Here is a 58,532-nt window from a genome sequence, read left to right on the forward strand (position 1 = left end):
TCTCTTCCCAATTAAATGCATTTGTTTGCTTGGGGTTGTGGTTTTCCCCTAACAAGAACACAAGTATAATTTCATATGAATCAGAGGGTGAACTGTTGATAATTTTTTTGTTCTAACTGCTTTCACATCAGATATGGGTTTTTTTGATTGCAGCAATGCTGTGGAGATCCTAAAATGGATTTTAAATCAGCCAAATTTCATTACATGAAATTTGCGTAAGGGTTGAATAAAATACTGTCCTTCCAGGTCCTTTTTTTTTTTTACTAGCCAAAATAATCTGAATGAATGCTCTTTCTTTCCACTCTTGTATTTCTTTCTGCATTGCATATATCATCTGCCTTCCTTCTTTACTCATTTTTTTTCACGACTTAATTCACAAACTGTGTCACTGTTCCAAGGACTGCTCCATCTTGGTCTCTGTCACCTCTTGGAGATCAGCATGATAGAGCTGACTTGAAGCTTTGCTGATGGTGTGATGCCCATGGCACTATTGGCACCGAATCCTCTGCACATCTGCTGCTCTTCCAGCACTTCTTTCTGTGGCTGGTGCTCTTTTCTGCATAATCAGTGGGATAAAATGCATCCTATCAATTTGGATTCTGGCAAAATCCAAGACACCGTTTCTGAATAATTCTTAAATTTTTGATATACAACAAATATTTGAGAATATGTACATGTTTCTGAGAGATATCATGAGGTCACTTTTCTCCCTTCTCTTCTTCACTCACAGTAGTTGGTGAGCTTTTAGCAACACAGTTTTTGCATGCTGCATTTATTCCTTCATATGGAAAAAAAGTGATGTTAGTTTTAGTTCTAGTAGACTTGTCAATCTGCCTGCATCCAAGCCTAGACAGCGCCGACCTGTAGTGAGCAGACTGCCTGAAGGAGCTCATTTCCAGCCTGAATGACTGAAAATGTCTTTTTAACATTTGTATCTATTCACACTTTATACTCCGGGGAGTTTCTGCCTTGTGTTAGGTAAATAAATGAGAAAATGACATGTAGCAAAGTAGAAAGTAACTGTAAAGTAGAAAGTAACTGTAGTAAATTGTACTGCCAATATTAGAAGGGCATTTTTCCTTGCTCTGTTCAAACATGTGCGTAAACTGAAGCCACCTTATAGTTAGAAGAATACGTGGGGCATTTATTTTTGTGGTGGAAGTAGGCTAAGTCAAATGCGAGCAGTTCTGCCACCAAAGTATGCAAATATGCTTATTAGTTGTGTTTCTTCCTACCTGCCATTAGACAATCTATGCCTGCCTTTAAAACTTAATTTTGTGTGAATAGCACGTATGAATTATTTTTTAAAGGCTCACAAATTGATATTTTAAAACTCTGTTTTAGTTGTGGCCTATTCAGCAGAGTGTACAGTCGACATTATTAAGTCAAAAAGTCAACTTACATGCAATACATAGGATTTACTTATGCCGATGCCTTTGATGAGAATTTAGTAAAGCATACATCCAATTTTAGTGGGAAATACAGGAATATTCCAAGAACTGAAAGTGCTTCAGCACTTGATCTAGTAAATCACTCTACAAATGGAAATAAGCATGAGCTTGTGTTCAAATCCACAGCTACTGAGGAAACATTTAAATAGCACTTAACTTTGATACCAATAAAAGTTAACGGTGAGCTTAATGCCTCTTCTTCCCCAGGATGCTTTCCTGAGCCACAAATCTTGGAGCACATGATTATGGGTTGTTTCACTTTTGTGTTTCAGTGTGTTGGTAAGTAAAGTGCTCAGGTCTTTAACTTAAGTGGATGGATTGCTTAAAGATGGATTGCTTTGGCCTCCTTCTACCTATGTGCATGGGATTCCCCAGGACCAGTCTGTGGGTAATGACAGGGTTGTAAGGCACCACACGTTTCACACCTTGAGCAGCAAGGATTGGTTCTGCTCAAAAGATAAAGCTGCCCAACCACTGACTTGGCTTAAAAAGATGAGTGCTGTTGTCTGATTCTTGGCAGTAGCTTAGGAATTAGTAGCAAGAATAGTGTGACAGTGAAGGAGATACTATGCACCTCGCTGGAGTAGTAAAGATTGCTCAGAGAGTTGTGGCAGCTCTCTAACAATCAACTTTTTATTAATCATGCTTCTCTGGGTTTGTTTGTTTTTTTTACAGGGATGAGAAAGAAGAATCCCGCTTCGTTAATCTGAAATACACTTGGTAACTAAACATTCATCCTAAAAACTGCTTCTACAGTTTTCTCATTTTCTTGCGTCATCATACAAAACAAGTGTGTAAGTTTCTTGTTTTCTCCTAAATACCCCCCAGTTTTGGAGTACGCATACATTTAATTATGCGAGCAACACTAAATTCCTGCATTATTTTCAGCAAAGTTGTTTTTATATTGAAGCCAATCTGCAGGCTTTAGGCATTGCCTCTGTGCTGGTGGCTAGCAGTGGTAGTGCCACTACAGCTGTTTGTAAAACCCAGGGTGTAAATTCATCAGTGCTTTGGTAAGGATCAACGCACAGCTTCATCTGGTCCCTGAAATATGTTGTGATGATCCACTGCAGTCCTGCAACTTTTACAAAAAAACCCCCAAACTCTCAGTTCTTTCCCATTGCAGTAAATGAGGGTCTTCCCCCTAGGTTTCAGTGACAATTTATGGTCAGATGTCTGCTCTGTACTCCGTACTTCTGCACTTGGAATTGCAAACGGAGAGACCTGTGGTGTTAGGGTTATCTTTAGTGTTTATTTTTTGGCATGGTTCAAAACAGAGTGTGTAAATGTCAGAAAACGCATTTGATTGCTTTCGGGTTTTGTTTGCTCCTCTGTACTGTGTTGAACATCACAAGTTGCCTGAATTATGACAGTGTTTAAATAACTGGAAAGCCAGAAATTGAATGTAATATTTTTAGATCCTGGTTCTAAAGGAGAGGACAGCATTTATTTTTCTTTAAGACTGCAGTCTATCTTCCTTAAATTGCAACATTGCTGAAAACATAATCCTAATGATTCCCCTGTGAGAACAGTTTTTTGATGTTACACCCCCAATAATATGTAGTCATTTCTTTAGGTGTTGTTTGGCAGGTTTATCTGAGAACTACATCCACACTATCTGTATTTGCTAAGAAAAAATTTCTCTTTTGAACAAGAAAATATATAATAAGATTACTGAAAATGCAGTGAGATATATATGTCCATATGTTGAACTCCACTTAAATTGATTCTTTTGTTGCCAGCAACCAGTTTGTCTCAGTAAAAGAAAATTGTTATCGTGACAGTAAAACTAAACTACAATAGTGTGTGCTCTGCCCAAAATTTCAGTTCAGTGAAGCACTTTGGGAAGCCAATAAATGTAAGATCAAGCCTGAGTTATTTAGCGTAAAGCTTTCTTGAGGTAACAGGTTGGAAATTTAAAATCTAAATGCAAAACCCTGAAGTCTGTACTTAAGCATTTGCCCCCAGCGAGGATTTTCCTGCACCTGTTCTCAAGGTTTCCTGCTGCTAAGGAGGTTTTGGGGTTTTCCATTCTTAAAGAAAACCCCAGATACAGAAAACTCAGCTGCAACTGTCTTTAACCATACATGTGAGATTGTATTGCAATGTAATTTATTTGTTTACAGGCACAAATTGAAATTGCCCTCAGGATGAAATGCACTGCAGGTATACAGATAGTGAGTGATTTGACATGTATCTTCTCATTTATCTTCATCGTTGTGGAAATTCAATGAAAAAATATTATTCTAACCCTTTTTAAAGAGCTTGGCGTGCCCAGCTAGAGCATATAGATTGTGAGATTAATGCCTGTGCTCTTCAGTTGTATGGTCTACAGTTACAAGCTTTAACTTTCTACCAGGATTCAGGTTGAATACCTCTTAAAGAAAATGAATGCTTCTTCACCATTTTCACGACTGAAAGTCTGTAGATGTTACAACTACAGTACTGGTGTTAAACAAAACAGTACTTTGGACTGCAGGACAGTGCAGGTACCAGAGTAGATTGTCCACTGTGACATACACATGTACAGTATGTACATTATAATACTAGCATCCATGTTTAAAAATGTTTCTGTCCTATCTTTTCCTATATCGGTGCTCGGAGCGAAGTTTCACATTGCAGTTTACAAGACAGAGGTTTGCACACACAAACTCAGGGTTTACAGTTTCACCCAGTGTACTTGAAAGAGAAAAAATGCATAGAAAACAAGTGCCCAGGATTTCAACATGTATTTGTTGGAGGAAAATTTTGCAGGTTTTTTTTCAACTGCCCATGGAGATGAAAGCAATGAAATGAGGCAATACCAACAGCTATTTATTTTCTCAGGGGAGATTTTTCAGTGGAATATGTCAATCCTAATGTCAAACAGTGTTTGCTTAATTTTGTCTGTTACTAAAGAGACTCCATGTTTGCCTCAAGGGGTCAGTTTTGCAAGGAGCTTTGCTTCGCAGACCCAGTCCAGCAAAGCCTCCAGATGCATCTCTAACTTCAAATATCCAAGCAGATTCCTGGGAATTTCAGCAGAAGTGTAGTCTTTTTTTTTTTTTTTTTTTTTTTTTTCCACACATCAACGCAGTGCTTTGCTGAACTTGACCCAGAGTGCTGAGTGCCTTGCAGACCCGAGTCCCGGGTTCTTCACTTCACACATATAAAACTGGAGCTCTGGGCTTGAGTCTAGCTTGACACAGCAGATAATGCCACAAAAGGTCACCAGAAAAAGATCTGGTATTATGGTGCTCCTCCATATATACCCAGCGGTGCATTTCTTCAGCCAATGGGGTGATGTGTAACCACATATCTTGGATTAAGAGTCAAGCCCTCCGTGTCAGGGTTCACAAGCTGCTAGTATTATATGTTTCATGGTGCAGTCATAGTATGTTACAGCTGAAATTCACCCTCTGTGCAAAGCAGGGCAAAATCCTGTGTACCTCTCAAGTTCCCTCCCAACCCTGCTGTCAGGGTTCGGGGTCTGGAACGGCCAGCCAGCCACTTCCATGTGTTTTAGGTCAGGATCCAATTAAAAGTTTGAGCGGGGCTGGAGTGATGCACAAATGTTGTTCTGGTCTTTTGTGGCAGGGTTGGTTTCACTCAGTTAAGTTTAATCCTTGGTGAATCACTTGGTGAATGATTTAAAATGTATTTATGGGTTGTGTGGATTTTTTTTCCCTTGTCTGCATTGAAAGCTACCTTTACTCTCTAGTGTTGATGGCCAAAGTGTCATTCCTTATGCTTATAAATTACCATTAACTTGTGGCTACCTGAGAACACATACTTTAAAAATGCTTGCGTTTTTTTCTCCTTTTCCTTTTATTTTTCTCTTTTATTTTTTGTCCCTTTTTAAGGGGGTGGGTTATCAGTGTAAAGATATTTAAAAGTGCAAATGTGAAGTAAGGATAATGATTGTTAAGAGGATGTGGGTGGTATGTCTGATGAGAGAGCGATGGGCTATAAGGCAAAGGGGAAAGTGCCATGAACACATTGTGTTGATGATTGTTGCCGGGGGGGGGTGGGGGGGGTGGGGGTGGGAATGAAAAAAGAAGTTATATAACTGGAGAAAAATGGACTCTTTGAGCTGCTCTCAACGTAGACGACACTGTGGCAAGTGTGTAACCGAAGCCCGAAGCGATCCCGCTGCAGGATGCTGTCAGCCTGGGATTGAAGGACAGCGGAGTCGCTCTGAGAATTGCACTAGCAGCGTGTTGCATGTCAGGAACACTTCAGTATGTCACGACCACATGAGAATGGACTGTCTGAAACCGCTGAGTACCAAAGTTTGTAACTGAATGAGTTAGCATTTGTGTTATGTTGGGGTTTTTTTTTGAATGTTATGATAAATAAAATGTATTTTTCAGTAAAAGACAGACTGCAAGTAGGTCTGCAGTTTCCTGCTTGGTTGTATCATATGTTTGTGAAATTACCTTTGCTGTTGTGCAGAACAAGTGATAACAGAGGCATTACTTGGTTCATTGTGTAAACAGTAACAGATGAAAAGATTTCACCAGAGAGCAGATCCAAAACCCCACACCCAGAGTCTATCTGAGTTTGTCCCAAAATGCTTTAAGTCTCTTTCTGAGCTGACCTCACTGTTTATTCTGCTCTCTTAGGACAAATGGAAGTTGGGGGAATTGCTTGATTTGACTCTGATTTTTTTTTTCCCCAGATGTAACTTAAATGAAAAAAGAACTCCCCACTTTCAGTGGACTAACTTTGACAGGTATATGGGTTTGGGTATCCAAAGAGCAGCATCTTTGTCTGTTGTAATATGTTCAGAGAGAGCAACTGGTGGGGTGAATATCTTTTATCTGCTCATTCTCTATGTTATTTTCATTGTTCAGTATTGTGATATGATCAAAAATAAGATTACTACTTTATTAGTGGATAGTAGCATTGCTTCAATTGTTGCTAGGAAAAACCTTTTGTGTGTTCTTCTACCCTAATGGAGATTGAGCAGCCTTCTGACATTAAGTCCAAATGTTTAAAAAAGCACAAGTCAAACACCAGAAAATCACAAAATAGACTTGAAAACGAAAAGATTGGTCCTGCAGTTTAAAAGAACACTTCCACTTTTCAGTTTTCGGTATATAAGGGCCACATTATAATGATCCTCCTTTTAGTCACGTGCCCTAGATGCTTAAAAGAAAAGAGATTCCCACCTCATTATTTATCTACAAGTAAGACAATATGAACACATCTACTGTGAGTTTGACATATCATTCCAAGACATGGCCGTATGGTCTTCCTACCTTGCTGGAAGCACAAGTTTATTGGGAGAACAGTGGTTTGGTGTTTGTGACATTCTATTTCTCGATTCTTTGAAATTTGTACCTTAGCATTGCATTTAGGATAGATATCATCAGTGACTTCACTGCTAACATATAGTTAGTGATTCCTATATAGAGATGCAAATGAATTAATTGGTAGACCCAAAGGACTTAAAGAGAGGAATGAGAATAGATGTTGAAAGGAAGAATTGGGAAAAGGGGCAAATGAACTGGGGAGAGCACAACCACACAAGCTTCGCTTAACAGGATGGAGCTGGGTGACTGCAGGAGATGGAAGGATGGCCAAAACAGAAGCAAATTAATAATGGGTGTGTAGAGTGGAGAGAAAGGCCTTTAATCACTTTGTTCAAACTAGAGGAGTCTGAAATTGCAAAGGCACCTGGCATTGTCAACAGGAAAATTTGGGAACTACTCCTTAGCTTTATTTCAAGAAGAGTGCCTGGAGCCTGATTTCAGCGGATCTCTGTAACGAGCTCTTCACAGCACTGCTGATTTCTCACGATCGATGGACATTTTAAGCGGAAACCTCTACAAAAGAGAGGTCCAAATTAAATACACTGAGAGAAATGAACTCTAACCTTTCCCTAAGGGGCCCAGTGTTGCAGACAGTGTTTGTCCAACAGCAATGTACCTAATGCTACAAGAATACCCTGAAATTAAAGTGAGAGGGTTTCTTATGATACCTTAAACTGATCTGAAAATTCAGGTGAAATATGTCTGGGATTTTCAGGGCTCAGTGGAGAAAATCTTACGAGTTTCTAAATAGTCTTTAAAATATCACTGGTAGGAATGACAAGACCAAAAGGTAGAAATGCAGCACTTTTTGTCAGAAGGAGTGGGAACAAATAACAGTGAGAAGCAGATAATTCCCTGATGTCAGATCTAAACAAGCTATCCAGGATAAAAAAAAAAAAAAAAGCTGTAAAAAAACCCCAACCATCACCTTATTTTTAGAATTGCTGTCATCTTGTATTGTTGCTATTGAGAACAAATAATCTGCTTGGCAAACCCAAACTGTATCCCTAGTCTATCCAGCTGGTTTATTTTTGAGGTACCTGTGATGATGGTTATCACATTTGAACCTGGTGCTGCAGAATAGTGCCTGGCAGCCCAGCTCTGCCACTGCCCTGCTTTCCATTGACCTCTGCTGGACAAGGCACAGTTCAAGTTGAAAATATGGTTAAAAACCTTGCTCAACCAGGACTTCAGTTTATTTTGCTATTTGAACAAACCCTCCTGTGTTCTAAGCTACAATTGTAGCATGCATTATATGGGCTTGTAACTCCTAAAACATATCTGGAATGCAGTTCCTTCTACACTGTGTAGGCAGAAAAATTCTCTACCAGATGCTCTCAATGTCAGAGTTGACTTTATAAGTAACATACATTCACTGGAAATCTGGGCTAAGTATTTTATAAGTTGTTTCATGCGTGTTAACCCTAGCGCCTTCCACCAAGTATCAATTAATTTTATTAAAAGTAAAATAATTAAAATGATGGTCTTGATCCCACTAACAAAGGGAAAGGAAGATGCTGTCAGCGTGATGGCAGGCTGTTCTGAGATCATGCTGTTTTACACCCATGCAGATCTGGTTGGTATCCATTATTGGTAGGAAAGTATACCAATTTTACCAGCAGTTGTTTATGATCAAGTGTTACAGAAATCATGATTAGTCCCTGTATCTGCAAACCTGTACTGCACTGATGGCTTAATTCATATCCTCACAAGAAGGTCTGCCTTCCAAACCATTGATCTTTCCGCACCAGAATATGTTTAGGAGTGAAGTGAGAAACTGAATCCTGAAATTTGAATATTTTTTGAAGAGTATATGAAAAATAGTCTTTAAAAATTAGCAGTCCTTGAAAGTTTAAGGGGAAAGTTTCAAAATCTCTTTTGCAAGTGGGTTGCCTTTTGGACTTAGCTGGATTATTGTTGCCCTGTTCTTCCTGTGATTTCCAGTTAGAAAGGACTGAACATTTGTTTGCTTCTCTAAACTTCACATATGAATTATTTTTTAATTGCTACCGTTGCTGATTATTTAAAAGTACACATAATAGCCATTATTAAAGATGTATGTTGCGTATTTGTGATTAATCCCCACTGATCTGATAAATGCTCATAGTGTTTGCTTTGGTTGTAACCCTAAGTGTGTTTTCACTTCAGTTGCAGGCTTAAGCAATGTATTGATTTCACCTTATTTTTAGAAGATGGTCAGTTTTGTTGTTTCCGTAGCTATGGAACCCATTTAAGGAAGCCGTGGCCTTCCATTACCCAGCTGTTGGACTAAACCCCTTCTGGAATCCCCATTATGTCCAGCTGTTAGGGCCAGATAGCTTCAGAAGCAAGTGTATTGCTGCAATACCGGGGGGTATCCACGAGGACATGTATCATTTCTGAAGGAGCAACGTGGGCCTCAGAGCCTGTTTGATTTAGTTTTGAGGGATGTTGTCAGAGCTGTGGAAGCCCCAAAATTGCCCTTACAGTCTGGTTGTCCCATTCTGAAAGACTGGTTCTCAATAGCGCAGAGAGGCATACAGTTTTCTCAGCAAGCTATGTCAGGGCTTGATGAGTAAAGAAAAAAGCAAAAGACACAGATGAGAATCTCTAGGAGACTTGACGTATTTATGTTAAGCAGACCTGTGCATTTCACTTGAAAGAGAGTCACACCTGGTGGTGTTGTCCAGATACTTGGCAATAGCTGGATTATCTTTTGTAATTGGAAAATATGTTACGCTTTTTTAAAAGTGAGCACTGATCTTACATTATTTTTAGGTGCCTAGGGGCCCCGTTTTACAGGCACACATTCAGAAGGTTCCTAGATTTGATAAATTTGAGGGGGTAAGCCTTGCAGTGGGATTGCTGATATCAGGCACAGATCATACAGATTCAGATTATCTAGAAGCTTTTTATTCTGATTTTGGGTTGTGAAGTCATGGGTGAGCCTGGCAGACTGTTGATGCAAATTAGGATGTGGAGTTGAGGTCATCATCTGTTGATACCTCAATTCTCTACAAACGAAATAGTGATGATAGCTGTTTTATTGGGCCACTCCATCCACCTTCTATATTTAGGGTGTCAGATCACTGCAGAAGGACACTGCCTCTTTCTAGGTGTGTGAATACTTAGCTCTGATCTTATTTTTGTTTTATATAACACAAATAGAAAGTAATAATAACAAATGTAAAGCCTTGTCTTCAGTTTCAGTTCCTAAAACAGTAGTGGAGGTATTGAACTGTGTCTACAAAATGGATGGTGCAGAATTTGAGCGTGGATATTGAGGAGAAGAGACAGCTTTGTGGGAGCCTTGCTAAAAGAAGGAGTGTGTTTGGGGAGGAGGGGAGGTTTGAAAGGGCGGAAGGAGAAGCTGTCCCTTGTTGATGGAGCAGGAATCCCTGGGGATGGGTTGTTGCATAAAATCCTCAGCAGAGGAGCCAAAGAGGGCATTTAAGGCTGAGGATCAGGAGCAGGTTTGCTGGCAATGCTGGCCACGTTATTTTACAGTGTGGTGTCACTGCCAGCAGTGTTGGTACCGCTTTGGCCTTAACTCATTTCTGGTGTCAACACTGAAGAGGGGCACCTAGGTCTTACCCCTCCTCTGGGCAGAGGATTTGGACAGACACTCCAGAACGTGGTGCATCCTGCTTGGGGTCTACACCACCCTCTGGAGAAACCTCCATCTCCTGACTAGAGGGGGAGCCCCGGACCTAAGTTATTGGTTCCTATGTGGTACTGAATTAAGTGTTTCCTCTTGCCCCTATCAACACCATTCTTTCCCCAATGAGAGGCTTTCCCAACCCAGAAGGTAATGGACAAAAACTAAGACTGAAAACAAAATAATTTTTTCATATTATATTTTTACCTGTTTTATTTATGCTTGGACTAGAAGTGTGTCAGCATTTTCAGGAAAGACAACAAGCAGACCGTTCCATCCCACTGATAGCTTGATTTTTGCACTCTTGGTTTTTTACAACACAAAAGAATTTGGAATTTTAAAAAAAATTCTCAGAATACATTCTTCTTTCATGACAATCTATGAGTTATTCCTGCCTGGTTTTGTTTTTTTGAAAAACAATTGTTCCTGGCTTTTTATTTTACTTTTTTGTGACTAGCACTCACCCAACTTGCCCTATAAAACTTAAATCAGATGGATCATGTCAGAGATCAGCTGAGCTGGGATGAGGTATATACCCTTTCTTAATCTGCAATGCTGTTGTAAACGTAAAACTTTTTTTTTTTTACACAGGTCTTATGATAACACTGCTTGAACGCACAAAAAGGTATAAGTCATTTTAATTGGAAGATTTGTATGAGTAGTGATTACTTTTTTGCATTGAAATATGTGCCTAACTTACCTAGAAGAAAATGTTCTGGCTCTGCACAGGCTTTGCTAAACTGTGCATTCAAAACAGATTTCTTTCAGGACCTTTTCCTTCATCACAGTTCAGAATTGCCTTAGTTGGTGCTCATTTTTTTGAAATACATCTGCCTTGATTACACACAGGAATGCAAATTTTCAGGAGGCAACCTTGAAGAGCAACCAGTGTTGGCTTAACTCTGATCCTGGTGATAACTACAGAAATTATACCATTGATTTCAATGGGAACAGAATTAAGGCAACCATAAGTACTCCTGGAAATGTTACCCCATATTTTTAATCAATTGTATTTAACTGTAGCAGTTGTTTAAAAAACCCCAAAAGATAAATAATAATAATAATCAAGCTCTGACTGCTTAAAAAAAAAAAAAAAAGAGAAGATCCTTTAAAATCATGTAAAATAAAACCTGCTTTTTTGTAAACAGGCAATACTGAGTAAGCAGGATTTCATGGTCCCATTTAGATGTTAATTGTACTTGAATGAGAATTGGTCATAGGCCTAAAACACCTAAATACTTTAAAATATTTTCATAAATAATCATTCTTTATACATCATAATTGTTCTCACTGCATGTCAAAAACATGGACTTCTGTATTCCCCAAGGAAGAAAAATGAGGGATTATTTTTGCTTTTGGCACAAAAAGTAAAAATAAAGAACTGGCACCACCCTTAAGGGAGTGCATAGAATACTACCAAATTGGTCTTCATTTGCCTTAGTTTTTTTTACAAAAGTCTTAAATATAGGTTAATATGTAAACACTGTGCACGCACTGAGAGTTTGATCCTGGCCTGTTGAAATCAATGGCAAATTTCCCATTAACTGCAGTAGTGCAAGATCAAGCTCCAAGTTAGTACAGTACGTACAAGCCTAAGTCATTGAGGGAGCCATGGATTCAGGAAAGCAAAAGCTCAGGTGTTTGTTTCAAAACCAGTTGCTGGAGGAATCAGATTTTGCATCGAAAACCTTCCTGCACATGTTGGAGTTTTCTTGATGGAGAGGGTATTCGTTACCTGCCAACAGTTCTGCTTTCCCTCTCCTTGCAGTGTACCGTCTGCCAGATGGTAGACTTTCATACTTAGTCACGTAACGCCTGTAAAGACACAATGTGGTAATCTGGCATTAGCAAATTTATGCAGAATCTATACCCTGTAGGTGAGCCTAGAGATGAACACTTTACATACAGATGAATTACACTTCCACAATGTGTAGGTACATAGAAGATGTTTTAGTATCTGCAGAATAACAGACACTGTTTTCTTGGGATATCCTGGGATCCTCAAGTTCTTTAATTCTTCTCAGGCTTACCATCTTTTGGATCAGAAAAGCCTGAATGGAAATCTGGTGCAGGCTCTGCAAATGTTATCACACTTAGGTCTTGACAAATAGGGATTAGGAGGGAGTAGTAAACCCAATTTCTCACATGGTGATGCAATTACCACTCTTTGGCTCCTGGAAAGCATCTGTTTCACCTTGTTGCACAGTTGTTAAGGTTTCAGGAATGTCAGTGCCTTAATAAAATATGATAGAACATGATGGTTGCAAGAGTTAGTTTACTTGCAAAACCAAATTAGAAAATTGAACTGAAGTGCACATTCAGAGCAAGTTGTGATCTTCAAGAACGCCCTTTCTGAATCTCAGGGGTGAGGGACAGGGAAGAATCAGTTAGCACAGAGGTTGGTGTGTGTAACAGCCTACACTGCACCTGATTGTGTCAGATTGAAATTTGGCCTCTGTTGTTAATTTTTCGTGGCTGTAAAAACCAAAAGTTCCAGATGCAGCAGCTGGCTGGAAGGACACCTCAGAAATCATGTGTTCTTAGTTCTTACCTGAATGGAGACTCGACTCTGTCCATCTGCATACAGACTAAAAATGGGTACTGTGAAAACTGCACTGTGGAGATGAAGTCTAATGTCGTTTCTACTTCCAAAGTGGTTTCCACGCCAGTTTTTACAAAGAAGGAATCCACCTCAGTGTTACCAGCTATAAACATGGCTACCCTGCAAATAAATTCAGGCATTACAATTAATTCCAAACACATTAAGGGAGAGGAAATTAAATTGCAAATGGTCCTACCATCCATACATAAAAACTGCCTTCAAAGGAGCCTGTTCTTCAGGTAAAGGTATATGAATTTCAGATGAGACCAGTGGGAACTGGTATTATCCACTTGGAAAGGAAAAGAGAAGTACAAATGTTCTCCCATGCACATAACTGTTATTTAATTTTAACTCATCTGCAAGTTCTTTCATATTTAAATTCTTCTCATTGGGACTACTGGGGGTCAGGAGCGTGAGCTTTCTACACGTATAGCGCATGCTGGGAGTATCTCACCGGTTCTTGATGTTGGTTTTGGATTCCCTGTACCACAGGCTGAACTCCATCCCTCCCGAGATGTCAATGGCCAGGCCGCCCAGGAACTCCGCGCTGGCCCTCGGCCCAGACTGCAGCTGAATCTCCTAGAGCCATCAGAAAGCACAGGTAACCCTCCGTTACTGACTGCAGACCTCAGTGATTTCCTTACTCCCTTTTGTACTGTGATCACGTCACTTGTGATTTTGCAAGAACAAAAAAGGAATAGAGGGCTTTTCTGAAAGGGTGGACAAAACACCCCCTATGTACCTCGCTCCCTAGAAAATGGAACGAAGCTAAGGCATGGTGCCTTGCATCCTTCCCCTCTCCCCTATGTGCCGGCTGGCATAATTTCTGTAAGGAGTATCACTGCAAGGAATATCATGGCCTCTGTCCCCAAGAGCTACCACACAAGCCTCACGGTGGCTCTGCTGGCAGTCCAGCTGAGTCACATTAAACTCCTCGCTGGAGCCCCAGCAATGGTGCAGTGCAGTGTGACTTCTTCAGCACACCTGAAGGCAGCCCCGTACTGGCAGTAGGACACAAGCAGTCATGCAGTGTGTAGTGGCTTCAAACCCACCGTATGGCAGGAATTACGTCTTCAATGGCTGGGTGGCCAAACCCATAAGCTAATGCACCTTAATTGCCACTGTAATTTTGCATTTAATACATTGTTTTCCATCAACCATCAAGTGTGCTCATGGCTTCATGAAATCTCTAAGGCTGGACTGGAAATGCATCACGGAGTTCATTTCGGAAGTGATAATACAGCTCAGGGTCACGGCAGTTCATTACTTTTAAGTTTTGACAGACAGCCAAGATTTTAAGGTTCACTCAGCTTGGTAATCTACTCACTTCATATACTTGTCCTGCTTCCCTAAGAACTACTGGATTAATTCACTGTTTAAAAAGAAACATTAATTTTGGAAAAGTTTATTTTGATCATGTCCCTTGCATACAGGACACTTCCTCCTCTCTCCCAGCTGGTTTTCTCCCTCCTCCCAGGTTCCTGTGCCTGTGGTATTCTCAGCACCTGCAAAGCTACAGGCATTTGCAGGACATGTGAATACCCAATTTCCCCCCCCTTTCTGATGTTCAGGCACCTTAGAAGTCTCTCTTCTCAGCTATTCAGTAGCCCAGTGTTCCAAGATTTAAGAAAGAAGCAAGCAGAGACAGTCAGGCTTCCTAATCCCTATAGCAGAGAGCAACATTTGGGGAGGTTTTTATTCAGATCATTAAAGTTTTCCTGCTGTAATCAAAGACTTGGATAATTATTGTAGCTGTATATAGTTACTTCACCTTTTAGGGTAAATAAACAATCTCTGAAAAAATCTCCTTGGCAGAACCAACTTGGCAGTCAGTTGCTGCTGAAGTGGGCTTGTGATTTAATGTAAGAATACAATGGGCTGGCTGTGGTATATAAATACAGTATGTCCACAGCAATGTGGTCATATTGTGCTCTGATTTCCTATTTTCACCCACGTAAAAAACATGGGTTGGAATTGTGGTCTTTCTGAAATCAAAGGGAATTTTTCTACTGACTGTAAAATGGAGCAAGGAATGCTCTCCTTGTCGATCGATCTGTTTAGTTGTGGAGATAAACTTGTTTTATGTTATTTTTCTTTGCTTTTAATTTGGGCTGAATTGGTCAGTAGCTGTTAATGAATGAGGAGGTAACAGCATACATTCTGGCAGAGACGTGTACACACAACCAGGGAAGCAGGTATTTTTAGATGCATTGTCAAATTGGACCTAATAATATTAGAGTAGGTTTGGTTTGCAATGCCTGTACAGTTTAAGGCTTTAAAGGATACTGAGAATTAAGTCAGGTTTGTCACTGAAATCATCAGAGGAGCTAAGGAGCACTTGTCTTGTGTTTTACTAGCTCATCTATTTCCTTATTTAGAGCTCAGTCCTGTCCTTCATCTCATGTGCAAACCCAAGCCAGGCTGATGGGAGGTGTAAATCACAGGGACTCAGCCTCCTTAGGAGCAGTATTTTCCTTTCCCTTCCTATTTTAAGCTTTATGTGTCATTTGCAGTGGAAAATGTGATCTAAAAGATCAGAATTGGTAGTTACTGTTTAAAATGATGTAAAGTGCTACCTTTCAATTAAAAAAAGTTTCTCTGTGTACTGCACTAAGTAATACTGCAATGCAATGCAGAGATGGCTGAAACGGGCACGTCTTTGGGAACTGGCTATCTTCCACTGGGGTCTGGCTTTCAAATGTTTCTCTGACCTATTAATATGGTATTTAATTTCTCTGTGCTTCTGCCAGGTGTGTTGCATAGGAGAAATATTAACATTACTGAATTTTAATGCAGGTGACTTAGGAGTCTCAAAAATTGTTTTATGAGAGCTATTTATTTTATAGAGGGAAATATAACTTCTGGATGGTTATTCTTAGCCCTCAAACAACGCTGTAAGAACTGGTAATGGCTGTAAAATACACTGATTTCAGTTTGTGGAGTTCTGTGAGAAAAGATGTTACAGATGGTGGACAGGATTGTAAGCTTTAGAAGCAATATCATTAACTTGGAAATCACCTCTCCAAAACATGCTTATTGCGATTACTGCAGTTGGAAAGTTAATGAAAGGAAGCTGTTTTCCATGGGGCACTTATTTGGTAGATTTCACAGCACTTTGAGTTTTGGTCTTTCTGTGCAAAAAGATCCCTTTAAACAGCAGTAGGGGAACAGGACTTTTCCAATATTTGAAAATCACTTTTCTCAAATTCAGGGGAGGCACCAATGCAAAAATTGCAATCCAAATATCACATAAGTTATTTTCTGACAATGGAAGTGCCCCATTTTTAAGTTGCAGTCTTGGCTTCCAAGCCTCCCTTTTGATGTTTGATCTCAACTGTGCTGTCTGTATCTTACGTTTGGTTTTCACCTGCTCTGAAATCACACTGCTGCCAGCTGTGGCACACTGTTTTGATATCATAGAAAGTGCACTGTTTCTCGCGCCTGGTTTTCTTCTTTGAAAGAAGATAAATCCATATTTGGCTTGGTTGTCTACAGTACAGATCTCTAAAAGGACCTAAGTTCTGGGCAAGACATGTCCATGCTGACCAGGGAAAGTGGAGGTAGTACTCAGCTATCAAGAAGCCAGATTAATTATGGCTCTCTTGCATTGTTTTTCCTCAGTTCCAGTGTTAACACCATTCACACTTCCATTCTGACAGTGTTTTTTGGTACAGTTGTAATCACAGTCCAGGAACTCGACAAATGAAAGCATTTCTAACAAAGCTTAACTGGGTTATGTGGAAGTGCCCAAACTGTGTTGATGTTGCTGTTGACTTGCAACGCATCTATAAAACCATTCTTAGAAAGATGTGCTGTGTTGAGAACGCAGCTCAGCCTGGGGCTGTGTTCAACAGCCCTGTAAACGGTTTTTGCCTTTGTGGGGTGTAGATGTAAGAACAAGTGCCTTTTTGGTTGTGAACACAAACTGTTGGTTGTGTCCACTGCTTGAGTCCCAAAGAGCTGAGGCAGCAACTGTGCTAGTGGCAATCCAAGAGAGAGCAGAGTGGGATCCCATCTCATCACACTGCTGCCCAGGCTTCCAGACAGTCAGTGTCTGACCGAAAATGTTACACCCTGATATCGTTAACAATGACATGCAGCCTCAATCCTGGTGTGCCCCAGACTTTTGTGAGGTTCTCCAAAGATGAGGAGTGGAGAATTTGGTTGGCAGAGCTCTCGGGGTCCCCAGCCAGCTGATTCAGCCAGGGTATGTATGCAGCTTGGTGCATGCACAGGAGTTGGAAATATTTAGCCCTGTAAGCACCATGCTTGTATGCTCAGGACGGGACATGATTATCTTTCTCACCTCTGAAGTGTGTTAAATGGGTCATGGTAGAGTTTTTGCCCATAATCTGCGTGTGAACTGTAAAGCATTGTTGGAATGAGCTTTAGTTAGCCAATTTGTGCACTACATGGGAAGCCCTCTGGACTTACAATACTGTTATAAAGGGCCTGAGCTGAGTTCAGGGTGGGGACAGCTGTCATGTGTGGGGGTTTCTGTGTAATTTTGATCAGACTGGATTTTCTCATGATCTCGTTTTGGCATTTTCTTTTGCCAGGAATTAAAGGGGAAAAGTAAAAGCTAACTTTTGAGCCTGCAGATGTTTCATGAGCCGAGTGCTGCTGTTAAATCCACAGGTTCTAAGGAGATCCCTGCTTAGAAAGAACAAAAATATCAAACCAAATGCTGGCCCTGCACTTTCATAGAGATGTCTAGATTTTCAGTCCTCCCATAGTACATTACATAGCCAATTATATTTGTATATGAGTCTACATTTAAGCATAAAATTACCAGACCATTTGGGGTGATGGTTGCATAAAAACTGTGTAATCCTCATTATAATTCCTTGTTTTGCCTAGCAATAAGCATTTTAAATTTGGAATTCTTAGCATTGTTCTTTGCAAGTTAGTTATCTAGGAAAGTTCAAGTAGCAGTGATTCATTCATTCAGTACCTAACAGTTATTGCCTAATTGGACATAAGGTCTCTGGACAACTTGTGAAGAGGAAAACTTAGGTGGTCACATGGGACAGTACTGTATTACAAGAACTGTGGAAACAGAGGCCATAGCTTATAGCGATATGAGTTTTCTACCGGAAACTCTGTTGGATTTTCCTTTATTCAGTGTTACTTTGTTTTCTAGAATAACTGTTCTCATCTTTGTTCTAGATTGCTTTTCATGTCATTTCATTCTGGTTTTTAATACATATGACTTTTCTATCATTCCCATAGTAAGAGAAGCCTATATCACATTGATCAGGTTTATCAGTATTGAAAACAAAGAAGATAATATGTCCTACAGTAATGGTGTGGGGGAGGGAGCATCTGTGCTTAAGAGACAGAAAGAGAAGCAAACAGTATGCTGTTATTACCTGTGAGTAATCTGTCAGGAGGATGAGTCCTTTCACCACGTTAATGGGATCTCCAGTTGCTGATAACATTTTAGACATTAAATCACCATACCCTTGGAAAAATGTAACTGGCCTGAGCTGAACATCAAACAGAATGGCTGACATGCCAGCAAAGGAGTCCAGGTTTTCCTCGCCTTCATCAGGAGTTGCAGCTATTATGGACTCCAAACCTTGTGCTTCAATCACCACCTAAGAAGCAACAGTGATACAGAATCAATGACAAAACTCTGACTGACCCAGGCTGTTAACAACCCTACACATTTTCTTGATGTCTGAGAGCCTAACTCTAATTGATGTAGTTGTAGATGAAAAAATATGAGGTTAAGACTTAAGGGAACTAGGCAGAGCACCTAGAAATATTGAAAATAAAATAATTTCATGGCATGTTCTTTTCCCTTTAGATGCAGGCAGAATTTGCCCACATGCAGATCACAATCCCAAGATTACTTTTCTTTCAGACAAATTTTCCTTTATTCATATGACTATTTTCCACAGACAGCTGGGAGGAAAAGCCAAAGATGTTCCACTGCACAATTTTTTGTCCCACAGAAATTTAGGAGGATTATAATATTAAAGGTACTTGCCAACATTATGAAAAGTCCAAAACAGAGGCATGTAATTTAAATCTCTTTGGTTTGCACATTTGATCTACTCTTTGTATTTCCATTCTATGTTATACCCGAAACGCAGGACTTGATTTTACAAACTTGCAAAGCTTTTACTGATTACATCAGATAAACAGTATAGGCTTTAACTAGAGATGGAACTTGATATATAATACAGAACAAAACACCTGTCTTTTTGGTTAGGGCAAACATGTGCCTCACTGGCTGTAGTGAGTTTCTTTTTTCCCTATTACTGTGTTGTTCTCTGCCCAGTGCAGCAAATTGCAAGCATTCACTGAATTGATTTAGAAGCTGTAAGAAGAGGACCACATACTGGCTTAGCTTTGAGGTACAGTATGGCAGTTACCTGGCTAGCATGAAGTTCAGCATTTCTATCAAAAATATGGATGTTCATGTTACTTCTCCTCAGAATGCCAGAACCTGAATATAGAATGTCAAGGCTGTATGTGGATGATACATCAGGACCACCTTAATTAAAAAAGAAAGAAGGTATCTGTGACTAAACTAGTGGATTAATCGAATGATTGGGAATATAAACAGGGTTAAAAGGCAGTTTCATGGTTACATACGTGTAATATAGCCAGAGTAGGCAGAGGAAGAGCCCATCTTGGAGAAGCGATCATAATTATGAGCTCGCATGTCCTTCAGAACTTGCCGAACTGTTTTGCTGTGGTATTTCAAAACAAATAAATCAACAAAAAACGCCACAGAGACACAAAAATGTTATGGTACCAAATGTATTACTGTTCTGTACAAATACCTAATTCAAGAGAGGGTGAATTTCCCAGTAGGAAAAAGGATCTTCAAAACCCTCACATTTTCCCACTAAAAATCTGCCCTAACTCAGAGTCTCTTTTCCAATTTCAGCTACTCCCTGCAGTCACAGGTAGAAAGGCAAGAAAAGGTCTTGCCTGAAAATTAATGGTGTTGAGAAGAAGAGATATTTTGATTATTTTCATTCTAGTGCTGTGATGTTTAAAATTCTTCTGGTTCACTTGTTCTTAAAAAGCAAGGGCCCCACTGAAAGGATTAAGACCAACAGATGACATTTCTTACAGTAATGGAAGTTAGATGCCTAATTCTTATTGGTAGCTCTGAAAATGTGAATATCTATTAAATGAATGTCATTGAAATGCAGAGATTTATTCTGAAATATCAATACTTAAAAGTGACACCAAAATCAGGTGTCCATTTGTACTCTTCTTAAATTTTACAGTAGTGACTCATGAGAACCTGTGTGTTCTTTGGGTTTCTGCAAAGAAGTAAGGATGAGCCGTATTTATTTATACTGAACTTAATGTACCTTGAAGGCATTTCAAAGTGAAGTATATCTTGGATCATGGAGAGCATGTACTTGTTCATTTCCAGAGGCAGTTCACCGATGGAGAGCAGGATGTTTTTCACTTCCATGTAGGATGGGTTACTATTTAAGATGACAGCAGCTGCAGTGGTTCGCACTGTCTTTTCGTGGACTTTACGGTTCTGGTGGTAAATCCTGTTCATTGTTTCCTTCACCTGATCAGGAAACAGATCATTCAGCCAGTGCTCACACAGATGAGTGGGCAAAGTACAGACTAGAATCTCGTTTATATCAGATTATATAGGTTATATTATATTATATAGGTTAATATCAGTTTAACCTAGCTCCATAGCTAAGGCGAATACATAAGGATATATTTTCAGCACTGTGTTTTTCCTGGTCCTTTTGGAATGTATGAGACATGTATAACTCAATGACCACATGGGCAAGGGGGGCATCTGTTATGTTGTCTCAGCCACAGTCCAAATACAGCCTTCCACACTGCTTTTCACAGCTGGGCTGTAAATAAGTAGGAGCACTAAGATCAAAATACAGTGGCAGTGGTAAGATCGACAGATTTCCTTGACAGTTAATCAAGAACCTTGCCATTTTAATTTACTAGGTAGTGCCTGTGGTGGCCTCATGTCCCCGAGAAGGTTGTGACACATCTTTGTTACAGGTAAGTCCATGGAGAGGCATGTAGCCCTGCTGACAGAACAGTCTCCAGCGTGTTCATTGCAGAGCAGCACCCTGACAACCTCAGCCCCAGCTGCCAGTGGCAGGTCTGAAATAGGATGCAGGGTAATGCAGCAGAGGCAGGACCTCATGTTCAGCTATTATGTATGTCTTCTCTTACTCTTGGAGGCTGCAAGGTAAGATGCAGCTATTTTACCCTTCACTTACTTCATGCATTCTCCCTGGTTCTAAGAAAGCACAAGGAAGAGACGGGGTTATGCAGGTGCCCAAGTGTTCCTAATGTCTCCTGTACATCACATAGAGGGCAGTGCTCTTGCAAAGGGAGATCAGTTTTCCCTGCATACTCCATGCCACCTTCGATGGCTGTGTGTGACTGTGGAGACAGAGGATGACTAGCACTGGCAGACTGGGAGCTGGTATTTGGCAAGCAGGAATGTATAGAGTTTTCTGTCTGGAACTGAAGTGTGTATCATTTCCTGGACGTAAAAAACTCGTATGTGGGGCATCTTTAAAAAGAGTGGGACTGACAAATGAACTCTGTTAATTTACATTTTATGTTTTATACAGTCTCTTGCACTTCTTTTCTTGGGCAGTATATTTTCTTACCTCTTTGGTGAGAAAAGAAGGCTCATATCTCTGCAAGGCAGTGGCAGCGAGATTGCTGATGGACCCTTCTTCTGACTCTGCGTACTTGAGAAGCAGTGGAATTGCTTCAGGAAGGAGTGCATTCTTCAGTGCCAGCAGGTACATCCTCACATTGTCATCTTTCTTAGCTTTCTCCAGTCTATTTAGAATCAGCCTTTTGGCTTCCACAACAGCCTAAAGAGAATCAACAGCATGTTTAAATGGTGATCATAAGCCTACCTTTTTCTCTCACAGAAGCAGGAGTGGCAGGGCTGGGTTCTAGCATGTTTTTGTTTCAAAGCATCATTGCATAGGGTTAGCAAAGGTGTCATTTGTAAACTGTATGTTGATTGCTCCCTTCAAGCATAACCAAGGTGGCTATAGCCACAGTGACACCTGATCCATAGATCTATCATTTGCTAGCTGCTCCTGCCCTGATTCAGGGACTTCACAGATCTTACTTGTGGGGCTAACATGTCCCCACAAAAAAACCCAAGGGAAGTGTTCTTCAGTGCTTCATAACATAAGTGCTTGGCAATTAACAGAGGAAGGAAAACCAGATTCCTAAAGGCCATTCAGGTGCTCTGCATCTTTTCAGCCATGTGCTGCAATCCCAAACAGCACAGAACCAGCAAGCAGCAGTGCCCTGCCTGATCATTCTCATCCTCTGTCACCAGCATCTACTCAATCCATGGTGAAGGTGGTAGCCTTCCTCCTGGGTTGTTCTATGCATGTTTGGGGCAGACTTGAACCAATTAATTTTCTTCACAGAGCTGAAATAACCTAAGGTGATGGCAAATATTAAACAGATCCTGAGTTTGCCAGTGTTTCTCTGAGGACATGCAAAGCTTTTGGACAAGTGAGCACAAGTACTGCTTCTGCTGACAGACCAGTCAGTGAGAAAAAGTTCTGCCAAAACTGGCAAACTGGGAGAAATACACAGAAATGGGAAAAGACCAGATTAAAGCATAAAGCTGACAAAGTAGGAGTTTATAGTCTTATTTAAAAACGGGGAAACATGCTTCCCGTGTCTCTCATGCTCTCCTAGTACCATCAGCAGGGATCATTCATGTGTGTTGCAGACCAGAGTCTGGCCAGCAGTGAACTGCAGATACTCACTGGAAGCTTGCAGCCTTCTCTGTCACACAGCTTTCTGATGAGTGCTCCCATGACAATGACAAGAGTTTCTCTGATTTCTTCATTTGCAATATCACCCTTGAACTTAGCCTGTTATGCAAAAGCAATGCTTTTAGTCTCTCTGTCTAAATATGATGAACCATAGTCTGTAGTGCGCTGAAAACCCTCCCTTATTTCCTGTGAACATTAGTGCAGTGCAAAGGCAGTGATGACCACAACAGCCTGGACTCAGGAGAAGCAGAGCACTGCTCTATCATTACATACAATAACTGACTGCCATTTTCCCCTTGAGTTACATTCCATGTCTCATACAGCAGATTAATTTTGAAGCTATGTTTAAAAATAACAAAAGGGTATTAAATGGTTACAGGACTTTGATAAGGCAACAATCAATCCTCAAATTGTTTTGGTAACACTCAGAATTATGTCTGTTTTCTGAGTCGTAGATATTGATAACATCTTATATAAAGTAAATAAAATTCATTCTGGACCTACAGATTTTTGTTGTTTCCAGGCTATGTGCTACTGGCACACTTAAAGGAAACCCTGGAAGGGATAAAGAAAGGAAAAACTGGAAACAGTAACAGTCATTTCTTCTTCCCTTCCCCTTTGACAGGGATGAGGCTCAAGAGTACTAACTCCATTGTATTTGTTTTGTCCTTTGACTTACTGTTAAAGTTTTCAGGAGCACTTCAGTGGGGTGAGAAGCAAATCCACAGGCATACAGGAATCGCTCCTGAAGGGCAGAACTGCTTGTATCCTTAAAGTCAAGAAACTCCAGTACAGCCTCCAGCGATTCTGGGGTCTGAGCGGAGGTTACGGCATCCACTACCTGTGGACTACAGAGAAGTGGAAATGTATTTGTAATGAGCTAGAAAATGCTGAAAAGACTGCTGCGTATAGAAAGAAAGAAGATAATGTGCTGAAAGATCTCTTCGTTGCAGATAAGAGACAGAATTTTTTACTCATTGGAAAAAACTGTGTCCCTGAATTATTCTGCCTCAAAATGGTAGATGAACTCCAGAAATTATTCATATTCATGAATAATAATATTTGAATTTATGCAAATAGATGACCAAAAAAAAGTTAAAAAAACAGAACTATCCCGAGTGTCTTAATGTTTAGAGGACAAGGTTGTAAGTAGAAAAAAGTGTTTTGTTTCTACATACACAATGGCAGCTAGAGAATAGGCTTCTAAGTTACCTGAGTAACTCAGGTAACTCTCAGGTTTATCTCTGTTGTTAACAACTGCTATGATTTGTCTGAAAGATCCTGACTGTATGGTGGGATTCGGAAATGCTCTCCAACTCCCAATTCTAGGTGCACGTGCTGTTCACACCCAAACTCTAATATTAGGGCAATATCCAGGCATGAACCATCCCCTTTGCTGTATTTCCATTTGAAGGAAACAAATGTGCAAGTCAAGAACAAGTCTTAGAGTGTTTCAGAACAAGTAGTTCTTTGAGTATGTTATAAAGCATGTTTGCCTTGCAATGTAGATACAGTCTTGGTGGCTGAACAGTGTGCTGCAAACATATTACACTACAAGAACAAACAGCTTTTTTAATAAAAAAAATAAAAAATTCCCGTTGACAGTACTGAATACTGGTTTGGCATTGCTAGGACATCACAAGTAGAACTGAATCTGTTTGCATGCAATTTGCTCTTCTGCAGTTTTAAGTAACTTAAGCCTTTAGAAAGCTTGTTCATGATGACTTACAGAAGTTCTTTATTTTCACTTCTAATAATCTTCAGTATGTCCTCTTTCGTAGCTTTTCTGATGTTCTGAATGAAGGACAAAAAGCTTCTTGCTGCTTCAGCTTTGGAAAGTTTTTCAGGATACATATGTTCTCTGATGCTCTGCCAGTGTTTGGAAAGCTGCAAAATAATTCACATTGTGTCAAATCTCTCAGATTGTGGTTTCAGTTCTCAAAATCAGATATGTGGGCTAGCTATTGGTCAAATTAGCTGAAATCCAATAGATTGCTGATCCTTTAGCTAAGTATTATTTAATTTATGATATCCCAGCACAAGTATCTTGGAAACCTTACCATAGCTGTCTTTCTTCCAACACTTTAGTATTTTCCTGATAACGTACATTGCCTTAAATGCAATTTATTTTGGAACAAAACATGATTATTTACACTGCAACTGGAATAAGGTGAATTCTCTTCTCTTGCAAATTTACTATGCTTTCTGGTGAATACAGTGTTTGCCTTCTGTTCCCATTTTCTCCTAAATCAATCTTTCAAAAGTGGCAGATGCATAATCCTCAATTCACAAAGTGTCTTTTCTTAGAAGACTGTAATTTTGTAAGTGGTTAGTGTGGAACAGGAGTACATGTCCCATAAGTAATTTAATTCCCATTTCTTATTCATAAACCTGAATAAAATGGGGAGGGATTTATTTCTGTATTTATTTCCGCACACCACATTTTTGACCTGAATGAGCTAACATGGTACCAAGGCACTTATACCTGTCCTTCCAGATACACTCCCATAAGAAACTGGTGCAGGTATTTTGACCTTTCTTCCCTCACTTGCCTTTGCCTTTGTTATCTCAAATTATCGAGAACATTCCTTGGTGAAAACTCATCTGTTCTTTGCAGCAGTGTTTACTGCAGTTTTCCCAAGTGCGAAATAACACTAGCACCCATCTGACCTTTACTAAAATACTTCCCCTCTTCATGGGTTTTGTATTAGGCAATAACACTTGAACCTGTTGGCAAATAGAAGTATCATTCATCAGTACAGAGTGCAACTTCATCAACTGTAACAAACAATAATTGGGCAACAATGACTGAGACATAGGATATTTCCTGAGGATTAATGAGCAGCTGGGAGGAGCTCGTGTTCTGAGGCACAGATGGATCTGTTAACCTCAACTGGTGATTAGGGCTTAGCACCAAGGTCAATGTGGCTATTATAAACTGAAATTGGATAAATATATGGGGTACTTTCTATTCCCCCCATTGAAGTTGCAGCATAGCCCAGCAAAAAATCTCTAACCTCAGTAATCCTGTATCTTCTCCTGTGCGGAGCCCAGCTGTGTGGGCTGCTCCTAGTCATCTTAGGCCATAGCCTAGAGACAAACAAGGTGGGAGATGTGAGCTGGAGCCATCCCAAGTGAAACTCAGTGGAGACCAAGTCTTCCTCTTTGGAGGAGTCCTCTAACCCTTCAACTGCTACAAAAAGCAGCTGCTGCCTCCTGCAGTGACCATGACTTTAAAAACCAGCGTTCACAATTGACTTTTGCAAGGGGCCTCATTCTTCTGATGTTAATGTCAGGCAGTTTGGATTGGATACCCTAAGGATTCAGGCACAGATGCATGCACTTTCACATGGCAACTCTGCTGAGCTCAGACACCAATCTCTGTCTCTCTGACAAAGAGATCAGACCAGAGGTCCTGTGGGCACTCTAGGAAAATTTGAGCCAAATAAGAAGTCCTAAACTGATCAGGAGTTGCTTTTGAATGTCAGTGTCTGACAAGCTGCTTTACCAACCTGCAAAGGTTGGCTGCACAAGACAGAACAAACCCACCTCAGTTTCAGAAGGAGAAAGCATCTGTTCCTGTAGGAACAATGAGCATTAAAAAAAATGTAAGAACCATGAATTCTTCTGGAAAGAGCATGCTTTATGATGTCTAAACACAGAAATCTAGGCCTAAATTTAAATATAAATGTTGGCCACAACCTCACAGAAGGTAGTGCTGTCATCGGTGAAGTGGGGATAGTAATGGTTGTGTTAGCAATTTCATAAAGATAAAGATAAGACCTGTTATTTAAAAAGAGTTTTGAAAACATAAAACTGAAGGGCATACATGTCAGCATGTCATTAATGTATACTATGATATATAAGTACCATATGTTATGTTGCTGCTTTGGATACAGCGTTCTGTTTATAGACCCACATCTTTTCATAGCAGTTACTGTAAAATACAGTGAAAAACCAGGACTTCATTCTCAACGTGCCATTAGGTTTATAATGACATAGTTCAGTCCCCAGGCAGTGCTCTGGAATTATACCCTATGTTTGTTATCTTGGTCTGGAAATTATCTCTATAACTATTATGACAAACTCGGTTCCAAGTGACAAATTGGTCAGCACAAACCCCGACGGGCAGAATCAGGGGAAAAGCACCTGTCCCTGCTCTGTTTGAGATCCCTTGATGTTTCCTACTCAGAACAGCTCCAGCACACACAGAGCATCATTTCTATTTCATTTCCCCCAACATATTTTGTATCTTCTCTGTGGCTCAACAAGCATTAGACAAAATAAATTATTACAGTGCAATGCTACTTCCAAATAACTAGCACAAGTTCCAATATAGTAAGGTATTTGTGCACATAAGGAGTATATCTGGAGGGTTAAAATTATGTGTGCTAAATAGAGGCTGTAGCTTGCTTATCAAAAACTGACAGAGGATAATAATCTTTAAATTAATGTTCCCATTCACTGCTAAATTAATTCCACAACAGTAATAGCATTAAAACTGTTTGCTAACAATCACTGTATCAATTTATATTAGTGCATGATGAAAGCATCAGTAAATCAAAAGATGATGCATTTACAGAACCAAGCTCTTAGTAGTCTTTAGATGTCTAAAATATAAAAAATCAAAGTCTTTTTTTTTTACCATGGGGAAAAATAAGAACAGTATTGGACCTGCCAAGAATACTAAAGCCCCATTTTATACTTATAAAATACCTATAAAGTCTTTTTAAAAGACTTTCTTTGGGGTCTGGCAGTTAAGAAGAGGCTAAATATACTACCAGCAAATGTGTAGCCTGCCTGTGAAATGGTTAACTACCTTTAATTTCTAGGAGCATTTCAGCTCCTCCACAACAGAATTGTTTATAAACACTGGTCAACCATCTTAAAAATCATTTCCCACTCCATTACCCAGAGGAAATAAGCTCCTGCCAACTCAAGGTTGGCAAAGATGAGATAAAATAAAAGGGTGTTGTATTTTCTAGTGGTCTTGAGAAGCACTGCACTTAATCTTTGAAACAGAGCACTTTTAGAAATAGATCTTAAAACACCCCTGTGTGGTGGAGCACCATTGCACAACTACCACACTTCCCACTCCAGGGCATATTTTATATTGCTACGTTAGTCCTCTCCTAGTGGGCTGCTTGGACAGAAACTTCCTTCACACTTGTTCTGCTCAGCTAACCGGCTTGACGTTCAACGAGCCTGTGTTTACTTACTGAAGGACACTTTTTGCATTTGGATTTGACTGGCTCTGCTACTAGTGGCATGGCAGTGTAACTGGAGTCCAAGGTCTTGATAACACTGGCCACTTGCTTCGCAGCAATCAGTCCAGGGCCAGCTTGTACTGACTTCAGTTCCAGCCTCTGCCTGTGTATCCATACAGTGAAGACAATGTTAGAGCCCAACCATTAGAGCAGAAATGCAGAAACCATAGCAAGAGGAAATTAAAAAAAACCCTCCACAGACCAAAATAAAGAACACAGACTTAATGAAGTCTTATTTTAAAGTGTTCAGAACATGGCAAGTCTATGTTTTTTTTAAGGTACAGAACCATTTGATACCAGCAGAAATAATGCTAGACGTATGTGGCATAAAAATGCCTAAATAATAGACTTTCTAAAGTATGAATATACAGCACTGGGTAAACAGCCTTTGGTAACAATATACATTCTGAAATACTTCATATGTTTGTTCATTAGAAGATCTGGAAAGTGAGTTTTTGAATGTATACTTTTTTAATATCATAATACTAAGGAGATGCCTGAATCATTTATTTTGTATGAGTATCTCCAAACTTTCAGTGTTTGGGACTCTGGAGTCTAACAGAGATCTAGGTTTCATTCTTGTTTGCTTTCTGTTGTTTCCTTTCTATGCAGCAGATTTTGTCTACTGTATTCCTGAACTTTCATATACTAGAAATGGAGATCCATTGCAAGTATTTCTTAAGAAATGAGACGACACAGAAACAGAACACGTACAGAAGTAATGTGTTGCTTAAAGTGTTTTGGCCAGTTCCAGCTGTTTTTATTTAATTTCTTATGAATGCCATTATTTATTATTTGCAGTATGGTAGAGCCCTTAATCAAAGTTGGACAAGATACCATATACAAAAGAGACCTAAATCCTTACCTGGAGAGTTTACAGCCCTAGATCTTGATGCTCTAAGACATACACACATAACCTGAACTTGAACCACTATTCCTGCTAATATCAATGACAGTCAAATTGCCCAACTTACTTTGAAACTATTTTGGCACCTGTTTTTCGTCGGGAATTCAGAATCAAAACATAATTTTCTTCTGCCTTAATGGATTTAATGAAACTGTCTTCCAGCACATAAATTGTTGCAGACGTGGCTTTTGTACTGACGTCTAAAATCTGAAAATAATTAAAAAATAAACCAGAAAAAAGGCTGATCAATAAACAGAAAAGGAAAAGAGCTCACATTTCCTAACCAGGGCAAAACTCATAATGAAATAGAGCCAAATGAGGAAGGTGCCTGTGGGATGACAACATCTCAAGCTAAGCCTAAATCAGGTTCTCAAGAATTCCTTCTGCAACTAGAAGCCATGTACTTCACTTCTGCACCATGTATTTCAAATTCAATATGTACTGGGGGAAAAAAAAGGGGGAGGAGGGGAGGAAGTTATGGAGCAGACTGCAACTAAGAAAATGCCTGGTACTACATTTAGTTAAAACCACACTTTAAATAAGATAAGAAATGTCTTGTAAATAGGATCGTCATGTTCACACCCAAGAAGCAAAGTCAGCCACCTTGTTAGATCTGTTTGTAAACAAGGTGAAGTATTTGTGGCAAGTGTGAAAATCAGGAATTCAGTCATAGTGTTAAGGCAGTTTATTAACAGCGCATGCGCTACCTTTGTACTTCTTTGAGATGAGAAAGATCAGTTTCTGATGCAGAGAAACCCAGTGCCTTCAGCACATGTCCAGCCTGCACTCAGTAATAACTGCTTAGAAAGCCATTTACTAGTAGTGGAAGACATTAAGGCCATAGTAGGGCTTCAGTTACCTCTATGGCACATCTCCTACATTGCCCCTGTGCATTAGGGAAGCGTTTGACCTTCTGGGCAATCCTGACTGGGCTCCATTCAGGAGTCAGCGTCTTGCCTGGCATTTATAGTATGCACTAAACTCTGTGACTTAGCAGCTGGGAAAAAGGTTACTGTTGTCACTATGACTGTGACTGTATCTAGTATTTTCCTCCAAAGAAAAAAGAAGTCTCACATTGATTAAAATTTCAGTACAGCCAGGACAAAAGTGCTGTAAATTTGCATAGAAACTAAAAATTACGCGGATTGGTGTGCTGTACTCAATGTCACCTGAGCCAAGGTGGGTTACACAAGAGGAGAATCCATACTCTTTTCTCCCCATGGGTACTACATATGAAATTTGTCCTAGTAGTACTAAAAAATGTACATGCAGAGTTTGCTTTTTGTAATGCAAGAAAGTACTTTTGAGAAAATGAGTAGTAGCTACTAAGAATATATTTTCAATAGACAGATTTTATTTTGTTAAAGAAATCATACCTGGTTGTGGGTGGTAAATCCCTGTTTTTCTATTTCACAGGAGTCCAGGGATTTTATTTTAGTCACTTGATCTTGCCGCACCTGGTAAGTAGTATTGCATTTCCCAGATATGTCCACCTTGGAACAAAGAGTTAGATTAGGACATTTTCTTGAATTTATCTTTGGGACCCCAGAACACCTTCTAAAGATGAACCATTTTCTCCATTGTTGGAATCCTGTACCTGAGATGCTTAACTGTCTGGGTTTATTTGCCTGTTTTGAAGGTATCGGTGTTTCTAACCACCTGCTTTGGATAGGCAGGGGTACTCTTCATTAGATGGCTATGAAGGAAAGTAACAATGTTTGTTTAAAAAAAAAAATTTAGGAAACACCTGGCATCTGGCACTATACTCACAAATTTGAGTTAAACTCCAGCTTTGCTCATGTGGACAGATGTAGAAATTTAACAATGTAATGCAGGTTAAATGGATGCATCTAAACCATTGCTAACTTTGTGTGGATACTCTGATTTAAAATAGCCTAATCCATTGATTAGAGTTTAGGGATCAACCATCTCTAAACACCAGTATAATCTCTTTTATAGTGACCTGGTTTAAGTTGGTTTATTTCCAAATTCTGCTAAATTGATAAAAGCATTTTAAATCAAATGGATTTCACCAACTCTTTACATTAATTGTAGCAACTTGATTTGTGTCACCAAATACTCAGACTAGTCATCCTTACATCCCCAGTCTCAAATGCGATCAAAAGGCTGATTTCTGTCACAGTTCATTCCTTCTGAAGTCAGCAGGAGCCACAGGTCTGCCTTTCAGAGCAGACTGGGCTCTGCCTGTTTCTCTGATGATGATTATCTTGCCAGATATAGCACCATACCTCACGGACATCACCAGAGTGCAGCTGTAGCTGGAAAAGGCTAGCCAGACCTCTCTTAATATTTTGAGTAAAACCAGGTTCATTTTGATATGAGTAGAAGTTTTTGACCTGTAGGAATAAAAAACAAGCATGTAACAGATCTGGTTAAATGAGAAAAGAATAGTGAGGACCCTCTCGAGAAAAACTCCCTTTACTTTTTTCTGATTGGGAAGCTGAATTAGACCTGTTGCACCTATTCAAGCAAACTCCCAGCGCAGCAGGGCCTGCTGATAACAGTACAAATATGTTTCGGACTTCAGCTGTACCTAAGTACAGTTTCAGTGCAGTGAGCATCTTTTCTCCTGTTAATTAGAGAGAATTTAGAAGGGAAATGAGAAACTTTACATCATTTCACAAATGAGTAATTTTTCTGCATAATCCTCAAATAATCCATTCCCATGGGGGAATAGTATCTGTTGCACTTTAATCACAGGTTACAAAAATCCAGTGTGAATCACAGGTAAATCACAGTTAGAATGACCTAAATGACGTGTCAAACACATCACAACCTTTGCACTTCAGGGGTCAACTGTTGCGCTTGAGCCTCTCCTCTGGTAAGGAGACTTTGCACCTCCATTTTTTATTCAAGGTGCTTTAAAAGTTCACTTTTTTTCAGGAAAAGTACATACATTCAGCATGTTTTCTTGGGGCAACCCTGGAAAGTGAAATCACTGTGCCAGGGATGAAAGTATTACACCACAGATGTCATAAAAGGTGCATACAGACCCTATTACCTGAGAAAAAGCCCAAGTTTTTAACACTACATCTCAATCTTAGCATGTGAACTGATTAATGTTTGAGGAGCAGATATATTTTGACTGTGTTCTTCTGATACGTCTGTTGTCATTTAGGGATGTGTACAGTTGGGAGCCAGTGCTGTCCTGTTTCTTTTTATGTTGTGTAAAACTGATGACAAGGCTGAGTCTGAAAGTTACTGAGCAGGCCTGATAGCAGCTGCAGTTCAGCAGGCTGAGCTGCCGGCCAGGGTATGTACTCAGTGCCTATTTACAGCAGGAGGTAAAGATCCTGCTGGGATAGGGTGTCACAGCCCTCAATCTGCACTGGAGAAGAGAAAAGGGAGTGTGACCTTCAACCTTCCTCCTTTCTCACTGCTCCTCTGCCCACAGGCCACCTGCTGAGCATTGCTGGGCTGCAGAGACCAGGACTGTTGGCCTAATGCAACAAGCAACAAGAGGGTGAAGGAGAGTGGAGAGGAGGCAGGAGCAGCCAGGCTGAATGCAATGGAACAAATGAGCAGCTAAAGAAGTGAAGATGGATTTACCAGAATCCCCTTCTGAGCAAAACTGGGACTCTGAGAGCTACAATTGGGCATGGGTGCTCCTGTGGTGGGATGGTGCTTTGGTGCTTTCTCAGGGCAGCCTATAAAACCCAGGCACACACTGAGCTCACTGTCACTTTGCTTCTGATTTTTGAAAAGTTTCCCAGTAGAGGAACAACATGAAAGGCTGCAGCTCTTTCAGCATCAAGCTCATTAACTTGGAACTGTTGAAACTGCAAGTGATACTGAAGTAAATAATCAAGCCAGAGAGGTGGGAAAAGCAGTCATGCTAAGGTATTTGATAAGGGTTTAAAGTGATGAACACTGTTTCTCACAGACTTGATATGACCTGCCTCATGACAAACTGTATCTCCTTTTCTGCCTTCAGACCTTGGGTAAAATCCTGGCCTCACGGAAGTCAACAGCACAAACCTTACACAGCAATTGTGCATATATCTACATGTGTACCCATGTGGCCAATCTGTTGTTTACTTCCATACTGTATGATGTTGTTAATGCACAACAGGCTTGTGCTGGAAGGGCCACTCATACAGGTACATTACAGTCTGTTCTAAACTATTTTATTTCATATAGAAAGATAGGACACAATGGCATGTTAAGAACACTGAGGGGATAGTGAATTGGTAAATTCTCCAAGCCTGTAAGAAAAGATTTGTCTCAGGTTTTTTCAGGGATTGAATTTTAAAAGATAGGGTCTTACTTTTCCACGGACTAGCTCGAGAACTATGGGTCTCTGTAAAGCTTCCAGATATTCTTTCCCGATGATCTTCTCTGTGCTTTTTCCTTTGAAGATGTTTTTAGCAGCTGGACGTTCATTCACATTTTCAACTTTAACATCTCTTATCTAGCAAAGTAAAAGCAGATATAATTTGTGTAGAGAGCGGTCTAGCATTTGCTTGGGGTAGGCTGGATAGACTAAATCCTGTAATATACCTTTATTTATTTCTTCATATCTGGTTCTGATCCTTAATCTTTCATGATTACTATGTCTATGTCTTCAAAAGAAATCAGCACTTACCATTGGGAAAATAAGCAGCAGAAAAACTCACCATAAAAATAAGTACCAATCCCAGTTTGTATTTAGTAAATGTCATGATTTGCAGCTAGAACTGAGGACTTCAGACAACCTCTTGCCCCTCAGGTAGGTGCTTGTACACCAGTTGTTTGAAGCTATAGAAGCTGTATAAAGCAATTTCAAAATATAGGAGATATTCTGAAATTCTGGTTTATGATGTTAGATATATTCTTGTGAAGTCTTATCCTATAGAAATCAGCTTATCAAAGAAGCTGGTTTTAGTTGATGAGACTATAGAAGAATGAAAGATTTAGCTCATCTGAAAATTAATACTTCAAGATTAGATTAGCAGTTAGATAAATGCAGAAAAGATTGGGCATGTTCTAAACTGTCTGATGGCATTAATTACCGTAACTTTGACCAACTGGTCATCATCATTCTCAGGATTTCTCCATAAGAGGTTGACATCCACACCAGATGAAAACCGGTATCCTGCACTTTTCTGCAGTGATGCTTTCACCCGATCGACATACACTTCAGCTGAGTATGCAAATTTATATAGCTTGTCATTATTTAAGCTTGGTCCAGTAGTGTGCCCTGTTTGGAAAGCAAAAACAAACAGTGTTTTAGAACTGACTAACTCACATCATATGTCATTTTTTCTAAAAAACATCTTCAGAAAAATTAAAAATTTAATTGCTAACAAAATATTTATGGGACTGATCATGCTACCCTTGATTACAGAGGCTGTCTCACTGGAGCAGCTGGGGTTTTTTTGTGATTAAGTTGACACTAATCTCATATATTTAAGATAAGAATGTCCACAAAATCCTTTGTTCTAGCTCCACACTTACATAAATGAGAGTCAAATTCTTTACTTTGGATATGTTAGAATTAGAAATTAAAATTATTTGCAACTCAGAATACTGTAATCATGCAATTTGTGTGCTTAGCAATTTGAAATGCACTGACATAATCTATTGGAGTCAACAGAAATTGTTCTCTGCATCTATTGCACTTTTACTGGGAAGCTTTCTATTTAGAGCCTTACCCAGGGGTGACATGAATATAATTAAGACACTGAAAAAAAAATTTTTAGATTAAATAATTAAGCCCTTGTTCTTTAAATAATTGTCCCCATATCTGTGCCTCTGATGTTAATTGATGTATTTTAAAGGGTATGAAACCCAAATTTTAGCATAAATGCAATTTGCATACCCAATTTATGATGCCATTTCCATCTGCATTAACAGCTCAGGTAGACTGTTCCCTAGGGATTCAGTTGCACTTTTGTTGGTGTAAATGAAATCTGTAGTATACAAACTACTTTTATTTTTCCTTTATAAAACTAGTTACTACCACAGGTTTTCCTGTCTTCTCTTTCATTTCTGTCATGCACAGCCATGTGGGGAATGTGTGGCACCAGTGTCACAACTCTACTCGACCTCAGGCACAGGAATGAAGGGGAAGGGAAGGGAAGGGAAGGGAAGGGAAGGGAAGGGAAGGGAAGGGAAGGGAAGGGAAGGGAAGGGAAGGGAAGGGAAGGGAAGGGAAGGGAAGGGAAGGGAAGGGAAGGGAAGGGAAGGGAAGGGAAGGGAAGGGAAGGGAAGGGAAGGGAAGGGAAGGGAAGGGAAGGGAAGGGAAGGGAAGGGAAGGGAAGGGAAGGGAAGGGAAGGGAAGGGAAGGGAAGGGAAGGGAAGGGAAGCTGGCTGTACACAAAGTGCTCTTACATCCACAAAGCAAATACACATTCAGTGACCTTAGGTGCTGTCTGTAAGCAGCACAGCACTAGCCTCAGACCCAAACGCTGCACCACTGAATCCACTGGGAATTTCTTCACAAAGTTCAGGAGGTACAGAACAGAAATGACAACTTCACAACAGAGTTAATCTAAGAAAAGCAAAGTGCTGTCCTCAGGGAGCTGTATCTCAGTCTTATGACAAGTGAAGGAAAAAAAAAAAAAAAAAGAAAAATCTATCAAAACATCTCGGACAAATTCTTAAGCATGCTGTAATGTAATCAGTGTGTTCAAAGTCCCTTGCAGAGAATCAACAGACTATCTTGATTTATGTCATGTCCCTCAGTTTTTTATCTGACTCTTAAGTAAATTTCAAATCACTGCACTAGTAAGAAAGAAAACCAAAGTATTTTCTTATTTCACTCTCAGATTTTAAATCCCAATTAAGTAGGCACACAGTGTAGTTCCATCATGGCTGGACAGATATATTCTACAGTGCTCATAGAATCAAACCCCCCTTTTTTTAAGGTTTTGCTCACTTCCTTCCTCTGTTTGCTCAGATGTCATAGGAGTAGATTAAGGTCAGCTTCAAAGAACCTTTCCCTGAGAAAAACAGCGTCCCCACCAAGTTTGGTCTGCAAGTTGCATAAACTGGCAAAGCTACACAGAACTAAACTAACTCGTGCTTTACGCCAGCTGGAGATGTTGTGCAGCAAAGTTGGTAATCCCCAGGGGAGCAGCCTGTTTGCATGTGAGAGCTCAAAGCTGTAACTATTATTTTTGTGCAGGGAGGCTGAAGCATTAATGTTAGCATGACAGGGCTCTTCTGGTTTTGCATGTCTTGTGTGCCTGCTTCAAAAAAAAGTCACCAAGAGGCATCATAAGACCCTTCCTTCAGGTTTACTGTGAATTCCCTAGCCACTTCCACAATTCTCCTCACTCCTCTCAGACTTGAAGCGACCTTGCCCTTGAAAGCAGAGGGTGCTCAGTGCCTGCCCAGAGATGGCTGTGCCTTTCAGGGACACACCTGGGTCCTTGCAATACCTCAGAGCGGGTTTCTTCCTGGTTCAAAATGTCCTTCATTTGCAGCAGAAACAGCAGTGATAATGATTTAGTTATCAGCTGATATTTTTATTAATGCCACCCACTAGGTGCTTTCTAAACACAGAGAGTGACACAGCCCCATCTAAAGATAAAAGGTGGGGGAAAAGCACGTCCGAGGAAAATGATCTGGGTGCTGAAAGACATGTGTCTTATTAGTTAAGGTGGATGTTTGTGGTTTTGCTCTCTCTCTCTTTTCAACTAAAAGCACATTTCACCTATTCTCTTCCTTTTACCACAGCTCAACCCATAGATCTTCTTTTCCTCTTGCAGGAGTTCCTTCCCTCTTCCTCCCCTTTAACATTTATTTGTCCCCACATATAAATAAGCTGTTCCATCCTAAAGGAAACAGAAGAATAAATAATGCAGCAGCTTCTTGCAAGTGTCATGGAAGAGGTGAATAATTACAAAGTATTTATGGGCACTAGAAGAATATTAGGTTCTGAAAGCTGTCACCATTTCATATGTGGAAAACACTGCAGGAGCCAGGGCAGAAGACACCTTTAGCTGTGAGACTGGTGTCACACAGATAGAAAATGGTGAGCCAGCAGTGGATCAAGATAAGAGAAGCAGAAGGGATGAGGCAGTACTGAAAGCAGTCCTGAGGAGTTAGCACTTACCCCTGGGGAAGCCAAGAGAGACAACTGGATAGCATGATCAGTTTGAGAGGCAAAGGGGATATTGGTGGCTGAGGGACAGAGACACAGTGTCACTGCCCAGAACCAGTATTCAAAACAGCATAACTAAATTTTCATGCCATCTTTCATGAAGAGAACACTGGTACTATTTAAAAAGAAATATTCCTACACCTTTCTGATAGAAACTTTCCTTAAAAAAAACCCACAACCACCTGCCTTTAGAAGCTCTTTCCTTTGTATTCAGCACGGCACTGGGATCCTTGCCGCCTGTATAGCCATTGCCATTTCAGCTGATGGCAAATGTCCCACTGACTGAGAAGGGAGGAGAGATGGACATAAAGATTGCAATCAGCCATGCTCTCTTCGGGTCAGAAGTGCCTGCTTTCAATGTGGAGTGCATAACACATAGTTTGACTAGTAATGTTAAGTGTCTGTCATTAAGGGTAACATGCCAAGTCTATAATTAAATCATGATACTGTATAATACAGAAGGTTACACTGCATGAGTAGAAACAGCTGTCAAGTCCTGTGCCTTTTATTAATACATATGGCATGCACAGCATGTGCATCTCTAACTACTTGCTGGCTCTACCTTCATAAATTATATTTGCCACTGTTTCTGAATCCAGATAGCTTTAAAAAGCAAAACCCATCCACTGCTTTGAAAACATTTTTCAAGTGGAACTGCAGCAGGAAAGTTTCATGTGTGCTGATCTAGGTGACTTAAAAGAAAATAATATTTCTTCAATATTTCCAAAAGGCATCATGGCCTGGTGGAAAACACTCATCCTAACCCAGCTCTGTCACTAAGGCACTAAGTGGCCTTTAGGCCGGTATTTTAGCTCTCAATCTCTCTGCACAAGAGACATGAGATCTTGCAGAGCTGAAGGGAGGACTAATTGATGAGAAAATGCTTGTTCAGTACCCTGGGGATGTAAAGTGACAAGCAAATATTACTTCACATTGGGAAGCAGCTTTGCTTAATTGATATTAAGAAGAAGCTGGAAAGAGCAGACACCAGAAATGTGGCATGTTGGTATCTAGCCATAAATGTTACTAGGCAGTCTCCTGAAATACACTCATGGGTAGAGGAACTGCCTGCAAACTTGTCTGCTTTTTAACTCCTGTTGTAAGGGGGTACAGAGGTAGGGAGGAAAGTTGCTGCTCTGTGATTACACAGATACAGTGTCCTAGATCCCCTGCAGGGAGCAAGAGGAGTCACCCATGAGAGCAGCTCTACAGTCTTTTTAGCAGTTTAACCTAGGATGGCATGTCCTCCCTACTCTTCATCATGATGAGGACATCCTCATTAAACTAAAAACTAGGTGTCAGCTCATGTTTTAATGTTGCTACTCCTCTAAATTTAATGTCAGGTTGTACACGAAGGGCTACAACTAAAGACACCTTTCCTCGCATCATACACTGGTATTGCTGAAGCAGGCAGTCTCCAGACTTCATACCCTTGACCTTTGTCGGGACACCTGAGTAAAGCCCTGCTCCCAGGGCTTGTGCAGACATCCAGGTTTTCATAACTTATTGCAGAGCAAGCTCCCCATGAAATTAATGGGATGCTTGTTACTGACTTCAGTGATAGCTGAGTCAACTGCTCAGAAGCTGAAACCTGGAGATCCCTGAGCACTTCCTGGCTCTGCTCCACTAGAGTACTTCTCTGTGTTTAACTTTTGAGCATGTGAACAGTCCCTTTCAAGTCAGTGCCTCCACAGCATGTCCTGACTAAGCAAGGTCAAGATCCCCAGTCTCCTGGCCCACACGCTGGCCCTGTGCACCTGAAAACATTGTCTCCTCCATCCCATTTGCCGATGTGAATGCCACAGGTGCTTAAACCTTTGTAATTTTGAAACATATTTTGTATTACTCAAAGATGGATGAGTAAAGATGATAATGTTTTATGCAAAACAGATCTGCATACTCACACTGGTTGTGCCTTCACTAAGCCAAAAGCTGAACCAAGCCCGTTACAGACCTACCTTTAACAGAGGCTGAGTAGGTGGAAATGATGCAAAGGAACAGCACAGTAAGAAGAATCATGCTGGACTCCTCCGAGCTCCTGACTGCAGCATCAAGTGTGAGAGCCTCCAAGAAGTGAGCTCCTGAGAGTGGAGAGGCACTTGCAGAGAGAGCTGCCAGGTCGGCCACACTGTTTATCTAGATGTAGTAAAGGTCAGATTCCAAATTCCACACTCAGGTACTAAGTTCATCAAAGGACTTCCAGTTAATTATTAAGAACTGAGGAAACTGGTGGTTTCTACCCCATTTTATCGATCACCTCGGCTTTCATTTTTGAATACTGAGCCCACACACCCACATTTCTGGGTGGGGGAGCCCACCTCCAGTCCTGGCAGGACTTGGAGATCCTGCCACTCCTCCTTTGCCTGAACAAAAGGGCAATTGGGTCTGTGGCAGCCAACGGCCAAATCCTGACCAGTCTCCACTGTCTTGTGTCAGCTCTGCAAGCAACCCCAGAGGCAGATGCTTTTTAAGAGTCTTCCTGGAAGCAGAAGTACATGAGATTTATCAGTGCCATCCTAAAAAGTGATGCTACTTTGTTATGGAGACTCAGATGTGATGTCAGTTCCTGCTGTATTGTATCATACCAAATAAGGTCTTTCTCTTTCATCAGCCCCATCCCCCATCTTACATTACTGCAGTGGCAGAGGTTGGAGACCGAAAGGATGAGATAAACCAGCCATTCTGTCCCACCTCGGTGAAGAGTACCTGCTTGGCTGGATCTGGGAGGAGGGCAAAGCAAGCCCTCCTTTTCACCCCTGTTTTCTTCCTTCCTCACATTTGTTTCACCACCTCCCCTGAAAAGCCCCCAGCTGACTAACCCATGCACTTCCCAGTCTCCTCTGAAAGTAAATCTCAGGCCATCTTGCACTAAGCCTCATGGCCACATGGCTGGCTAAAGGACCTCCTTGTCCCTCAGGCTACAGTGGGGCAGTAGGTCACCCCCCCACATTCCTTGGCACACCCTGGGTGTCACAGCCTGCAGTGGGGCACCCCCTCCCCCAGCATATGAAGCCTCCCTGTCTCTGCACAGGGGGAGGATTTGGTCTTGCTTGTAGAGGAGATGCACCTGTGAGCCATCACCACGCTCTTTCGCTTCACTTCCAGATGTTGCTTTAGCAAGACTGTGAGCTACAAACATCTCGACTGAACCAGTGCCACCCCAGGATGTGTTTAGCTGCTTCCAGCAGGCCATTTCTGCCCCCAGCTCCTCTGTCTTAGTAAGGCATTGTAAGGTGAGAACAGCCTTCACCTCCAGTGGTAGAAATGTCTCCTTTGTGGCCTTGAGGTAAAAGAGAAGCTGAGCACCGTGGATGTCAATCATCACCCAGCAGCGGGGAAACAACAGGTCCATGCCAATGCTCCTCACTCGGCTCGTCTCACTGCACCTTGTGGAAGTCCCCACAGGAACTCTTCATGTGTTGTGTGTGAGTATGTGTGCATGTGGGAGGGAGGAGATTAGTAGGAAACCCTGCAGACTGCTACTGCTTCTTCCCAATTTGTATTTATTTATGCTGCTTCCCTGGTGCAGGCTGTGACATGCTCCTGAATTCAAGGGACTGAAGCAGAGGACACCAGCTGATCCTTTTGCTGCGTTTGGTAAACAAGGAGCTTGTCAGGCTTTCTGTGCTTTTTTGAAGAAAAAATGGACACTACCTGTGTGCAAAACCAACTCTGGCTAGAGACACAGCAGAGGTACGGATCCTGCTTTGGAAATGCAATGTTGACACTTCACTCACAAGGAGCAGTTGAAGTTGGTCTGAAATCTGGAGAAGATCAATTGTCTTCTTCCACTCTCGGGACACAGGAAATGTATTTCTTCCTTGAAATAAAGTTATTTTAAAAAAGGGCTTCTCAAACAGTAGGATATCAGAGGCCAGATCTCCCGCTGAGGTAAATCAGCATATCACTGTAGTAGTGTCAATTACAGAACGAGGGTGTAACCGCCATGTGGAGAAATAGTGCACATACATTTCCACAAGCATAGACATATATACACCTATATACACGCCTGTAACGCATATTTGGTATGTTCTTCAAATGTCTTAAAAACAGGAGGCCTGAGCCTCACCTCAGCTACGGCTGGAGTAAATCAGCAGTGACTTCCTTGAAGTCAGATCACATCAATGAAAGAAGTGTTGTGCCCACCAAAGTCCACTACACGCAGAGGTTGCAGGATCAGCCCCTAATGTATGCTTCGCGCCATGCTGGCATATGTACTGGGGTCAAAGTATTACTGTTGCTGCACATTTTCCAGAGTCCAAACTATAAGGCTCATATCTTTATATGACCTAATAAAACTAGTGAGATTTCCTCACATCTCCTGAGGTCAACAAAATGTTTTTGTCTTCTCTTCACAAGCAACAGTGTGAAGATCTCAGTTTTCAATTCAAACTTCCAGCTATGTGCACTAAGTACCCAAGTCCATCTCTGGCCTTCAGCTGGTCCCTAGGTGCCCCAGCTCCCACTGCATGGTGAATAAGACACCCACCCCCTGTTTCTGCCATGGGGGACAGGGAGGAGGGAGATGCCCAGCTAAGCCACTGGCTAAAGGTGAGTTGTGCGTGTCACTTGCATCCTAAGCCTTGCCCCAAGAGTGCTGCAGTCAGACCTGGTCCACAGAGTGATGTCTGTGTCCCCACCCGAGCCTCCATAGAGTATCTTTTTTCCTCTCTCCATGCTCTGCCTCTTGACCTGCAGTGCTGTTTATACAAAATGCTTTGATATGCAGTTTTAAGCTATGGCATGTTGAGTTTGTTGTTGCTGGGGGGGAACTCATCATTTGAATGACCATCTTGAATAGTCATGTTTTGGCTCTATCAAAATACTGAAGTTCAGTTAGACAGCTCTTTCTCAATATTTGCAATTGCTCAGGTCTTCATTTTGCTTTGTCACCACTTGGCACTTGGCAGACTTCTGAAAACATTGCTTTACTCTGTATTGGTGTCTGAGGACACAGGGGTCTGGATTACCAGTACTGCCGCTTGGAAAGTGCAATATGAGAAAAACAGATTTATAAATCAAAACACGTAAGCAGTTTCTTCGTTCTAAGAAAAAGCACATCTGTCTTTGTTAGATGGCTTTTTGCTTTTTTTTAAAAAAAAACAAGCAAGCAAGTGGGCTTCTGTCTGTAAATGATCTGCAGTCTTTTAATGGCCAAAAGAAAACAAAGGTTTCCTCATAGGGACAATGGCACATTTAGACTTGTGTGATGCTGGTGTGTAAAGCTAAGTATTAATAGTAACACGAGCGAGGTTTTAAATAGACGCTAGCAAAAGCAAATGCAAATCTAGCTATTTTTAAAGTAATGCAGGGAATAGCAATCCAAATCAAATATTACAGCAAATATTAAATACTAACAGCAGTTAAAGGTCAGTGTCTTACTATAGTGGCATCACACAGTTTGGTGGCTTTAACATAGCTGTAGTAAACCTGAAACCAGCACTAAAACTGAAAGAGTGTGTATATCTGGAACCAGTGAAACTTGAGATAAACACTGATGGAGATGAGAAGGGTATTATGGTAGCACACACTCGTATGTTTGCTAACTTTGTGTCCCTCGTTAACCAGGGGTGAACAGATATCTACATATTTAGGCTGCCCAAAATATATTTTTCTCATATAATATAATCCCAGTCTCCAGAACTGACTCCTGTACTAGGGCAGCATTCTTCCATGAAGTTATCTGAAGGAGAAAGAATGTTGCCCTTTGTTAACTACTGACACTCAAGTTTAAAAAGCTAATTGGTGGTGGCCTTTAAAAATATGAAGCTTGAAGGCACGTATCCCCTTTTTAGGGGGCAGAGGGAACACAGCATTGCTGGGGGACCTTGGGAGCTAGAAATCTGCTCAGAGGAATGTCACCACTTAAAAATACTTCGCTAGCCCCTGCGTGAACTCAGCAGTGTCATCAAAACCATCGGATAAAAATAAGGTTTTCTTACTTTTCACTCCTCTTAATCCCATGGAGCCCTGGCAGCCACGGGAGGAGGGAAGCGCAGCTTTCCTCATTCTGAGCAGAGGCATTAAGCACACCCGTTGAGCCTGCCGGCACGTACTCAAGCTGATTTCAATGCAGTCGGCTCCCTGTGTCCCTGCCTGCCTGGGCCGGGCCTAAAGGCCCCTAAAACCTGGCTGCAGCACCCATTTCCACCCTTGCTCGCCCTGCCGCCATGCCAGGGCGACCAGCAGCACCCCCTCACAGCCAACCTCGGCTTGTCGGCGTCTGTTATAATCAACGACACTACAACACAAAACCCACCCAAACCATGACTGATTTTCAAAGTGTGCTTGCTACGCCTGCAGCTTTCTGTTTTTATTGGACTGGAAGCTGGCACAGGTGGGAGCAGAGCTGGCTCAGAACACAGCTCTTGGGGCGGAGCCCGGGCGCTCAGCGGGACTCGGCCGACAGCCGCTCCCTGCTCGCCCGGGTCGGGTCGGGTCCCAGCTCCCCTCAGGCCAGCCAGGCGACTATGGCCGTGTGGCGCCCACCGCGCCGGAGCGCTGCCCGCCAGCGGCGCGTGACCGCCGCCCATTGCCCGCCGGGATTTGAAGTCGTGGCGGGCGGGGAGGCGCGCGCGTGCGTGCGTGCGTGCGTGCGTGCGTGCGGGGGGGCGGCGGTTACTCCGCCTCCCATCAGCCGCCCGCCCACCCCCGGCCCTGCGCGTGGGGCGGCTCGCGGGTACGTTGCGCACCCCCCCGCGTCCGTTACCCCGGGGCGGGGGGGAGCTGGGGCCGGGCCTGGGGCCGGGCCTGGGCTTTCCTCGGGGGGGTGCGGGGTGAATGGCGGCCTCCCAGCGGCCGGGGAGCGTGAGCTCCCCTCCCCGCGCCCAGCTGCCGCCTGCGGGGATGGGGGTGACGGCACCCCCGGGCCCTTGTGGGTGGGGGTGGTCGGTCTTGTCGAGTTATGAGGTACTTCGGGGCGTCAGCAAAAATAACGCGTATGCTTCTGTATATGCAACGTGTGTATACGTAGATACGCGTGTATATGTAGATGTATGTGTGTCTGTGTACACACACGGATGAACGTACAGAACTCGCCATCAGCGGCGTGTGCGCGCTGTGGTGGTTGTGAGGCCGCGTCGTTTGGCACCCACCGCTGTCTCGACGCCCTGGGCCTTACCTCTTAACACCCCCAGATAGGGAAATTGGGGTGTGTTAGCTAAAACACTTCTGGTTTTCTGGTGTTTAATATGTTTTCCAGCTCTTCCTTTACTGAAGAAGCCAGGGGATTGTTTTCTCTGTATATTTGCTCTGTAGGTGTGGTGTCATACACTGAAGAATTTATCTTTGGAAAACTATGCGGCTGTTGAGCACAGGGGAGCTACTAGTGTGAAAAAATAATACTTTTTGTTGAAAAGGAGAGGGTATAATTGTAACTGATTTGAACATGGAATGTTTTGCTGAGTAACAGTTCAGTCTTCCCCTTACTTGCTGTGTTGTCTGCTGACAGTGGCCAGTGTCTGGTTCTCAGAAGAAATAAAAATTAATATTGAAGGGGTATTGTTTGTTCACACTAACAGCCACCCCACCCCCCCCCACCTCCCCGCTTTAGTCTCTTTAAAATGATATTTCTCTAACATGCTGCCATAGTTACATTGCAATAGTTTGTGTACACATAATAGTACTGCTAATGTTTTTTTCTTATACATCTAATCCAGTAGGGAACTATTTTTATGCAGTTGCGTTTTCACAAAGTTTTAAACTATTGAATAGCTGCAAATTGAACAGACAGATTTAGACATGATCTGAATCTAGGTTATAATCTCTCTAGTGTTTTATATGTTAATGTTTGCAGAAGCACTAACCTAGCTTTAAACAAAAAAAGACCATCTCTTATTTATTATTTTTTCAGGTTTATGAGAGGTGTAGAGAGGCATTTGTTCTAACTGAACAACTTCTTAATAACACACTATTCTGTTTCTTACAGAATTGTTAAGGGAAAAGCTTGCTTTTAATGAAGTATTTATCACGTGTTGAGAAACAAGTCAGTAAACCCAGCCAAAAACTAATGTCGTTGGAAACGCCAACAGAAAGTCCAGAGGTGCCAACAGAAAATACCATGTCACCTGAAGTTCCCGATGTGGAAGGAAAGGTGAAGTCAAGTGCCAATCCAGTAGAGAGAAAGGAGGCAGGCTCAGACAGGGAAGGATGCCTTGAGCCCATGTCCAAGAGGCAAAGGAAGAAGCTATTGAAGCAGAAACAGTGGGAAGAACAGAAAGATCTGCGGAGGTATGGTTTGCAAAAAATGCCCTAGGATCATGGATAGTATTTAGTGCTAATAATAATGATGCATCAGCAGAATTTGCATGTAGATCACTTTAGCAAACCAAGGCAGTTGAACCGGTTTTCTCCCACACCAGGTTTAAAGCAGTAGTCACTGGCTACTCCATCTGCATATGAAGAAGCTATAAAGGTAAGCATCTTCTCTTCATACCAGAAGTGTTCCTCAACTTGAAGAGGATATCAAGAGGGGTTCAAAGTTGCATGTTTTTGGTTTGTCAGAAGGGAGAAATAACGTGTGGCCTTGTTCCATTCTGAATGGGTTGTGCACTCCCTCTTTCCCTGGTACTATCAGACTTAGTGGATCTTACAAAGACAGTGAAAAAAAAATTTCTTTTGACACATGAAATGCTGTCCTACAAATTACATTGACTTCTAATCTGTTAAAGTAGTTTTAGAAGATGATGAGCTTCTGTTTTATTCTGTTGAGAGAAAGCATATCTGTATATGGGCTGATCATGGTTTGTTCTTGTCCTGCTGGATGTGAAGTGTTCCTTCCCAAGACAGCGTCTGTTAAGTTGCTGTCTCCAAAATGGGATCTCCCAACTGCCTGCTTCCGTCAGCCGAGCAGGGAGAAGAAACAATTGCTTTAGTAGCCTTTTGAAAAACTGTTCAGTGAAACAGGAGGTCCATTGCCTTCCACATTCTGATTCTGATACTGTAATTTTGGCAATCTTCTTGATTGTTTCTGTTATGAGACCTGACTCAGATCACCCTTAAATCCATGAGATTCCCACTATTGACTTCACTGAATTTGTGTCGGATGTCTTTGTGGGCACATACAGAACTTCACAAAGGCAGGATGTGTGTTTCATGCTGGTTTCAGCCTAGCACAAATGCAAGCCACTGGATGTTTAAACTATCACAATCCCAGGACAACCACCTTGATTGTAGAAGTATGCATTGATGTGTATAACACATACCTCAGCAGATTTGGCAGCGCTTTTTGAAGATTTATTTGGTTTTTTGTTTATTTAGGCAGAAACGAAAAGAAAAACGCCAGAAGAGAAAGCTAGAACGTCAGTCAAAGTTGGACTCCAGTAATGAAGGGGATGACCGAAAGCGTATGCGAAGGGAAGTTGTTCCTAGTACGCTTCGCCTCATTGTGGACTGCAGCTTTGATGACCTGATGGTGCTAAAGGTAGAAGAAACTTACTCATCACATACAAATGTTCAAAGTTTCTCCAGTGAGATGATTGATGCAGTGTCAGAGCACAAAAGCAAGAGAACAACTTGCAGAGGACAGTTAGCATGTTTCAGATTGTGATGACTCCCAGACCTGTTTATGTTAGTTGCTGAATTTTTTAGGGTTTGGAATGTACCTTTATATAAGCTTGCCAAAGATTTTGCTTGCCTTCATGGAGATACGGTAAGTTGGTTTGATTCCGGAAAGAGGAATATAGAAACAGTTTGTGTACCATGTTCATCATGAAGTTAGGTGTAGTTCTGCCTCAAAATGGTGTTGCTGGAGGGCTGCAAATGCCACATATAGTTACTTTCTTTTTCAAAGCGGACCTGAAGCTCCCAACTGTGATAGTAAGTTTCCATGGAAATAAGAATTTTGAGCATTCTGAAGATACTGAGCTTTTTCTCTGTCACACGAGAGGCAGCTAGGACAGGAAAACACCATTCAGCCTGTCTCTAAAGTTTCAGAATGGATGAAAGAATGGGTGAGATGATTGCAGGATAGGTAAGTATGAGGAAGATCAGCCTAATACCCAAATCACTGGTCAAGAGGCTTGTTGTGGTGTTTTGAAATCCAAACAGCTTTAACTCTCCTATGAAAGTATGTTGATCTGCAGCCTCCTGTAAGAGTGCAGCCTTTAGTTTCCGAGGCAGATCTCTCCCCTCCCTGTTACCCTGAACCTTTCTGCTGCTGCCAAGGATTTCACTGCCTTGCAAGACTTCTTGAATTCAAGCTTTTGCAAAGCCCATCTGGCTACTTGAGTGTGTTGCAGAGCATGTGTCATACTAATGGAGGCCAGTGCCACTCACCACTAAATTTTGGGGAAGCTCCAGTTGGTGTTTTGGAGCTTGGTTACCTGAGGGGCCCTTCAGCAGTGCCCCAGAAGAGCCCAGAGGACCCCCTTGATAGTTTTGGAGGTGCTGACTGGGTGTTTCCTGCTGAGCTTCATCCTTTGTAAAACTTGTTTTCTTCCTTGGTCAGACAGCCCCTGTTAGGCCCGATGTAAGAACTGGCACTTCTGCTGGTGTTTATGAAGGGTGAAGTGTTGTGAGGTGGCTGTGGCCTTTAGCAATAGAGTTAATTACGTGCTTTCTCTAGTGTCTGTAAAAACTTGCATTGCAATATTGTAGTGAAGCTAGTTTACTTGAAATCCTCTGCAGATAACAAAACATTCTCTAAGCACTGCATGAATCATAGCAATGTAATGATGCTTCATTTTAAAATGGGTATCAGTTATATTTACAAAACCCCGCTTTTGAGGCATTGAGAATAAAGCTATGTAATGTATCTTGCAAAAAACGTAATTGGCTAAAAATTAAGTCTGCTGCATTTTAAGTAGTACTAGTTAACTGTTGTCCAAATTGTCAGGTCAATGGAGCCAGCCACTAAATTATTTGCATTGTTCTGGGGTTCTTCAGGTTAATTATGCATATTTAATTTTTTTAAACTGTATTCTCAGGGTTTTTCCATGGATGAAAGACTGAGTATTGTCACAGTGATAAATCTGCTTGATTCCTCAGAATAATTTTGAGTGTGTTACTACATGTAATTATATCCCAATGATTTTTGTTTTATTTACTAGAATAATGCAAATGAAGTACATGCACAGGTGTCTAAATACACTTTTGTGGAAGATGTGTATGTTTCCTTGTCAGCATAATCCTTTCACAATGGCTGTTTTTTCTCTCAGGGTCTGATGTCCACACTCTCTCAGTAGTCATTTTTGCCAGTTAAAAGCTTCCTTTTCCCTCTCTTTAGCTTCTGACTGGCTCATGGTAAAGCATTTTGTGGTGGTCTGTCTGAAGGACTATGTAAAAAAAAATTGTGTTGTATACAGGATGTTAAGAAGCTTCACAAGCAAATTCAGAGATGCTACGCAGAAAACCGCAAAGCTTTTCATCCTGTACAGGTATGTTTAAATAAACTGAGCACTGACTGTGTTGCCATGTACAGAGCATATGAGAAAGGCAGTAGTGGCCCAAGTGGTGAGAACTGTAGTAGGAAAAGAATATTTAAGCTGACTATTTTTAATAAGAAAATTACTTCTGTCGTAATAGATCATTTTCAATCCATGTGTTACAAAGCTTCCCATATATCTGAAAAGTCCATGCATGCAGATGAAGTCTGTCGGATACTGGCGTGCCACTAAGATACTGTTGATACTCAGTTTTATCTATGACAGATTTAAAAAAAAAAAAAGTGACTGTAAGTGCATATTTGTTTTAAATGTGACACTAACCATATACATATGGTCTTGGTACGCTTTCAACTAAAAATAGTTAAGTTTTAGATAGTAGTGAAGGGTAGAAAAAGTCTTGTACAGAGAGGAGACATTGGCTTATTGACATTTCATTATTTTGACAATTCAATATTTTATACCTCTTGTTTGTTCTTTTTGAAGTTTTACTTGACCAGCCATGGGGGACAGTTGAAGAGCAACATGAATGAGAATGACAAAGGATGGGTGAACTGGAAGGTGAATAATTGACTATTTCTGTAAAAAGAGAAAAAAGAAATCTTGATTATAGTTGCTAACTAGGTTGTTAGTTGTGAAGGTTCTGTGCTTTTTCCGGGTGGGTTTTTCTAAGATGTCAGAGCAATAGTATATTAGAAATACTGTGGCTCTTTGTGCTTTTAATTAATTTAACTTAAATAAGCCAAAGACCATTTGTCTTGAATCTAGATTGGATTTTTGCTTGAGAACCTCCACACACATCTGTTTTCACCGAGTTTTGTTGAACAGATTCCATTCTCTGATAGACTAAGCAAGACTAGTTGATTTAAGTCATTCTGACAGTCATCTGTCCTGACAGTGCTCTTTTTTTCTTGACGAAAATAAGACTTTAAAGTCATGATGTGATTCTCTTGTGTGCACCCTCACTTCCATTATGTTGCCTCTTAACACTGAAGTGTTCTTTAGAGAAGTAGCTTGTCTTAGAGTCACCTTCAAATGAAGAGCACTTTCCATAAATTCTACTTTCAGCATGTCTTGTGCGATAGGTGCTTTGCAAAAGCATAGCATAGATCTCGCTTACCAAAAAAGTGATGATAACTAGCATTTACTTCTGGTTTCACTTTCTTTAGAAAGGTGAAAATTATTTGGATCCCTAGGAGAAATAGGTAACATTTGAAGGGAATCACAAGAACTTAAGGATTTGTAAAGGCCTTTTGGGTTTTCAGAAAATTTCCCAATGATTTTTGCAAGTCAGTGCTGTAGGGACTGCGGATTGTTTAAGCAGAAATAAATCTGTACTGTGCTACGTACTTAATCGTGAATGAGGGATGTGGAATGAGTGCACGCTATTGGATTTCTTTTTGCTGGTTCCATCTTGGGCCTGTAAAGCTTGCCCAGCAATTCATCAGTTGAATGTAACTTGTTTTAACTACCTTTTTTTTGAGGATATCCAAATTAGGACAGAGCACTATAGTGAGCTAATAAAGAAAGAAGACCTAGTATATCTTACCTCAGATTCCCCAGACGTTCTCCGTGAGCTTGATGAGAAGAAAGCCTATGTGATTGGAGGACTGGTGGATCACAATCACCACAAGGTAAACTGTGGGTCCATTTCTTTACAGCTCTTGGGGTTTTTTGGCACCTTATTTGATATTAATGCTGTTCGTATGTAAACTGACAAAAATAAATAACTAGAAAAATTTCAAAAAAGTCTTATTTCAAAAAAAATTGTGAAGAAGTGGGGAAAAAAAAAAACTTGTGGTGGTAGCCATGGCTTGTGTTCCAGAGTGCAGACATGCTGAGCTTTTTAGGATTTTATCTTTTCATTTTAAATATAGGAATGGAATTAGTAACACTGCTCAGCTTACTGAGGGCCATATTTTCAGACAGAAGGGTTTGGTTTCTGTTCATGCACTCTGTGTGTGTGCTTGTATGTGCACGTGCATGAAGAACAGTGCTTGAATCTTGGATGTCCTTTTTTTAATAAGTTTGCTTGTCAGGAGAACTTGGTTAAGTAACACACATGCCTCAGAGATCTGGTTCCATACCTGCATGTGGGATCATGCTGTGCGGACCTGGAATGTCGTAGAGAATGTAGCTAGGAAATTAAAGCAGAGTTACTGCTTTTTTTCAAAGACACTCCTATGTAATTTCTGGTGACATGTTTAATATTTCAATGTGATGCTAAAAAAAGGGATGGATCATTACCAAATGATACTTCAGCAGTTAGTCCACTATTAAAGGCAAGGAGGGAACTAATACAGATCCTTTACGTAGTCATTATGGTATAAAGTGTTTACACAATTTTAAAATTTCTTTGTTCTTTACTCTTCCTTTGAAAAAATACCTAGTTACTGCAATATGAGAACTTTGTACTCAAGGGTAAACTCACCTTTAAAACAGGCTGTGGTTAACACGTTCTAGAGCTGCAGCTGCATGAACAAGTTTTATTTACGATCCTTTTGAACATACATCACAGTATAACATATGTTGGAAGTAGTAAGTTTTCCAAAGGTAGTCCTTGAAGCAGGTACTGTCTAACTGGTGTTATGTTTCTTTTTGTAAGTATCTTCTAGAACAAAATCGTGGCAGAACTGGCAAAAACTCTTGCCAGAAAATTATACTTGTAGTAATCTGTATGGCCTGATCTGAAATGATACTTCTCAGTCCAGTTGTTTTGGTGTCTTTTCCACAGGGAATTACTTACAAAAAAGCTGTAGAGCAGGGAATTGGTCATGCACAGCTCCCGCTAGGAAACTTTGTCAAGATGAACAGTCGGAAAGTGTTAGCTGTCAATCATGGTAAGTTTTAAATCCTAAAATAATGAAATAATTATGGAATACACCTGCAATATTCAGAATTTGAACCCCAAAATGTGCACTGTAGTGCAGATACAACTTATTACTATGTTATCTCTTGAATCTAGTTGCCTTTGAGATACAGTAATTGCCCTGACCTTTAAATATTTTAGGTTAAATATAAAGGATGGTGTATTCACAACTTAGAAGTGCACTGCCTATTCTGTTGACTTGTCCCATGAGTAATTTTGGCATTCTTACCATCCTGGTCTTGTTTCCAGGCTTCATCTATAAGTGAGTAGAATGTTGGAAACTATCCTATGTATTTTGTCTCAGGGGAGAATAAATGTTTGTGATGTTTTCACCTCTGTGGACAGATTTGTTCAGCAGTAACTGCTTAGGTAGCTGTAGACTTGCCTCATTTGGTATCAGTACTCCATCTGCTGAGCTTCATAACTGCATTTTTACCTGGTTCTGATTGAAGCATACAGTTGCTTACTTAACCAAGACTTGAATCCCACTCCTTTTAAACTTCCCGTTTTAATATTAGATTATCTTTCAATGTTATTAAACAAAAATACATGCAAAATTGAGCCTACTCAGACCTTTGTGGAAGTTTTTGACATGGTGTTCGAGTCTTTATTTTGCCCTACTTCAGGTTCTTTTATCTTACCTTGTTTTATTTCCAGTTTATTTTATTATATAACACATTGCTCCATGAAAACTGTATTTTCTTAAAATGCCATTGATTGATGAGGTGTATGTTTGCATAATAAAAATCATTTAAACGTGGAGGAGAGTATAGTATATTACTGGTATTAAAAATTATCAAACCCTATGTATTTGTAAGATTTTTTCATGTTTCTAAAACTTGGATCTTTAAATGTTGCTTTATATTGACAAGAATAGGACTTTATGTGTTACTCATCAAAAGTTATGATAGCTGTAGCTTTCTACTGGAGTTTTTCTGCAGTAATCTTACACTGACCTCTAGTGTCAATATTCCTGGAGGCTCTTCTACATGTTTGAGCACTGGGTATAAATTGGATCACTTAGATGAGGCTTTCGTCTGTCTGCTTTATGGTCTTATGCATGTTTCTTGTGCCAGACGTTTAGACACCTGCTTTCATTGCAGTTTCTTTGGCATGATTTCATTTTGCATGAGCATGTCTTTCCTTGCCCTTCTAAAACATTTTTAAATTGCAGCTGAAAGGCTCTTAACTCACAGAGCCTTTTTAAGGTAAAGATTATACTATATATATTGCAGCCCATCATAGATTATACTACAGTAGTATTTTGCTTAAGATTTTAGGGCAGGAAAATAAACACAACTACCACCACCAAAAGTAGAGGTACCTTTAGCAGTAGTAGTTAAGGCTGTGGTGTATATTGTAACCCTAGTATCTTACAACCCAGATCCAAAAAGACAGCTTTCAAGTGAGTAAAGCATGAGTAAGGTGGACAGAGTCAAGCTGCCTCTCAAATCTCATATTATAAATTTTGTGTAGGCAAGAAGGATATTTGCACTGAGGTTTTTGTATTTTGCTGTGAGTACACCCACCTCACTGCATTGTGTAACTGTGTAATTGTTCTTTTGGTTTGCTTATTCTGGCCTCTGGGTTCCCACACTCAGTACAGAAGTTGAAGCTTGCAGAGTACAGTACAGGGCTCGTCAGTTGAGACTGTGGGACCTGCCTAGTCCCTCTCTTTTTGATAGGTGTGAGCTTGAAAAGTCCTGTAGAAGAATAAACTCTTTCTGAACTGCTTGGTCAGGCTTTGAAGGGCTTTAATTAAATGGGCCCTCTGGTGGTGGGAGATCAACGGCATTGTTAACAGGGGAATTCACTTGTTGCTTTTTAGTTATTTATAATCCTTTTCTCTTGGGGTCAGTGCCCCAAGTATTTCCACAGGCAATTCAGTGCCTTCATTGACATGTTAAAATGTCATGAGGAACACGCATCCACGTGAAATATTTAATGCTAGAATCATAGTATCAGAATAATTTTGTTTGGAAGAGACTTTTAAAATCATTGAGTCCAACCATTAACATAGCACTAAACCATGTCCCTAAGCACCACATCTACACATCTTTTAAATACCTCCAGGAATGATGACTTCACCACATCCCTGGGCAGCCTGTTCCAATGCTTGACAACCCTTTCAGTGAAGAAATGCTTCATAACATCCAGTCTAAACCTCCTCTGGCACAACTTGAAGCCATTTCCTCTTGTTCTATCGCTTGTTTCTTGGGAGAAGAGACCAACATCCACCTCACTACAATCTCCTTTCAGGTAGCTGTAGAGGGCGATGAGGTCTCCCTTCAGCCTCCTCTTCTCCAGACTAAACACCCCCAGTTCCCTCAGCCGCTCCTCACAAGACTTGTTCTCTAGACCCTTCACCAGCTTCATTGCTCTTCTTTGGACAGACTCAAGCACCTCAAGGTCTTTCATGTAGTAAGGGGCCCAAAACTGAACACAGTATGAGGTGTGGCCTCACCAGTGATGAGTACAGGGGGATGACCACTTCCCCAGTCCTGCTGGCCACACTAGAAAACTAACACAGTATAAGATGAGACTTATTTTTTTTTAAACTCCATATGGAATTCTAAAACTTGGAAGATTTGAGATCTGTGTAAAACACTGTATTGCCAAACAGAGCTGTAAGTGTAGCTGAGAGAGTTTGTTACCTTCTGTTCAGGTTCGTATCCCAAGGTTAATGCTTTATAATGTGTGTTACAGGACCATATTGCTTCATTCCAGTCTGCAGTGATGTCTACCAACTGTTCCCACTGCCTTTTTCTGTCCTTGCATAATATTTTTGTTGCTATTGCAGCCCATCATAGAAGCCTCTGTTCTCATGTGGAAGCCACTCTCTTTCCATCAGTTCTGGTTTTACTAAGCAGATAAAGGACGTTCCAAAGCAAGGGAGAAGAAACATGCTCCTTATACTATTGTCTCTTTAAGACAGCATTTTTGCCACAGATGCTTCCTGCAGTAGCTTACAGTGATACTAATATAGTCCTTTGAGAGCTCATACCTTCACAGTACGTTTCAGGAGAATAACCTGCTTAGTAAAATGGCCAGCTCTTCAATATCAGTATCACAGAGAGCAGCTGGCTGTCCCGTAAACCTGGATCCAGAAAACCTCTAGTAAATGTGACACTTTTCTGTAACATGACTCTCAGTGAGTATGAGATCCATGCTGCTCCTCCCTTTCTGAACGCCTGCCTAACTCTCTGTAAGGTTTTTTTTCCCTCCACAGCTCCTTTGATCCTTTCTCATATGCTGTCACTTGGCATCGAGAATGCTTGTACTGGGTGCATTCTTTGAAGTCCGCATTCTCCAGTGGTGTTAGCACTATTCCTGTAGCCCCAAGCTTGAAGAGCCACCTCTCTGTCCCAGATTTGTCATCCAAGTCTGGATTACTCACCAGCCGTAGGGTCTCCTTCTGCCTTCCCTGCTGCTGCTGAGCCACAATCTGTGTTGAGAGATTTTTTTGGATACCCTGGGATTTTTCTAAGTAAGAATTTGCTGATTAATTTTGTATATAATGCATTTGGAGCTATTATCAATCAGGGAAGGTTTTGGGAGCTGAAACAGGAGGAGTAGGAGGGTGACTGTATGGTTAGCATAATAGAAACAGCAACAAAGGATCACAGAATTGGAGGCTATTAAGGATTTTTGCCATAAGATGATGTGGAAATGAAAGATAAAGCTAATTATAGTAGGTTTTAGGAAGACTTTGGACTATCCATATGTTAGGGAGGGGACAAAGTGCATCCACAGCAGTGTTTCTGTCAAACATGGGAAAGCATTAGTGCCTGTATCGTAGGCACTGGTGAGACCTGAAGTACTGGGAGCACATTTCTCTCTGTCCCTGAGAGTTAAGTCAGACTGGAGCTGCTGCAAGAAAGCACTGCTGTAGTAACTGTCTTGCAAGTGGAGACTGAATGTGCTTGGCTTTAGACTGCAGCAGTAGCAGAATTACCTTGTCTGCTTTTGCCGGTACTTCATCAGCTTTACTCGGAAGACGCCACAACTGAATGCATGTAAGCCTCTGTGAAGATGGATATGGGGGTGTGTTCCTATCAGCAGTTCATTTGTCTCTCTGTAAAAGAGCTGATGGTCTTTCTTGATGTTGCAGTGTTTGAGATCATCCTTGCATACCTGGAGAAGAGAGACTGGAAAGAGGCCTTTTTCAGTGTCTTGCCACAGCGGAAAGGGGCTGTTCCTTTGGGAGAAACCAATGATTTGTCCAAACATGCTCTGTCTGGAAAAGAAGATGAAGACAACGACTTGGACAGCAACTAGTCTTCAGAATGAGATGATGGGAAAGATGAGACATGCAGTTCATAGGATAAAACTGGGATGCAAAGTAGCTGCACTCCAAAGACCATCTGCTGCCCTCGTGATACTGAATTGTCTTAACGCTCAGTAGTTCCACAGTTGGCCGAGTTATTTCTGGACAGGAGGGGTAAAGATAAATGTAGTTTTTTACCCTGAAACTTCAATATTAATAGCGCTTTTTTTAAAAAAAATAAATTAATGACAAATGCAGAATTAATTTTGTTTCCCAAGGAAGCTATTTATTTTTTTAATATTATTTTTTTATACATACCAAATTGGGTGTATTACCCAAGAGCATTACTAGTTACTATTTTAATGTATACATTCTTCTTCATTTCTGCTCTAAGTTTTCTTAAAAGCAGCGAATGACAAGTGTTCCTGTGACCTCAAAACCTGTACCACTAGTGCCTGTTGCAAAGTGTACATGAGCACTCAAAACAAACAAACAAAAGTTCTAATTTTCCTGAGCATCTCAAGAAACAATAACGAGCAACTGAACCGCCTTTATCAGTTGAGCCACACTGATTTATGTACCGTGTTTAGTTAGCTGGGGTCAGTAAATGAAATATGAGCGTGGGGTTAAGCCAGTGCTTTATCCTTCAGCTTGAGTGGGATGGATGTCTGCACAAGTGCAGATCGTGTGCTTTGGTTGGCACGTGGTGCACGTTGAGTTGAGATGACACGATCACTTTTGATTACTTCTTGATCCTCTTTGCAAAATTTATTGCACAACCTCAGAAGAATACCAGGAGACAGGAACTAATTCTTACAAGTCACTTATTCAGTTTCGGTATGCCTGTTTTATCACATGATGCTGTATGTGTTGTATTGTGTGACAAATATTTTTCTCTGTAAAAGAAAAAATGTCATAGTCTGTCGTAGCTGGATGTTCTGTTTCATCTTATTTCTAATGGACTTAAGTGCTTTTGCAAAGTACTGAAATGGACACCTTGGAAGTGTGGGTTCACTTCACCGCTGTGAGCCTGCCCCATCCCTTTCTTCTGTAGGGGCTAGCCAGGTAGCTGCAGTTTCTGAACAAGTACAGCTTTCACACAGGTCAGCTGAAGAGCGTAAGAACACGTCATCATAACTCTGCTGAGCTGGAATCAGAGGGCTGATCCAAGAATGCCCTATTCCTCCCTCTGTTGTTACTGCTTTCAAATGAACGCTAGAAGTGGGATCCCTGCAGGTCCCTATGGTCTGTAAAGGATTGGCAACAATCTGGTTATGACTTTATACACTCAGTGCACTTTTCTCTATACTTTTTAAAATAACCATAGAGAAGTTTCTTCTGATAAAAGTATGGATTCTGGTTTGTTGCTCAAGTAATGTGGGCTTTTTTGTTAGGCTTTACAAAAATGTGATTGCTTTTGTTCCAGAAACTAGATCAGCTTTTTCATAAAAGCATTGCTGGTTTTATTTCTGTAACAAAAAGCGCAGCATAAGTAGATCCACCACGTATTACACTGATTCTCTGATATAAATGTGTAAAGCAGTGAAATTACAAGGAGTTAGATCTATATGGCTGAGGTTCTGCATGTTAATGCGCATAGCACCTATTAAACCTGATCTAAGACTTCAGTCTCTCTAAGCTTTTCCTATGACCCTTTCATACATGTGCCTCATTTACTCAGGCTTGAGAGTGCAAGAGCAGATCACACAGACAAACTGGGGACTTTGGACATGTTCTGAAAGGGTCCAAAAGCATCTTAGGGTGTTGGTTTGTGGCTTACATCTTTACCAGTGAAGCTAGATAAACACACACCCCCATGTGCTTGCGCATATTTTTAAATCAAGCTGTTGCAGATCTGAAGCTTACCTGTCTATGGAGAAATAGAAGAAAAAGATGGTCTGTTATGTTGCTCTTGGCAGGCTCCTAGTGCTAACTCAAGGGTATCTCAGCAGCTTGGTGACTAGGTTGCCTGTTTGTATGTGTTGCTTGTCTCAATCACCTGGTCTTCTTCTCACTGGTGCTTTAGCCAGTAGTTGGCATTGCTGCTGTCTACCTTTTCTCTGTTTGTGCTAAGCTAATCAGGTCATACTAGACTGAAGTTCCTATTGTCTTGGGTTGTCTCTATAGGATGCTGTCTTCAGGATGTGTTAACTGTTGAGATGGAGCAGTAAGCAGGAGTAGACTGGGGTTTCGACAGGCACAGCCCTCTGGCTGCTGCTGCCATCCTCAGCCTTTCAGTACCCTACATGTCTGCAGCCGGCTGGAAAAGGCTGTTCGTGGCCTCATCTCATCATCACCCAATGAGATTTCTAACACTTTTCTAAACCATTTAGATGCTTGGCTGCTCATTGGTGGAATCACCAGCACCAGGTATGATCATACTAAAGTGGTGATTTGCTTTCAGGCAGCAGTCTGCAGCTATGCAGAAGTCCTCAGGGAGAAGTGATGGTTCAAGAAGCCCTGAAGGGCCATTCTTGCAATGAGTTCAATGTGAAGTTATTGATGAAAACGGTTGAATTGGTTGGAGCATGTGAAAATCACCCCAGCATCAGATCAAGTAGAAGAAACTGAAACCTGTGTTTAAGAGAGCAGCTTGTAAAAGCAAGATGGCTTGTGCTTTTTGTGACACCTCCAGTCCCTGCCGTGATGATGCAACTCCTCATGGCAGACCGGGGAGGTAGTCGTCCTGTCTTTCCAGTGTCTTTTTGCAAGTGGCAGTCTTTCCAGAGTCTTTTTGGAGGCTGTAGGCTGGCCATTTGCTGGCATCCCTGGGAAAGGCATCCTGAGTGGTCTTAGTTGAGTGCTGTATTTCACTCTGATCCTGAAATACATACTCTGATGTATTTCACATGCGCTGTCATATTTTTTTAAACCCCTTAGTATCCCTGGCTGCCTCTGTGAAGAAGGGCACGGACTTCCTAAGTAGTACCTCCTACCTCTACAGCAACGGGCAACTGTT

At 41.0% G+C, this 58,532-nt stretch overlaps 3 protein-coding genes across 4 annotated transcripts in view; 2 read left to right on the forward strand and 1 right to left on the reverse strand.

Annotated features, from left to right (window-relative positions):
• C4H4orf54 (chromosome 4 C4orf54 homolog) overlaps positions 1-2,188 on the forward strand; it is a 9,041-nt gene extending 6,853 nt beyond the window's left edge. The window contains exon 3 of the mRNA XM_074904490.1: positions 2,127-2,188. The gene's annotated coding sequence lies outside the window, so the exon portion shown is untranslated. The remainder of the gene's footprint in view (positions 1-2,126) is intronic.
• A 9,843-nt stretch (positions 2,189-12,031) lies between these two features.
• MTTP (microsomal triglyceride transfer protein) lies at positions 12,032-39,075 on the reverse strand. Its single transcript, XM_074904001.1, has 18 exons — positions 39,015-39,075; positions 33,959-34,146; positions 33,235-33,378; positions 31,196-31,303; positions 30,323-30,439; positions 29,014-29,153; positions 27,992-28,142; positions 24,502-24,659; positions 23,452-23,620; positions 22,764-22,871; positions 21,627-21,839; positions 20,328-20,539; positions 19,594-19,691; positions 19,371-19,492; positions 18,360-18,587; positions 13,442-13,566; positions 12,937-13,107; positions 12,032-12,200 (listed from the first exon to the last, which is right to left on the reverse strand). Exons 1-18 carry the CDS (start codon positions 39,073-39,075, stop codon positions 12,032-12,034), a joined length of 2,682 nt encoding a protein of 893 aa, XP_074760102.1.
• Positions 39,076-43,673: 4,598 nt separating this feature from the next.
• Positions 43,674-56,405, forward strand: TRMT10A (tRNA methyltransferase 10A). Of its 2 annotated transcripts, none has more exons than XM_074905528.1 (8): positions 43,674-43,735; positions 44,984-45,285; positions 46,315-46,477; positions 48,360-48,431; positions 48,924-48,998; positions 49,922-50,071; positions 51,172-51,277; positions 55,418-56,405. In XM_074905528.1, the coding sequence occupies exons 2-8, from the start codon at positions 45,011-45,013 to the stop codon at positions 55,582-55,584; spliced, it is 1,008 nt and encodes a 335-aa protein (XP_074761629.1). In that variant the 5' UTR covers positions 43,674-43,735; positions 44,984-45,010; the 3' UTR covers positions 55,585-56,405. The 2 variants fall into 2 exon arrangements, with proteins under 2 accessions (XP_074761629.1, XP_074761630.1); XM_074905529.1 differs by having other exon boundaries at positions 54,107-55,532.
• Positions 56,406-58,532: the final 2,127 nt, after the last annotated feature.

Source organism: Athene noctua, chromosome 4 (genome assembly GCF_965140245.1).
Source record: "Athene noctua chromosome 4, bAthNoc1.hap1.1, whole genome shotgun sequence".
Lineage (NCBI taxonomy): Eukaryota > Metazoa > Chordata > Aves > Strigiformes > Strigidae > Athene > Athene noctua.

Coding starts and splice junctions, on each gene's coding strand:
- MTTP (XM_074904001.1), bottom strand. CDS start 39,075: ATGATTCTTCTTACTGTGCTGTTCCTTTGCATCATTTCCACCTACTCA. Junction 29,154..30,322: donor GATTTACCACCCACAACCAG/GTATGATTTCTT, acceptor AATTATTTTCAG/ATTTTAGACGTCAGTACAAA. Junction 21,840..22,763: donor GAGAAGGCTGCAAGCTTCCA/GTGAGTATCTGC, acceptor GATTCTCTTTAG/GCTGTTGTGGAAGCCAAAAG.
- TRMT10A (XM_074905528.1), top strand. CDS start 45,011: ATGAAGTATTTATCACGTGTTGAGAAACAAGTCAGTAAACCCAGCCAA. Junction 48,432..48,923: donor AAGCTTTTCATCCTGTACAG/GTATGTTTAAAT, acceptor TTCTTTTTGAAG/TTTTACTTGACCAGCCATGG. Junction 48,999..49,921: donor AAGGATGGGTGAACTGGAAG/GTGAATAATTGA, acceptor CTTTTTTTTGAG/GATATCCAAATTAGGACAGA.